Genomic DNA, 71,729 nt, shown 5'->3' with positions numbered 1-71,729 from the left:
ATAATAAAAAATAAGAAAAAAAATTAAGAATAAATGTATTCAGAAAAAAATGTTTTTTTAATTTTTAAAAATAGATTTATTAATTTTTTGTAGTAAAAAATAAGAAAAAAATTATTAAGAAAAAAATTTATTAAGAAAAAATGTTTAATTTTTTAAAATAAAAAATATGAAAAAACTTATTAAAAAATTTTTTTAATTTCTAAAAATAGAAAATAAGGGAAAAATTATTAAGAAAACATTTATTAGGAATAAAAATTTTTTTGAGTGAACAAAAAAACAAGCAAAGAAAAAAAACATGGACGGACCTAACCCTAGGACTAATGGTGAAAGCAAAGCTATACAGACAAAATCTCACCCAGAAGCATACACATATACACTCACAAAAAAAGGAAAAGGGGAAAAATTAATATATTCTGCTCCCAAAGTCCACCTCTTGAATTTGGGATGATTCGTTGTCTATTCAGGTATTCAACAGATGCAGGCACATCAAGTTGTTTGTGGAGCTTTAACCCACTGCTTCTGAGGCTGCTGGGAGAGACTTCCCTTTCTCTTCTTTGTTCGTACAGCTCCCGGAGTTCAGCTTTGGATTTGGACCCGCCTCTGCGTGTAGGTCGCCTGAGGGCGTCTGTTCCCCGCCCAGACAGGACGGGGTTAAAGAAGCAGCTGCTTCGGGAGCTCTGGCTCACTCAGGCCGGGGGGGAGGGAGCGGTATGGAGGAGGTGGGGCAAGCCTGCGGCAGCAGAGGCCGGCGTGACATTGCAGCAGCCTGAGGCGCGCCGTGCGTTCTCCCGGCGAAGTTGTCCCTGGATCACGGGATCCTGGCAGTGGCGAGCTGCACAGGCTCCCGCGAGGGGCGGTGTGTAGAGTGACCTGTGCTCGCACACAGGCTTCTTGGTGGCGGCAGCAGCAGCCTTAGCGTCTCCCGCCCGCCTCTGGGGTCCGCGCTTATAGCCGCGGCTCGCGCCCGTCTCTGGAGCTCGTTTAGGCGGCGCTCTGAATCCCCTCTCCTTGCGCGCCACGAAACAAAGAGGCAAGAAAAAGTCTCTTGCCTCTTTGGCAGCTGCAGACTTTTTCCCGGACTCCCTCTCGGCTACCACCGAAGCCCAAGCCTCAGCTCCCAGCCCCCACCCGCCCCAGCGGCTGAGCAGACAAGCCTCTCGGGCTGGTGAGTGCCACTCAGCACCGCTCCTCCGTGCAGGAATCTCTCCGCTTTGCCCTCCGCACCCCTGTGGCTGCGCTCTCCTCCGTGGCTCCGAAGCTTCCCCCCTCTGCCACCCACAGTCTCTGCCCGTGAAGGGGCTTCCTAGTGTGTGGAAACCTTTCCTCCTTCACAGCTCCCTCCCACTGGTGCAGGTCCTGTCCCTATTCTTTTGTCTCTGTTTTTTCTTTTTTCTTTTGCCCTACCCAAGTACGTGGGGAGTCTCTTGCCTTTTGGGAGTTCTGACGTCTTCTGCCAGCGTTCAGTGGGTGTTCTGTAGGAGCAGTTCCACGTGTAGATGTATTTCTACTGTATCTGTGGGAAGGAAGGTGATCTCCTCGTCTTACTCTTCCGCCATCTTGCCCCTCTCCCTATACTTCTTTAGACATGGTTTCATTTAGTTCTTTGAACATATTTTAAATAGCTATTTTAACATCTTCATTTAGTAAGTCCAATGTCTGAGATTCCTCACAGACAGTTTCTAAACTTTTGTATGGTCCATATATTTTTTTTTTACTTTGAATTTCCATATCTTGTAACTTTTTGTTGAAAACTCGACATCTTAAAAAATATAATGTGACAACCCTGGAAATCAGAGTCTACTACCTCCCTACAGTTTCCTGCTGTTGCTTTACGCTGTTTTTTTTTTAAGTAACTTTTCTGAACAAATTCTATGAAGTCTACTGAAGCTGCCACTCAACTAGCTTAGTGGTCAGCTAATGCCTAGATGGAGGTATCCTTAAACATCTAGAAACAATAAATCTCCCTGTCTTTGCCGAGGGACTACGTGCACATAGCCATCAACGCTGAGGGCAGGGAGTTATCAATTCTGCCTTAGCCTTCCCTTTCTTCTTGCCCAGAGCCTCAAGGGCAGCCAAAGGTAAAGGGTAGGCCCCTCTCAGATCTTTCCTGAGCATGCACTCAGGCCTGTGCACACTTGTGGTCTTCTAGAGTCCTAGGAATATATCAATGCTTTTCAAAATATCTATGGACATCTCATCCTCAGTTTTTCCGTTAAAGCTTTTGGTTAGTCTATTGTTTGTCTAAAGTGTTATCCACTGCCTCCTGCATTGTGACATTAAAACAGTTGCCTGGGGACTTCCCTGGTGGTCTAGGGGGTAAGACTCCGGGCTCCCAATGCAGGGGCCCCGGGATCGATCCCTGGTCAGGGAACTAGGTCCTGCAACTAAGGAGTCCGCATGCCGCAACGAAGATCCTGAGTGGTGCAACTAAGACCCGGCGCAGCCAAAATAAATAAATAAAATAAATAAATATTTAAGAAACTAAAATAAAACACTTGCCTGTAAGTGTTTTTTGACAAACACCTCACACATAGACACAGAGGCTCATACGCACTGGATAGCTCTGAGTAAGGTCAAATAAAGATAAGCCTTTTGAGTGGAGTCTTCCAGAGAGCCATCAGACAGATCAAATACTGACAATTCTTTGGGAATGAAATTGTGAAAGAGGTCCAGCTCTGTTCTGCTCCCTCCAGTCCTGGGAATGCAGGCTGATATTTTTCAAGGTTATCACTGAGCTGAGTGTGGCAATGAGAATAGGGCAAGGTAAAATGCCACAAGCTTACTATTCTTATCAAGGTTCAGCCATTTTTCTTGAATAAATGCTTACTACAAAAGCTACAAGCCTTTGGTTAATTTCGAGTTTTGGAAAAGTTTTCCATAAAGTTTTGCCAAAATTCTGTTGCTTTTATCACAGGGCAAAATGTTGGAGGTCTTTACTCCACCATTTTTTTCTGCTATTAACTCCTCACTTTGTTTTAAAAATCCCAACCAGTTCTCTCCCCATGGCTTTTTGCTCCTATTGACAGTACTAGTACACAAAATATTTAAATGTCTTTAAATGAATATAAAAATAACATCTATATTATATATTGGTATGAGGTATAAAATGGCTTACAAAAAAAAAGACATAGTACCTATCTTCACAGAACTTACTGTCAGATATAAATGAAATCCTGTTACTACTTCAGAGTGTTACTTGACCTAATGAGTAAATCTCTAACATCTATCATACCTATCTTCACAGAACTTACTGTCAGATATAAATGAAATCCTGTTACTACTTCAGAGTGTTACTTGACCTAATGAGTAAATCTCTAACATCTATCTCTTTCTTTGCGAGGTTACCTTTGCCTTGTTTTTTTGTTTTTGTTTTGTTTTTAATTTATTTATTTTTATTTTTGCCTGTGTAGGGTCTTCGGTGCTGTGCACGGGCTTCCTCTAGTTGCGGCGAGCGGGGGCTACATTTCGTTGCAGTGCGCGGGCTTCTCATTGCAGTGGCTTCTCTTGTTGTGGAGCACGGGCTCTAGGCATGCGGGCTTCAGTAGTCGTGGCTCGCAGGCTCTAAAGCGCAGGCTCAGTAGTTGTGGCGCACAGGCTTAGTTGCTCTGTGGCATGTGGGATCTTCCCGGACCAGGGCTGGAACCCGTGTCCTCTGTATTGGCAGGCGGATTCTTAACCACTGCGCCACCAGGGAAGTCCCTTTGTTTTTGTCTCTAAAAGAATTTTATGAGTTCAATTGTTTACTCATTCTCAACTGAGGAGAAATTATTTGGTCCAAATATCTGCAATGGTTTATGACTTGCCCTTGGCCCCAAACTCTAGTTGGATCTTTCTAGTATCTATAGAATCACAACATACTAATAGACACTATCTATCAGAACAATTCCTAGGCTTTCATCTAGATCAGCTCTACTGGTCTAAGAAACTATTATTTTCTACTGTCAACTCCCTCACTCTCAGAATAGATGCAGAACATGATAAATGACAACCTCAAGTATATATAGCCAACAGATCTCTTCTTGTCTAACTGATGCATTCAGTACTTTATTTATACGGACAGTATTTCTCAGGATACAGTGTACCATCCCTGAGTCATTTCCTCTTCCCACTACTGTCCAATTTTTCTCAAAGTTAATGTCTCCAAAGGGAAGAGTTAGGATGTAAATGAATAGAAGTACACAGGAGGCCTCAAAAAATACTGGAACACCTGATTAGACTTCTATTGGTACATTCTGTCTTCTGAACTAGGGGGCTGAAAGTGAGACTGAGATAAAAGATTTTCCTACCTACAATCAATTAAGTAAGCTTGTTTTATGTCTCGTAGCCACTAAGTGAGTTTTTAAAATCATAGCCATGCAGGTAGTGAAAATTTCTTCCAGTTCCTGGTTATAGGCTTCATAATCAATCCTAACATATGAGCATTTTGTGGTTCTTTTTTTCAGTGGCATCACAGTGGGAAATCAGGAGCAATTATATCGGGGCTTTAACTCAGTTACCATTAGATACTAGTTGGGTCCTCTTAAAATTAACAGAAAATCTGCGTAAGACCAGGGACAACTACTTTCTTTTTAATTTCTACACCTATAAAGATGTCTATTGACAAATCATGAACAATTTATATCTAAACTGAACCAAGTCAACTCCTGTGGACCAATCAATATGTTATCCCAACAATCAAAACCCCGCACCATACCAACTCCGTATCCTTATAATTTTCCACAGAAAATATTTATTCAGTTCCTCCACAGGATGCTATTCATTTTCTAAATCTGCAGTTCTATTGTGGTGATCTCACAGGGATGTTGTGGGATATTTTAAAATTCTAGAGAAAGAGTGATATGTAATATCTGGTGTACAGGACAAAAACTAATCGCTAAAGATAGTTTAAAGTTTCAACATTAGATACTGCTACATTCCTTTCAATGCTGCTGTCTGTATCTCTGCAGAGTTGGATTTTTGACGGTTTCTGTAACAAAAGCAATAAATGAGGGTGGTTGTGTCCAATCTCATCTCAAGGTTTGAGAAACTGTGCCCTAATAGCCACACATATCTCGTTAGCAAGTAATTATGCATATTTCTGAACAAAGTAAAATGTTTTCTTTCAAACACAAAACGAAAAATATTTTTGCTTATTAAGCTGTAAGATCAAAACGCTAAGTATTTTTATACCCTAATAACATAATAGCTTAGTGTCTGAAAAAATACTTCATGTATTTATATGCTGCTGATGATTTATATCCCCACGATGATGAGAAAAGAAATCACCCAAACACTAAGGTGACTGTGAACAGAGAAAACTTGGAAACCTTTGTCCTAGATGGAGTCCACTAACCCAAACAAGTAACTGTTCATACAATTTTCTTCAAATATTTATCAAATGTTTGAGTGTACACAATACATCTGACCAAATAACTCACCTATCTGAACCAGAGCCTGTGTCATGAAAATCTCCATGTTTCACTTAAAGATTAAAGAGCACTGAGCTTTCATATGTCATCCAGAATTAAACAGCCAATCCACAAATAAAATTTCAAAAAATAAAATTTTGAATAATTTCTGCATAATACCTGAGTGTGAGCTCTCAATGGTGGTGTCTGACTTGGAATCCAGAGATGAAGGAATTTGTCTTAATTGGGGAACATAGTACATCTTTGTACTACCAGAAGGCTTATATGGCAACAGTAAAGGCTGGCCTAAGGACATAAAGATCAGAATAATTAATAAGAAAACATTTATTAATTAACTGAACAAATATTAAGCACCTTTAATGTGCCAAGCAGTGGTCAAGATTCTTGGAATGTATCAGTAAACTAGCATTCTAGAAGAGGGAGATAGACAGTAAACAATTAGCATACTAAATAAGTAAATCACCTAGTATTTTTATAAATTATTAGTGACATAAAAAATTAGAAAATACTGGGACTTCCCTGGTGGTGCAGTGGGTTAAGAATCTGCCTGCCAATGCAGGGGACAGGGGTTCGATACCTGGTCTGGGAAGATCTCACATGCTGTGGAGCAACTAAGCCTGTGCACCACAACTACTGAGCCTGCGTGCCACAACTACCAAAGCCCGCCCGCCCTAGAGCCCGAGCGCCACAACTACTGAGCCCATGTGCCGCAACTACTGAAGCCCACGTGCTCTAGGGCCCTTGTGCTGCGAGTACTGAGCCCTCGTGCTGCAACTACTGAAACCTGTGCGCCTAGAGCCCACGCTCTGCAACAGGAGAAGCCACAATAAGAAACCCATGCACCACAACGAAGAGTAGCCCCTACTCACCACAGCTAGGGAAAGCCCGTGTGCAGCAACAAAGACCCAAAACAGCCACTCCCCCCCCAAAAATTAGAAAATGCTGAGGAAGATTAGAAGTATTTGGGAAATTGCAGCAGGATGCAGTTTAAATAGAGTGGTAAGGGTAGGATTCATTGAGAAGACGACTTCTTAGCAATCTATTCCATATTTAGATGGCTCTAACTAAGAAACACTTTATCTTATATTGAACCCAAACCTGGTCGTTGTTAACCCCTACTACTGATCTTTGAAGGTTCTCCCTCCAGAGTCATAGAAAGTAAATCTAATTCTCTTCTATGTGGCAGATTTTCAAAATAAGTTTCCCATTAAAAAAGTATAACTTCTCAATATTAAAAAAATACACAGAAATAAAAAAGACAAAGTCTTACCACTCAAAGATAACTATTATTAATATTTTAATGTATTTCTACAGGTCTTTCCTCTGTATTTCTTATTTGTTTACATAGTTGTGTATAGTATGTATAATGTGGAATTCAGTTTTTCTACTTTACATTGATAATAAAATATTCATTTTATTTCCTATCTTCACATTTTTTATCATTCTACTACACATTAAGTGTATTTAACCCTTCTCATAATGTTAAAAATTTAGGCTGGATTAAATTTTCAATAATAAAGAATTCTGTAATAAAGACTTCCTGTTTAATAGCATACCCATTCTCCCCTGCTGCCCCATTTCACATAAGTTTTCTGATTTCAGAGTGAAAAATTATGTCATTTATAAAGTTTCTTTTTTTTAAATACTAACTGCTAAAATTCTTTCTAAAATGTCTGTGACATGGTAGTAATTTGATTATTATAGAAGATGAAATCTTTTTCTTCTTCTTCTTATTTTTTTGCTTCATTGGGTCTTCATTGCTGCACGCGGGCTTTCTCTAGTTGCGGTGTGGGGGGGCTACTGTTCGTTGTGGTGCGCGAGCTTCTCACTCTTCTCACTGCAGTGGCTTCTCTTGTTGTGGAGCACAGGCTCTAGGCACGCAGGCTTCAGTAGTTGTGGAGCATGGGCTCAGTAGTTGTGGCTCGCAGGCTCTAGAGCACAGGCTCAGTAGTTGTGGCACACGGGCTTAGTTGCTCTGCGGCATGTGGGATCTTCCCGGACCAGGGCTCGAACCCGTGTCCCCTGCACTGGCAGGTGGATTCTTAACCACTGCGCCACCAGGGAAGTCCCTGAAATCTTTTTCTATACACTTGTTTTTCTTTCATGATGTGGTAGAAACTCTCTCTCTCTCTGTAACAGCATTTTGATATTTAGCTGGGTACATACTGCTCATCTGTACACTGTATTTCCCAATCTCCCTTGCAGACATGTATGGACATATGACTAAGTCTGGGCCCATAGGTCAAGGGTGAGAATAATGTCTGCAACTTCCAGGCATCCCATTAAAACACTCCACCGGCTGCTGCTAAAATTTATCCTCCCCATTACTCTTCTTTTCCAGTATTTTCTTTATTAGTCTTCCGGAAAAAACTTAAGATCAATTAAACAAGTTCAAAAGAACAATTCCATTAGAATTTTGAGTAGAATTACATTAGAGTTTAAATTCATTTGGGAATAAATGACATCTTTAAATATTCAATTTTCCCATTCAGAAATATCCCATCCCTCCTTTTAGTCTACTCTCCTTTTCTATGCCTACACAAAGGATTAGTATTGCCATCACATGAGTCCTATAAAATTCTTGTTTAGGTTACTCCTCAGTATTCATGGGGTTGTACTGCTCATTCAAATAGAATTTTGTAGATAGCTACCACTTCTCCTGATTAAACACAACAGCTTCTTCAGTTTATCCTTATGGACCATGGTCTTCTCTTGCATCCTGTAATCACCTCTAGATGGACTCCTAGTTGCCCATGTCTAGTTTATAAAAATCAAAATACTCTAGACAGAGTCTGATAGTCCCAGAGTAGAATGAGATCTCCTTCATTCTGGACGCAATAACAACTTTTATATTACTTAGAATTGTGTTACCATCCTTGACCACTCCATCATTCTGATGATTTGACATGGAATCCATATTACTAGTACCCTGCTTCCAACCAAGGAACTGACTTCATAGTGAAGGAAATGAGACAACAGGCTGATGCCTAAAGGGAGTCACTGTTCTCCTCACAAGCCTGATCACCCACAGCTATGGTAAACTCAAAAACAAAAAAGCGAGTGAACAATTTACTGATAACTGTCATGGCACAAGCTGGGAGGCATCACTTTCTGAGGCTGGAATGCTAGCTTGCCAAATACGGCATGTGCTCAGAACCACATATGGCACTTGCCTATCCTACAGACAGAATGCATATATTTAGGAACAAAGGCAGAAGCCTTTAAAATCTTTTGCTTTCTATCTCTGTGACTCTGCTTTGTTTGATGGAAGATCTTAGAAATAAGGGAGGGGCACTTCTACCGGGAGACAGGAGCCATCTAGTCATTTTACATTCTTTATGTCACTGAAACAATACAGGGAATAGGATGCCATAGTGTTGACTAAAACTACAATTGACCTTAACTATCAGGGAGAAATAAGGTTACCTTAAAAGAAGAAAGTCAGTAGGAGTATGGCTTACACCTAGGGGACCACTTTACCAAGCCTGGTCATAGAAATTAACAAAAAATGACCTTAAACCTATGCAGGGCTAGCAAAGCCTTAGACTACTTAGGAATACTTGTACCAACCTATCAGGCAAAGCCCCAGCCAATGAGAACCTGGCTGAATTCAAGGAGAATGAAGAAATGTATAGAGGCTGGAAGAATTTAAATAACAGGAAAAATAGGCTGTAGCCTCTACTTCTCTTTGGACGTTGCTGTAGTCATTATTGTTAGAATATTGACTTAGTAGTTTTCTTCCTCCACCAGTGTATATAAAGCTTGGTGGTGATGGTTAAATTTACCATTTAGTTCAAAGTTTGCAGAAAATGGACAACAACAATTGGGCAGAATTACAATGGACCCAGGGCAAGAATGGCTACCATGTGGAGATGGAGAATTCAGAGGCAAGATAAGTGGCTTTTTGAAATTCTCAACAACTTTCTGTTTGGATGCAGAAGTCTTAAAGTTACTTTGGACTGCCTATCTCTGGGGGAAGAAGCGACTATTCAGCAAATAATGGTTGTTCCTGGGAGAGAAAGAAAGGACTGCAGAAGGGTAAAGAAGAAAGTCCAACCATAAACTTTATTCCTTCAAAAAACTTGCAAATGGAACTAAATATAAACATATAGCATATTACTCTTAATTTGTTAATTCAGAGCAGTGGACACATAGTCATAAATTCAACATGCTATTCTGTATACTTTTAAAATATTTTTAAAATTTTACTTCTGAATCCACAGAGTTAAAAATCTTTTATTATTAAACCAAATAATATTTCTCTTTTAAAGGAGTCCTTTCTACCAAGTACCTGTATGTAAAGGTAAGACCGTGAACTGTGGGCTCTATGTAGACCGATCCATTTGATGTCAGAAGAGGTATAAAATACACTTTCACAGTTGGATTTCCTCTCCTGTGCTCTGCCACCAACATGAAAACAGCATACCCAGAGTAGCCTGGGTTTCAGTACAAGGCATGTGGAACAGACCCAAACCGTTTTTGCATCCTGATGCCAAACTCCAACTGACTCATAAGCCCATGAGTGAGGAAAGCAAATGTCTGTTGTTATAAAGCACTGAGATTTTCGAGGTTCTTATACAGTATCACGGTGGCAATAGGTAACTGACACATTAAAGGTGTTCTGTGTGATATTGATTAGACTATACATTTGGGGGGCATAATTTTATATCACAATAAAAATGTATAAGAAATATAACCATCTCGGGTTTCCCTGATAGCGCAGTGGTTAAGAATCCGCCTGCCAATGCAGGGGACACGGGTGCCAGCCCTGGTCCGGGAAGATCCCCCATGCCGCGGAGCAACTAAGCCCATGTGCCACAACTACTGAGCCTGCGCTCTAGAGCCCGCGAGCCACAACTACTGAGCCCATGCACCGAAGCCCACGCGCCTAGAGCCCGTGCTCCACCACAAGAGAAGCCACCGCAATGAGAAGCCCGTGCACCGCAACGAAGAGTAGCCCCCGCTCGCCGCAACTAGAGAAAGGCTGCACGCAGCGATGAAGACCCAACACAGCCAAAAATAAAATAAATAAAAGTAAAAAAAAAAAAAAGAAAAGAAATATAACCATTTCAACATATAAATGTATTTATTCAAATTAAATTCAGTGCAATTTACATGTGGAACTAAGCAATTTTCTTTATACATTTAGGCATATTCCATTTATACCTACAGACAGATAAACTTTTTGCACAAGTAGGAAAACTTAAAATATATTTTGAATAGATTTGTACAAACTGTTGAATACTTTAAAATTAGTAATTGAAAGTTCCCACCCTCATTTGGAGGTAGAATGGGAACTTAACTTTCCAGTTACTGGTCTGAAAAAGAAAATAACTTGCTATAATTTTGAATGTTATATAGTATAAGCACTATAAAAATATCACTGTCATGATAGCATAGGAACACTCTAAATGTAGACCTTATGGTAGAAATTGCTAGCTGTTCACCAAAACTCATTTCTTCTTCATCCTGGAAAGCACAGCTAAACTATTCCTAGTCAGTGGAAAGTGATGTGGGCCACACCTAGGCCTAGCCCATAAAAGCCTCCCAACATGTGCTCCTCCATGCTTTTCGTCCCTTTCAGTTGACTATGATGATGAATCCAAGGTTCCATGTTTTAAAGAAAGCAGAGTCACAGTCAACCTGGGTCCCTGCTCAACGTTTCTTGAGCAAGAAATAGACTGGTATTGTGTTTGCTATCTGTTCACTGTATCATGCAAAACAATAGTAAAAGAAACAATGCCAAATAGTTATCTACCTCCCTAAAATTGAACCTCTATAGTTTTTATGTTTTCATGAACTACTTGCATTCTTATGACAAGTATTATGAGTTGAAAATACGTCAGCCACAAGTAGCATGAGTTTCACATAGGTTGTTAACTTCACTAGAAATTGAAGTAAAAACATAATAAATTATATTCTCTTCATAGCTATGTAAATAAAAGATGTTTTAATCATGTACAACCTAATGCTTAAAATTAAAATTAGGTTTTCTAACTAGAAAGACCCAATCAAGAAATTTCTTAGTTAATGACACACAAAAGTTGGTAATGTGACCTAAAATTCTCTTACCATCTGTGCCATGAAGAACAGTAATCTGTTGGACTGAAGATGATGAAGCAAACTTGACAGGAACTTTGCCCAACTTCTGTGTACTGAGGTCTGGAATATCATGTCCACGATCTTCAGCATTAACAAAAATCTCAGATGAAAACATGGTTTTTCCTGGACTCTCTGTTGTTATCTGAGTGACTGCATCAGATGATAATTTTCCAGAGAAGGGAGAAAACGGGGTCTTAATCTCCTTTGGTGATCTGAACAAAAAAGAGAAAGCACACAGCAGGTCATATCCTTGGCTTATCAGATACTGTAATTTCTTTCCAAATGTGGCTTCAATATTTTTTGGAGACACATCCAACTCAAATGGTTAAGTTATTTCTGCAGTACCCTTTGCTTTTTTACATACTTATTACAGGGTGATCATGCATGAGTTTACTTTTACTTATTTTAAAATCTACTTTTATTTTGGATTTAGAATGCTATTATATAAGGAAAGGGTACTTTTCAGTTGAAGTGGAAAGATATCCATTAAAAAATAATTACTGGAAGTCCACTATAAATTAGGGGACTATGCTAAACGCATAGAGTGTACAAAAATAAAAAAGAAACAGAGCCTTTCCTCAAAAAGTTTGTATGTCAGTGGGGGAACCAGAGGTTTTTAAGGTTGTAATTATGTATATAGATTATAAAGAATCCATATTAAAACATAATGGAGTAAATAAATGAGTGTATAAATAAATAAATAATAGGAGGGAGGGAGAAGACAAATCTTGCCAACAGAAGAATTCCATATGTAGGTAACCTCCCCCCCGCCCCCCCCCGGCATCCATCTCCTCCCCAAGGAGGTGGAGGTGAAGCTTAATCTTCCCCTTAAGTCCAGTCCTGGGCTGGCCTTAATGATTGAATTCCAGAGACAGTATAAAATGGGAGAAAAAGTAACTTTACAGTGGAGAAACCAAGCAAACACCATGTTATGCAAGTGATGATGTTTCACATCACCAGTGATGTCACGGAGACACTACATACTCTCTGTTATGATGTGATGAGACGGTTACTTCGCTTCTGCGGTATTCTTTGTCAAAACCTATAACTCCAGTCGAATCATGAGAAAAACATCAGCCAAACCCAGACTGAGAACAATTCTACAAAATATCAGACAAATATTCCTCAAGACTGTCAAAATCATGAAAAACAAGGAAGGAATGAGGAACTGTCATAGACCAGAGAAGACTAAGGAGACATGACAACTAACTAAGTGGAATGTGATATACTGGATTGGGTCCTAGAACAGAAAAAGGTCATTAACAGGAAAACTGGTGAAATCCAAAAAAAGTCTTAAGTTTAGTTAATAGTAATGTATAAATGTTGGCTTTTTAATTTTGAAAAATATACTATGGTAGTATAAGATGTTAGCAATAGGAAAAACTGGGAGAGAGGTAAAGGGAACTCTGTTTGTATCTTTTCTGCAGATTTGAAATTATTTGAAAATGAAAAAGGTCATTTTTAAAAAATGGAGTAATACTGTATTGTATTATATCACAGAAGAAGAAGACCTTTTAAAAGGTCTTTTAAATCTCTACCCTCTATATACTATTCACTAATTAAAAGGACAATTATGAGAAAAGAAAATAGGCCCATCTCCCTTATGTATACAGAAGCAAAAATCATACACAAAATGTTAGACAATCAAATGTAGAGTGTGTGAGTGAGTGAATGTGTGTGTGTGTGTGTGTGTGTGTGTGTGTGTGAATTCCTACCAAGTTGTTTTACTCCAGAAATGCAAGGTGAGTTAACATTCAAATATCAATAGATGTCATGCACCACATCCATAAAATAAAGGAGAAAATGTATATGATCATATCAGTATAGTCAGATAAAGCATTTGATAAAATTCAATAATTATGTATGATTAAAAACTCATAGCAAAGGGAAACTACAAAAAACTTTAGAGCCACCATCCTATTTATAGTGAAATGTGGAGAACGTCCACTGTAAGATTAGGAACAAAATAAGAATGCCAACTCTTACCTTTTCTATTCAACCTATTAGTAAAAGTATTAAATGGCATTAGCAGTAAGGCAGGAAAAAGAAATCAGAAATATAAGGCTAAGAAAGGAAGAAATCATACTGTCACTTTCCATAGTTGATATAATTAAGGATACAGAAAATCCAAAACCATCTACAGATAACTTATTAGAATATCAGTTAGTTTTTAGAAGAGTTGCCAGATAAGAGACCAAACATTAAAAAATTCCACTAACATTTTTCTGTGTCTGAAAAGTTATAAAATTAAAAACTAAAAAATATGCCATCTACATTATCATCAAAACATCATATACCTAATAATAAGTGTAATAAAAAATGTAAGAACCCTATTAGAATAGAAAACTATTGATATATCATAGAGAGAAATTAAAGGTGATCTAAATAGGATTTCTGCTTTGAGGCAGGATGTATAGGCATACCTCACTTTATTGCACTTCACTTTATTGTACCTTGCAGATAATGCTTTTTTTTTTTTTTTTTTTTTTTTTTTTTTACAAATTGAAGGTTTGTGGCAACCCTGTGTCAAGCAGCTCTACTGGTGGTGCCATTTTTCCAACAGCATTTGCTCACTTCGTGTCTCTATGTCATGTTTTGGTAAGTCTCACAATATTTCAAACTTTTTCACTATTATACTTGTTACATGATCTGTGATCAGTGATCTTTGATGTTACTATTGCAAAAAGATTACAGCTTGCTGAAGGCTCAGATGATGGGTAGCATTCTTAAAGTCTACTTTCAAATTAAGATATGTACTTTTTTTAGACATAATGCTATTGCACACTTAATAGACTACAGTATAGCATAAACATAACTTGTACATGCACTGGGAAACCAAACAACTCGTGTGACTTGCTTTCTTATGATATTCTCCTTATTGTGGTGTCTGGGACCAAAGCCATATCTCCATAATAACATGCCTGCACTAGGTAGGCACAGGCCATCACTCCTGCTGCAACGAGCAAACAAACTTGAATAAAAGATCATCGAGCTAAGGAAGCAATCAAGAAACAATATCAACTAATATGCTAGAGAGGGACATTTAGGGATTTGGAGCAGGGGTTTGGTGTAGGGAGACATACTCCACTGGAAAAGAGAAATCACCATACCTTTTGATGAACTCATTTGCTGGCATGATGGAGTGAAATCTAGCAGAATGTCAAGCCGATTTCCCCCACAGGACATTTCCTTAGTGTCAGGGTGGTATAGGATGATGGGGGACTGAGCCAAGAAAGCGGAGTGAAATTTCCTGCACAGTCATGGCACTAACAAACCAAATCCCGCTAGATAAAGGGGCCTGTGACAATCATTAGGTCTCCTCTTCAAGACATTTGCCAGTTTTTGAACCTATATAAAGCAGGAAGCTAAATACCTAATGCCTGAGGGAGAGAACTTTCCAAAGTGAGGAATTAGAGACCTACCAGACTCACAGTAAAAACCCAGAAGTGCCATCCCCAAGAAGGGGGCTGAGTCAGAAAAAGTGAAATCATCTGCAATGTTTCAGTGTTTATGAGACAAATTTTCACTGAGAAAGTGTAACGGCAACAAATACATAGCTGGTCTCTCCTTACATTTGCCATACTCTGAAGCTGTGAGAACTGAGAGCCTAAAGAGCTGAATTCAAACATCTGAAAGACTGAAGTCAATAATTGACTGTATTTATTGAAGAATCAAAGACCTGTCAGGCTCACAGCAAAAATCCAGGGAGGCCACAAATTAGGAAAAATCATAGGTAGGATGAGACAACTAAAGCTCCAACCCAGTTCTGACCTAGTAAAATTCCTGAAATGACTGAAATGATCAGCCACTCTGATTCACAGAGAAAAGGGTAAATCTTCTCTGGTGCAAAGTAATAGCATCTTCAGTCTCTATGAATTTTTTATTCACCACGTCCAGCACACAATCAAAAATTATGAAATTCCTGAAGCAGGAAAAAGTGACTAAAACTTAAGACAAAAAAAAAAAAAAAAAAACCAAGAAAAATTGATTTAGAGGGAATTCAGATTCTGGAGTTAGCACAGAACTTTAAAATGACTATATTGAGAGTAAAAGATGGGGATTAATAGATTAAAATATGGAGAATCTCAACAGAAAATTGGAATCAATTTTAAAAAATCAAATACAGATAAATGAAAAATAAGAAAACTGATCCCCAGCAGACCTTAGGGAATACTAGAAGAAATTTTTTTGGGCTGAAGTAAATTGGCCCAACATAGAACAGAGCTGGGCTCTCGGTCCCATATTGAACTCGAGTTGGAAGAGGCGAGTCCGGTCTCAAAACGGAGGTAAAACCGCCGCCCGGTCGCCCCCAGCCCGACTCCGGCCGCCGCCGCCGCCGGGGGGAGGAGGGCCATGATCCAAAGGAACCAGAACAGTTGAGAAAACTGCTTATTGGTGGTCTGAGCTTTGAAACTACAGACGATAGCTTAAGAGAACATTTTGAGAAATGGGGCACACTTACAGATTGTGTGGTGATGAGAGACCCCCAGACAAACCGTTCCAGGGGCTTTGGTTTTGTGACTTACTCTTGGGTTGAAGAGGTGGATGCAGCAATGTGTGCTCGACCACACAAGGTTGATGGGCGTGTAGTGGAACCAAAGAGAGCTGTTTCTAGAGAGGATTCTGTAAAGCCTGGTGCCCGTCTAACAGTGAAGAAAATTTTTGTTGGTGGTATTAAAGAAGATACAGAAGAATGTAATTCGAGAGACTACTTTGAAAAGTATGGCAAGATTGAAACCATAGGAGTTATGGAAGACAGGCAGAGTGGAAAAAAGAGAGGATTTGCTTTTGTAACTTTTGATGATCATGATACAGTTGATAAAATTGTTGTTCAGAAATACCACACTATTAATGGGCATAATGGTAAGTGAAAAAGGCCCTTTCTAAACAAGAAATGCAATCTGCTGGATCACAGAGAGGTCGTGGAGGTGGATCTGGCAACTTTATGGGTCGTGGAGGAAACTTTGGAGGTGGTGGAGGTAACTTTGGCCGTGGTGGAAACTTTGGTGGAAGAGGAGGCTATGGTGGTGGAGGTGGTGGCAGCAGAGGTAGTTATGGAGGAGGTGATGGTGGATAAAACGGATTTGGAGGCGACGGTGGTAACGATGGTGGTGGTCCTGGTTACAGTAGTAGAGGAGGCTATGGTGGTGGTGGACCAGGATATGGAAACCAAGATGGTGGATATGGTGGTGGTGGTGGAGGATATGATGCTTACAATGAAGGAGGAAATTTTGGAGGTAACTATGGTGGTGGTGGTGGGAGCTATAATGATTTTGGAAATTATAGTGGACAACAGCAATCAAATTATGGACCCATGAAGGGGGGCAGTTTTGGTGGAAGAAGCTCGGGAAGTCCCTATGGTGGTGGTTATGGATCTGGTGGTGGAAGTGGTGGATATGGTAGCAGAAGGTTCTCAAAACTCAGAAGAAAAGGGCTACAGTTCTTAGCAGGAGAGAGAGCGAGGAGTTGTCAGGAAAGCTGCAGGTTACTTTGAGACAGTCGTCCCAAATGCATTAGAGGAACTGTAAAAACCTGCCGCAGAAGGAACGATGATCCATAGTCAGAAAAGTTACTGCAGCTTAAACAGGAAACCCTTCTTGTTCAGGACTGTCCTAGCCACAGTTTGCAAAAAGTGCAGCTATTGATTCATGCAACGGAGGGTCAATTAGATGTACATTCCTGAGGTCTTTTATCTGTTGTAGCTTTGTCTTTTTCTTTTCATTACATCAGGCATATTGCCCTGTAAATTGTGGTAGTGGTACCAGGAATAAAAAATTAAGGAATTTTAAACTTTTCAATATTTGTGTAGTTCAGTTTTTCTACATTTTAGTACAGAAACTTTAACAAAATGCAGTTTTGAAGGTGTTTCCTTGTGAGTTAACAAGTAAAGAAGATCATTGTTCATTAATATTTTGTATGAATTTTGCTAAAGTTAACTGTAAAGAAACACCTGCTGACTTGCAGTTTAAGGGGATCTATTCTCCCCATTTCCAAACCATGAAATGAATGGGCTCTGACATGTGGAGAGAATAGATATTTGTATGTTTGCAATGTGTGTTTTAGATAATAGAATTGGGTATTTAAATTAGCATATTTGTGAATTTAATAGCTTTAAGATTTACTTCAAATGAAAAATCTCAGAATTCAAAAAAAAAAAAACAAAAGAACAGAGCTGGGAGCTCGATTGGCGCTCCCTGCGGGGGAGGAGCGCCGCCGCCGTCGCCGCCGCCGCGAGCTGGGAGCTCGATTGGCGCTCCCTGCGGGGGAGGAGCGCCGCCGTCGCCGCCGCGAGCCGGGAGCTCGATTGTCACTGCCTGCGGGGGAGGAGCGCCGCCGCCGCGAGCTGGGAGCTCGCTTGGCACTGCCTGCGGGGGAGGAGCGCCGCCGCCGCCGCCGCGAGCTGGATTGGCGCTGCCTGCGGGGGAGGAGCGCCGCCGCCGCCGCCGCCGCGAGCTGGGAGCTCGATTGGCGCTGCCTGCGGGGGAGGAGCGCCGCCGCCGTCGCCGCCGCGAGCTGGGAGCTCGATTGGCGCTGCCTGCGGGGGAGGAGCGCCGCCGCCGTCGCCGCCGCGAGCTGGGAGCTCGATTGGCGCTGCCTGCGTGGGAGGAGCGCCGCCGCCGTCGCCGCCGCGAGCTGGGAGCTCGATTGGCGCTGCCTGCGTGGGAGGAGCGCCGCCGCCGCCGCCGCCGCCGCCGCCGTCGCAGTCGTCGTGAGTGAAGAAGCGCCTCGGTCACGCCTGGTGAGGGCCCTCGCCGACGCCTGGGCTTACCTGCCGCCCGGCCAGCTCCGCTCGTTTCCCGTCCCCCGCGGCCCGGCGCGGGGCAGGCCTGCCAGGGCCATGGAGGACGAGGTGGTCCGCATTGCCAAGAAGATGGACAAGATGGTGCAGAAGAAAAACGCGGTGAGCGCGGCGGGCGGCGCGGGCCGGAGGGAGGCCGGGCGGCGGGCGGGGGCCAGTCGGCCTGAGGGGGCTCCCGGCCCGCGGTGAGCGCGGCGGGTGCTGCGAGACGGCGGCGAGGCCCGCGCTCTGGGGAGGGGTTCCTGGGGAGGGGGGAGCTTCGTGTCCCGCGGCCGCGTCCCGGGCAGGGGTTCTGGGGGGCGTCCTGTCCCGCAGCTGCGTCCCGGGCAGGGGTCTGGGGGGCGTCCTGTCCCGCAGCTGCGTCCCGGGCAGGGGTTCTGGGGGGCGTCCTGTCCCGCGGCCGCGTCCCGGGGAGGGGGTCCTGGGGGGGGTCCCGGGGAGGGCGTCCGGTCCCGCGGCCACCGGCGCTGGGATCCGCCCTGGGCGCCCGAGGCCCCTCGTGATTAGCGCAGCCCGGTAAACTCTATGGAGGCATCCTCCTCATTATTTTAAACGTGACGGTGGTAAAGCCTCGCTGGTTTAGCTGAAGAGTGCAGAGAGCCCTCCCTGTTTGAAAGAATTGGTTCTCTTTCCCGGGCTCATTGGCCAGCAGCGAGAAAACAACATCAAACAGAGGTTTGTGATCAGTTTTAGACATGAAACTGTTCAAGCAAAACGTGAATTTCCTGGATCTTATTTTTGAGGAAGGCTGAACATTCCCTTGACTGTCTCAACTCCCCTGCATGTTTGGTTAGCAATTAAAAAAGGTGAACTACGCCAGTGTACTTGGCAAGTTGCTAAACTTTTTGGAAAAAGTGGATCTTGTTAGGCCGTGGAGTGCGGGGAGCTGTGTTTAAGGCATTGCCGCCGACGAGGCTGTGCTGCCGGCTGGATTTGGACACATGTCGTTGCTGGTCCTCTCAGTGGTTTACAGTTGCTACCGGTGGCGTTTTCTGTTACTGATAACGTGTGCACGTGAACGTGGTCTCTTGCGGTTTGTATGAGGTGCTCCAGTTTCTGCATTTCTTTCCACCTGTGTGGGCCACTCTCAGTCCCTTGCTTCCGAGTCGTCTATATTTTCAGCTAAACTTCTGAAATTCTAAGTCCAACGAATGTGAAGGAGAGAAGGGCTGCTCTGATTTGCACAGCACTTTGGAGTTACAAAGCGTTTGTGCAGAATTCTTTGGGGACTCACGACAGCTGTGTTGCATTCATTTTACAGAATAAGAAACTGAGTCAGACCAAGCAGTTCACCTCCTTAAATGAAGTGTGCGTTGTGGATTAAGCCAGGACCCGAGTTTTCTGCTGGGCAGCATGCAGAAGTAGTGTTAAACACCGAATTCTTAAGACTTCAGACTTGGTGTGCGCCTCTTTTCCTTTAACAGGTGCATTGCCCGGCGTGTAATTTCATACCCTGTTCATCTGTCTTTGCAATTTTGGCTTTTTAAAGGATTTCCTGTTTGTTTTCTGTTGCAGACGTTGCCGGTGCCATTTATTTTTTCTGTTGATACAGGCCTTTCATTCCTCACTGCAAGTGATGAGTTCTGTATATTTGATTGGCTGAACGTTTCTGTTATTCTGTTTAAACTGGCAAGTTTTTTTTCTTTGCCTAGAGAACCCTAGACTCCCCTAGTAGAAGCTGGCTCCTAGGGAAAAAGGCCGTTTCTTGGGTAATTTTTTTCTCGAACTCAGGCTATAAAATGTGTACCTTTTAATCATCTAGTGCACTAGGTGTTTTTGTTTGTTTCCTTTCCTTGAAATAGACGTTTCCTAGAAATGAGGAATTCCTTAGTGAGCAAGTATGGAGAAGACCAGTTTGTATTTATCTGCAGTTCTCAAATTATAAACACATAATGCGTCAGCAGGAGAATGAGGATAAGCTCCACAGATGATCCTCAAGTCTCACTTTTCTTTTCAAATCTTATATTTCTAGTAGTACAGAACTTTACCAATATAAAAACTTGCCCCCCCCCCCAAAAAAAAAGAGCACAACTGCAGGAAAGAACAAAGAGCACTTAAAGTGTGTGTGTGTCTAATATATACATGTACATATACCCAGGTACATACACCTTTATATTTATATGTTATTTTGTAAATAAGTGACAATAATAATGTCTTGTGGAGATGTAGAACAGAAGTATACAACGAAAGCACAAACAGCAGGAGGGGCAAATGGAGTTAAACTGTTCAACCTCCATGGGATGGTTCCATGGAGGAGGCAGAGAGGGGGATGGGATCCTCGAAGAGCTGCTGAAGACCTTGCATTTTTTGCAGATCTCTTTAGAATGCTACTTGCATATTGTGCTCTCACTGAATGCACCTGGCTGAGCTATGGCACATTAGCACGGTAAACATTTGTCAGATTTGCCCTAGTCAGAAAATTTTCTATACCTGCCATCCTGCTTGGCACTTAAAAAAAAATTTTTTTTTTTTAAGCTCTCTATGATATAGGGATGATGGGTGAAGAAGGTAGGCTGCAGGGTAATATGTAGTATGTATGATCCCATTTTGATACAGTAAACAGAAAGTATTAAATGCATGCCTGTTTGTATGAGCAGTGAGTTTGCATGGTTATCTCAAGAGGGAGGGAATGGGACGGGTAGAGAAAGAGACTGACCACAGACTATTGTTTTACTTGTTACAAGAGGCATGTGTTGCCTTCATTTCTGATTAAACTTTTTGTTTACAGATTATTGTAGGTTTACATGCAGTTGTAAGAAATAATAGTGCGATAGCTCCTGTGTGTCCTTTACCCAGTTTTCCCCAATGGTAACATCTTACAGAATCATAGTATACTGTCACAACCTGGGTATTGCCATTGACACAGTCAAGATAGAGAACATTTCCATCCCACAGGATCTCTCCTGATGCCATTTTATAGCCACTGCTGCTCCCCCACTCCCCACCAAATCATAATGATCTGATAGTGCAGTGGATAAAGTTGCAATAAAGTTTTTGTGCAGATGATCAAGGGAAAATACCCCCTGGGGAAGATGGCCCGTCTCCCACTCCCCCGGCCCTATCTGTCCCTGGCAACCTGTCATTTCAAGAATGTTATGTGGGACTTCCCTGGTGGCGCAGCGGTTAAGAATCTGCCTGCCATTGCAGGGGACATGGGTTTGATCCCTTGTCCGGGAAGACCCCACATGCCGCGGAGCAACTAAGCCCATGCGCCACAACGACTGAGCCTGCGCTTTAGAGCCCGGGAGCCACAACTACTGAGCCCACGTGCCACAACTACTGAAGCCCGCGTGCCTAGAGCCCGTGCTCTGCAACAAGAGAAGCCACCGCAGCGAGAAGCCCGCACACTGCAACAAAGAGTAGCCCCCGCTCGCCGCAACTAGAGAAAGCCCACACGCAGCAACGAAGACCCAACGCAGCCAAAAATAAAATAAATTAACTAATTAATTAAAAAAAAAGAATGTTATGTGAATAAAATCATATAGTGTGTAACCTTTTTTTTAAGTAAAAAAAATTTTTTTTTGGCTGCGCTGCCGGTTGTGCGATCTTAGTTCCCCGACCAAGGATTGAACCCAGCCCAGGTAGTGAAAGTGCTGAGTGCTAAACACTGGACCGCCAGGGAATTCCCAGTATGCAACCTTTTGGATTGGCCTTTTTCAATCAGTGTAATTCCCTGGAGAGTCATCCAAATTGCATGAATCAACAGTGCTCCTTTTTTTAAAAAAAAATATTTATTTATTTATTTGGCTGTGCGGGTCTTTAGTTGCAGCATGCGGGATCTAGTTCCCTGACCAGGGATGGAACCTGGGCCCCCTGCATTGAGAGTGCAGAGTCTTAACCGCTGGAACACCAGAGAGGTCCCAGTGCCGCTTTCTTTTTAATTGCTGAGTAGTATTCCATGGTTTGGCTGTACTTCAGTTTGTTTAATCACTTGCCCATTGAAGAACATCTGAGTTTTTTTCCCATTTCCTGACTATTACTGATAGAGATGCTGTGGACATTTGTGTACCTTTTTTTGTGCGAACATGCGTTCTCTGGGATAAATGCCGTAGGGTATGTGTTGCTTTTTTTGTTTTTTTTTCGGCTACGCTGTGCCACATGTGGGATCTTGGTTCCCCAATCAGGGATCGAGCCCGTGCCCCCTGCATTGGGAGCTTGGAGTCTTAACCACTGGACTGCCAGGGAAATTCCTGTATTGCTCCCCCCGCCCCACTTGATTGATTGATTGGTTGATTGGCTGTATTGGGTCTTAGTTGCGGCACGCGGGACCTTCGTTAAGGCATGTGGGATCTTTATTGTCGTTGCGGCGCACGGGCTCTTCGTTGCAGCATGAGAGCTTCTCTCTAGTTGTGGCGTGCGGGTTTTCTCTCTCTAGTTGTGGCACGTGGGCTCTGTAGTTGTGGCGTGCAGGCTCCAGAGCGCGTGGGCTCTGTAGTTTGCTGCACGTGGGCTACCTCATTGAGGTGTGCGAGCTCAGTAGTTTGGTGCGAGGGCTTAGTTGCCCCGCGGCATGTGGGATCTTAGTTCCCCGACCGGGAATCGAACCCGCGTCCCCTGCATTGCAGGACGGATTCTTTACCACTGAACCACCAGGGAAGTCCCTGTATTGCTTTTTTAAATTCAAAAAAAAAAAAAAGGAAAAGCAATTAGAGGTGAAACAACTAATTATATGATGGCCTTTCAAAGTACATATTCAAACCCTACATTCTTGGTGTACATAAGTTATTTATGTTGATTTGTGGTGTTTAGCTCTAGCAACAAGGCAATAATAATAACGCTGTAGTTTTCCTTGTTTCTTTCAACTGATGATCTGTGTATTTATTACAAATATTAATTAACACTCACAAGCTACCAGGAGGCAAGTAATGGTTAGCGCTGGTGTGGTTAACTCCTTTATAGATAGGGAGGTTGAGGCATGGGTATTGTGGAATTTGCCATGTTGAGGCATGGGTATTGTGGAATTTGCCTAAGGTTATAGCACTGTGTTCTGACTCAGATTCATTCAGATTTATTCCTTCCCTTTCTGTCTCCTGAATTAACGCTTTGTAATTTTGACCTAGGTGTGAGGACACGAAAAGGGTTTTTTTCTGTATCTGAGGTTTAGTGCTTGTTTTATAGAAGCAATATAGTATAGTGGTTAGAGTAGGCACTTTAGCATCTGATTTTTGTTTTTTTCTTAAGTCTTTAATGAATTTGTTACAATATTGCTTCTGTTTTATGTTTTGCACATGCCGGAAAGGTAATAGGCCTTGGCCCCTGGGCCTGGGCTTCGTCTCTTGTGCTGTCTCCTGTCCCTGTTGCCCCCGCGCGCTGGCCCGTCTGCGCTGTGCCAGGGGGTATTGGTCGTCTCGCGGCTCAGTTCACAGTAGCTGAAAGGGACTGTGTGTGATGTTCTCATTTCTGCCCATCGTTTTCAAAGGGAGGCTCTGGCCATTGCTCCTCGGGTAAAATGCAGAGGGAGTGCTTTTTAAGATGGGACTGTCAGTGTTGGGGACACTCCTTAATTACCAAAACGGAATCCCCTTCAGTTCCTCCAGCTGTGTTGTTTTGGCACAGAAGATGTGAGTAATAGGAACTGGAGCTAAGTTGGAGTGAAAAAACGCACCGGTCCCGCCGAATTTTCCATCGAAACAGTTGATTTGTGTTGTCTCTAGGAATTCTAAAGGGCGTACCGTTGCTTCCTAACCGGAGTCATTTGAGAGATCTACCTCTGTACGTTCAAATGATTAATTTTGAGACTTTGCTCATGTGTGCAGTAAACCCTTTAATTCCCTAAGACCTTCCTTTCCTCCATCTCCTACCCCATTAAGCCCGCTTCAGTTTATCTCCTGAATTTCTTTGGAATCTGTCAGCTCTCCCTCAACACCCTAATACTGAACTTGCCTGTGTGTTGCGATTAGGTCCTAACTAGTGTCCATATATCTTGTTTCCTTCCAATCCATTCTTCACACAAAAAACCTTCAAGGCAAGTTGGAACATTGCTCATAAACATCGCTCACAAACATTGTTTTGAGAATAGAAAACACAGTGTTGGCCTTTAAGACTCTGCGTGGTCTAGAATCCTCTCTGCTTCTCTAGCCCCATCTTGTGCCACTTGTGCCCTCACTTTCTATGCTTCAGATACACTGAATTAACCTTAGTTCTCACTCATCTGACAGAAGTCAGTTCAGATATTATTTTTCACTGTGATCCCTAGCATTAAGCAAGTTGATTATCAGGTTTTGTATGAGGACTAAAACTAAACTGGGAAGTGGAAGAATTGAGTTTCAACTGTTTCAGTCAACACGCATGTATTAATGATACCTAAGTATTGAACACCGGGCTAGGTTTCATGAGGGATACAGAAGTTTTGGCCATCTCTGGTTTTGGATATCCCTTATTTGTTGAGACCTTTGCGTTGTTTGGTTGCCTTTTGTCTGTTTTCCAGATGGGAAAACAGGAACAAGGGAAGTATAGGTTATTACTAGGTGGGGTTGAACAAGTGGAGCAGCAAACTGCAAAGCAGAAAGAAGAGGGACGTACTATAGAGGGATATGACTTCCATTCTCAAGGCGCCTGCATCCTGTGCAGGGAGACAGCCTAACATAAAATGTGCCTAACAACAAATATATTGACTTCTTACTAAAAATCTCCAGTTCATAGAACCGAGGGGTTTGTACCTTCTCCTTTAAAAGTGATAGTCCTGGGACTTCCCCGGTGGTCCCGTGGTGAAGACTCTGCGCTTCCAATGCAGCAGGCGTGGGTTCAATCCCTGGTTGGGGAGCTAAGATCCCACATGCTGCGCAGCCAAAGAAATTTTTTTCGAACGTTATACTCCTGTATTATTGGCTTTAGTGGTTTAGATTTTGTTTTACTGTTAAGAAGATTTCAGTTTATTTACCGGGAACAAACAACACATAATGTAAAAATAGTTTCCCAGAAACGATTTCCATCATTCTCTTCTTCCCTTTCTCCCGCAGACTGGTGTTTCACCTTGACAAGTTCTCTGTCATTCCATAGGAAAGCTGTCTGGCTTGGAGGTGGCAATCCCAGGGAATTTTTCATCAGCGGGGAAGTCTCCATCACTACAGAGGAATCAAGGGAGAAGTCAGTCCCTGGTAAGTGAGATGCTCCCCCTAAACACCAACACAGCAGTCGTGTACCTTTCAAGGGGTTCAGGGGCAAGATGGGCAAAGGCATTTCTACTAACTCTTCTTAAGGATCACGGACAGTGCCCTATGCTACGAGGTAAGCGGTGACTGTTGCAGTTCTTACTGGTGATCCTTTCCTGTCACTGATTCTCGGCTTTCTTTGTATTTCATAGGACTGTTGTAAGTCCAATACAAAATGAGTCTTATTTTTAAAAACCTGAAATGTTTTACAGAGCCTAGCATTCTCATATAGGGTCCTTTCCATTCTCCCCACTTTCCCGAGAGGCCAAGAACACTTCACACCATGAACTAGGAGAGGGGGTAGAGCCCTTTCTGATGAAATACATCAACAAAGACAGAGCCTTAGCCTGCTTGCTCTCTGGACAGGATCTCGGACCACAAGGTCTTCAATCCTGGTATAAATGAAGGAAGTGAGGACAGTTCAACTGGCACTCTCATAACAAGAGTTCTGAAAAACCTTCCAAAGAGACTATAGCAGTAGATGAGGGAAGGGAGTGCTACAGTGTGGCAGTACAGGGGGAATGATCGGCTACAGCAGTGAAAAGTGTGGTACCTATTGGTGTGCTCTCGGGGTTCTTGTACATGTAGCATAGATGACCTTTACGGTGTCCCTCCCACCTTCCCACCTGCATTAGGTGTTCCTTTTTTTTTTTTTTTTTAATTTATGTTTATTTATTTATTGTTTGAACTTATTTATTCTACGTATTTATTTTTTTGGCCGCACTGGGTCTTCATTGCTGTGCACGGGCTTTCTCTAGTTGGCGGCTAGCGGGGGCTACTCTTGGTTGCGGTGTGCGGGCATCTCATCGCGGTGGCTTCTCTTGTTGCGGAGCATGGGCTGTAGGCGCGTGGGCTTCGGTAGTTGCGGCTCACGGGCTCTAGGATGCAGGGTCAGTCGTTGTGGCACATGGGCTTAGTTGCTCCACGGCATGTGGGATCTTCCCAGACCAGGGCTCGAACCCGTGTCCCCCGCATTGCATTGCCAGGCGGATTCTTAACCACGGCGCCACCAGGGAAGCCCTAGGTGTTCTCATATAGAGTCTAAAAACAGAGGGCACTGAGCGAAGGTAGTGGTTATTAAAGGCTCAGGATCTAAATTCTACCTGTCTCTACAGCCCTTCCCAGCTGTCGATTTGACCCCATTTTTGAATGCCGACCTCATTCTTCAACTTTCTCTGCCGTTTGTGTACTCACCTTGAAAACTTGTTTCTGTGATGCATTGAGCAGACACAGGGTGGCAGATTGCAGAGGTGGAAGCTGGTGGTCGGATATTTGTGGGCTGAATCTCCTTCAGTCCCATTCCCATTTCTGGTTGCCCAGAGGCCCTACTTCCTGTGTATGACGCAGAGCCGTAGGATTGCGGGCAGGAGCCAAGTTCTCCATACAGTAAAGACCCCAGTGTGCCTTGGTTATAGTAATATACCTGGCTTCCTTCCTGGCAGGGAAGTGACAGGCGGCTCTGCCCCTGATTTGGAATCAGAGATGGTGTTCCCTGAGCAAGGCTGGCAGAAAGCGATGGATGTAGAGGGACCATGTTATTGGCGTCTGAAGTTTTATCATACTGGGCTGCCAGAGACATGGAGGAAGCCGCTGTGTGCCGGTCAGTGAGTGCCAGAGTAAAGTCTCCGAGTGAAGAAGAATTCTTTTCAGTGCTTCCTGTGATGTCCCACTCAAGAACACCTGGATAGGAAGCAGCTGAAGTGGAGATCTGGCTGTGGTCAGTAACTCCAGATAACATAGTCGTGCTAGAATGTTGGTAAAGGTAGGCACTACCCATGAGTGTCTGGAAAGAGGTACCAGTAGCCGATGCCGAACTGACGGCAGGAGCAGGCACTCTGGAGAAGTTGCAGACGCTTCGTGTTAGGGAAGTTGCATTGCTACAACAGATTTTTAAGCAACAGAGCAATCCAGCCAAGTTTATATTTTAGAGAGAGAACATCTTCCATGTGGAGGATCAGTTGAAATAGAAGAGATTGTTAGAATTGTAGGGCGGTAGTATTCCAGGCAGGAGATGACGAATGCCAGACACCACCTAGTCACAGACATAGCTTTTGCAGAGATCAGCTACATGTTGTTGTTTTTTATTTACTCTCTCATATAATTTTTTTTAAGTCCTGGACCACAAAATACTGTGGCATCGTTGGAAAAATCTGAGACTCGATTCTAGTCTTTTTTCTGTTTGCCTGCTCTGCAGCTTGGGCTTACGTTCTCAAGCCTTACTTTTTCATTGTGAAATAAGAACGGTGCTACTTAACCCGAGAACTCCCCAGGCACATAGACCCGTGGCGTGTGAGGAGCAGTGAAGGAGAGAAGGAATGGAAGTGCTTTGGGGACCCCAAGAGCCCTTCAGAAACCGTTTGTTCTTTTTAATATTGAGCATTAAAAGTGAAGGCATTCCATTTGTTTCACTCAAAAACAAATTCTGTTCTTCTGATAGCCTGTTTTTTTTTTCCACTCCCTTTTTCTATAGTCAGATCAGTTCCTGATGGGCATTCTCCAGTCCACACTATTGCATCTGATTGGAGGCTATGCAAAATTTCCCAGAGACAATGAATTTTGACTGTATAGTAGTTAATTCTTTATAGTACGTTCCTGCAAAAACACTCTTTTCTTCAGAGTTTTTCCTTTTCAGGATAGTGGTAGTGTTGTGGTAACTAATAAAGGCTACTCTTCAGAAAATTGTATAACTCGTTTTTAGTGTATCTACTTCGCTTACTTAATTCCATATTCCCTGTTTTCTAGACAGACTTCTTGGTGTCCACTGTACCCATGGTTTCAACAGGACTGGCTACCTCATGTGCAGGTGAGTTGCCAACCCCAAGAGGCAGAGCATGTTTAAATTGTTCTGTTTACAATAGTAATGTAAGCTAATGTAAGCTGAATGCAAAAAATGCAGTCAGAGAAGTGTATGAAGTGGAAGGCAATTTTGCCCCCTACTCAGATGTTACCACCAGTAATAATTTAGCACATATTTTTTCAGACGTAAAAAATGCAGATATAAGCATATACAATGGTCCCTTGGTATCTGCAGGGGGATTGGTTTTAGGACTCCCCATGGATCCGAAAATCCTCGGATGCTCAAGTCCCGTATGTAAAATGGTGTAGTACAGTCGGGCTTCCATATCTGCAGGTTATGGAACCGTTGGATATACAGAACTGACTGTACCTGTGATTTAATGGTATAGTGTTTTAGACATTCTGGTTTATAATTTAATATATGGAGGACATCTTCGTCTGACAATATTTGGAGACCTCATTCTTATTTATTTATTATTCTTTTTTTTCATCCTAATTTGCTTTATGTAGTTGGATATAAATAAATGAGCACAAACTTAAGCAAGATACATGTAACAATTTAATAGAACCTGATACTCTTAATTCTTTCAGTGTTTCTCCAACTCATCATGGGGCTCGTAAGAAAAGTAACCAACATGGATACTACTACAGTTGAATGTCAAATCTTTAAGTGCTTAGGACATACTAAATCCTTGTATAATGCACTTATGAGGAACCCTTCAAGAGACTTGTGTTTTGTATGTAGCAAAAAGTGTTAAGAGTCAAATATTCAACTCAGTATAAAATAATAAGAAACACTTCTGATTTGTTAGGTTGAGATTGCTTCTCCTTTTACTAATGAATGATTGTTTTAGCTGTAATATCACTGAGCTGAACAAATATGTCACCTTGGAGTACATAAGGAAAAATAAACACATGCTAAATGGGTAAAACATTACAACTACATCTTTACTAGACCATCTCTACTAACGCTTCAGAAGCTTAGAGATTTAGAGTGTTCTTATGTTAATTGCAAGAAAAATAGAAAGAGAGAAATTCCTTCTTTTTTGAGATCACAGCTGTGAAGTCGTGATTATACAAATTCTTCATTTGTGTGCAAAACATGAAACACATTTCTCTTAATTCTCCCTGCTTAGAATTGTCAGTCAACTAGCAGGACTTTCCTTCCAAGAAACAAGAGACTGAGATGTGTTTTATATAACTTCAATAACCTCAGCACTACAGTAAGAAGACATGCAGTATCCTTTTGCTGTGCTTCAAGACAACAGGGAAGGAGGTCACAGGAAAGAAGAAGTCAAAATGGTTACAACTGAGAAACTTTTCTCAGTGTAACCATGGTGCCACTTTCATTTTTACATAAGCATGGTGGCATAATTCAAGCTCAATACATCAGAATTCTTAATATTTAAAATTTACCTTGACTTTTAATTATCACCATGTTAACAACCAAAATAATTTGACGAAACTCATAAGAAAGGGTAATGTTAAACCCCACTTTACTAGAGTTAGTTTCTGGACACATTAGCTCATTTTTTTTATAGAAGAGGGACAGTGAATCTCAATTGGCTTACAAGCTAGGAGATCACTTTGAATTCTGCATTTCTTAACTGCAAACAGATATAGCACTTGTAACAGGTTATAACTGGTTTTCAGCTGGTTTTCAAGCACAGAGCCAGCCCCAACAGTAATAGTACACTATTGAAAAAGACCTAAGGCAATGAATTCCATTTCCAGTGGAAAGAAAGAATCGTATGGTCTTGGACAAACAATTCTGATGGTTTACTTAACAGTCACTTAGTAGTTCTTCCTTGCTCATAGAGCTTTATGACTTTTTTGAGGAGTGAAGCATTCAGCTTGAGTGGATAAATCCTTGTTAGGCTAAGACAATCATTATCATATCCCTCTTTGCCATGAATTGTCTTATGAATGGTCATATCAGTCTGTTTTGGCAAATGAGTAATTAAGGGAAGGCTGTTATTGTGCTTATGAGAATGATATTTTTCTCTGAGAAAAGATAAATAGGCATTAGGAAAATGACCATTTGGGCTCTTTTTCTGCTTCCTCCTTGTTTTGTGAGAATATGATATTTGGTTTTACAGCAGCCATCTTGTGACCCTGAGATGATCATATGCCAATAATGACAAATGGTAGATTAGAAAGAACCAGCAAAGACAGAAAACAGCAACATCAATAGTAACAACAATCACAGCAAAAGAACAATGGGACCTTAACTTGTGGAGTTCCTATAAAGTAAAAAATAAGTGCTCTATGTTTATTCTAAAACAAAAAAAGAACTATGCAAACCAGCTTAAAACTCCTTTTTTTGTGCCAGTGTTCTAAAATGTGGCTTTTCATAAAACCTTGACCCAAATGCCAGCAACTTCAGAAAAGAATTTGGGTAGGGGGAAGAAGAAAGTTATCTCACTTAGGAAAAACAACCACTATCTTTATCCTAATCTTTGGCACACAGTTGAAACATATATAGCTGCTGTAACACTTTACACAATTCCTATGTACTGGAGGAATAACAAGATCTAAATAACAATTATATTTTTCAACACTGGGTGAAGGCTTTACATAAAAATACCATCCTCCTTTTTCCCCCTAAATTTCTAAAATATCACGTGCTTTTCCCCAACATCTGCAGCCGTTCAGGAATTTTTAGGAAACTTTCATGCATGATCTTAATTCCTAATCCCTGGCTCTTTGGGCTCAACCACAAAAGATCAAAACCACCAAAAATGATGGTTCACTTGAAGTCAGGTGAGAGACACTGGCTCAGTTAGTCTCGTAGGACAAAAGCAGTGCTGCATCAACTGTCTCCATGCAGGAGGGGCACGTGAAGGATCTCATCAGCCAGTCATCTGTACAGCCCAGGTGATCTGCATACACAGCAGAAATCAAATTGGGTTCTCATAAACAAAGTGCATCATACAGATCACACACTCCCCGATCTTTTTTTTAAATATTTGTTTTATTTTATTTATTCATTTATTTGGTTGCGCCGGGTCTTAATTGCAGTCGGTGGGCTCCTTAGTTGTGGCATGCAAACTCTTAGTTGCGGCATGCATGTGGGATCTAGTTCCCTGACCGGGGAACGAACCCGGGCCCCCTGCGTTGGGAGTGTGGAGTCTTTAGCCGCTGCACCACCAGGGAAGTCCCCCGGATCCTTTTTTCTGATCCATTTCTTCCAGGGTCATAAACTCCTTCAGGCTGATGCTGTATGAGGCCTATTCTTTGAGCTATCCTAATTTGCTCCTCTCAGCTGAGGTGCTAGGCGAGTCTGACTAGGTGTTGGATGAGAGACCAAAACTGGAACTTGATCCAGATATGGCAGCAGCAGCTCCTGATCCAGCTCCGTCCCCTTGCCAAAGCTAGCCCAGTCGGATTGAGACTTGTGAGGCAGGGAGATGTCATCCGAAGTGGGGGACTTAAGGCAGTTCCCCATCTTCCGGGGCTTGAGTGTGTGATCTGTGTGCTGTTTTGACAGTCTCCCAACCTCATTCTTTTTTTTTTTTTTTTTTTTAATTAGTTTATTTATTTATTTATTTTTGAATTTAAAAAATTTATTTATTTTTTATACAGCAGGTTCTTATTAGTTATCTATTTTATACATATTAGTGTATATATGTCAATCCCAATCTCCCAATTCATCTCACCACCACCGACCCCCGCCCTGCCCCGCTTTCCCCCCTTGATGTCCATACGTTTGTTCTCTACATCTGTGTCTCTATTTCTGCCTTGCAAACCGGTTCTTCTGTACCACTTTTCTAGATTCCACATATATGCATTAATATATAATATTTGTTTTTCTCTTTCTGACTGACTTCACTCTGTATGACAGTCTCGAGGTCCATCCACGTCTCTACAAATGACCCAAGTTCGTTCTTTTTTATCACTGAGTAATATTCCATTGTATATGCGTACCACATCTTCTTTGTCCGTGCACCTGTCGATGGGCGTTTAGGTTGCTTCCGTGACCTAGCTATTGTGAATAGTGCTGCAGTGAACATTGGGGTGCATATGTCTTTTTGAATTATGGTTTTCTCTGGGTATATGCCCAGTAGTGGGATTACTGGGTCATATGGTAATTCTATTTTTAGTTTTTAAGGAACCTGCATACTGTTCTCCATAGTGGCTGTATCAGTTTACATTCCCACCAGCAGTGCAAGAGGGTTCCCTTTCCTCACATCCTCTCCAGCATTTGCTGTTTGTAGATTTTCTGATGATGCCCATTCTAAGCGGTGTGAGGTGATACCTCATTGTAGTTTTGATTTGCATTTCTTTAATAATTAGTGATGTTGAGCAGCTTTTCGTGTGCTTCTTGGCCATCTGTATGTCTTCTTTGGAGAAATGTCTATTTAGGTCTTCTGCCCATTTTTTGATTGGGTTGTTTGTGTTTTTAATAGTGAGCTGCATGACCTATTGATATATTTTGGAGATTAATCCTTTGTTGATCGGTTTATTTTTTTTTTTAAGGCTGCATTGTTCCTTTGCTTACTGATGAACATGTACAAGTCAGAAGTTTTTGATATTATAAAACATCAAAGTAATGAACATTCCTGTGTGAACATCTTTGAATATATATGCTTTGTCTCAGTTAACTTCACTCAGAATGGGACTTCTGCATCAAGGAGTTTATGCCCTTATGCTTTTTGTGGGTGTTGCTACACTGTACCAATGTATGGTTGTTCATGCAGGAAATACGTATTGAGCATCTGTTATGTTTAAGCACTGTGCTGGGTGCTAGCAAAAAGACTTGAGAAATTTTGTGAGTGAGGAGACTTGACCTGCCTGCCCTTTGTGAATTCCAGCAGTCCAGAGAGGGAATAGCTATTCAAGAATCACACTCTGCATGTAGAATTACAACTCTGACAGGTGCCAAGGAGAGGGACATGGTACCATGAGAGCATATTTTAGGGAGGATTTGATCTCATCATGGAGATTAGAGAAGGTTTAGGGATGTTTCAGCTGATATCTGAAGGATGAGTAGGTATTAACCAGATAGGGACGTTGGGGAGAGATTTCTGAGCATAAGGAATAGCAAAAGACCCTCTAAGAGGAAAGCATATGCTGTGTTGGAGGAACTGGCCAGGAAGGTGGGGCCGTTGGGGGAGCATGTCATTATAATGGAGCTGCAAGTGTGGGTAGGAGCTCGATCGTGCAGGCTTATGTTTAAGGTTTCAGACTTGAAGAGTAATAGAAAACCATTGAACTATTTTTGTTGAAGGTGAGTGTGTGGAACATACCCAATTGCATTTTCAACCTATCGTTTTGCTACCGAGTGGAGAATACACTGCAGGGAGAAAGAGTGGAAGCGAGGAAGCAAGTTAGGAGACTTGTGTAGAAATTGGGCATAATGGTGGCTTGGACCAGGGTATGGTGGTCATTTTGGTGGAAAGATGTGGACAGATTCTAGAGGTATGTAGGCAGTATCATTGTCAGCACTGGTGGTGGGTTGAGGATGAGGGTGAGGGAGAAATAGCTGTCAGTGATGGTGATTCCTAAGTTTCTGGCTCCTGTGGTTGGTTAGATAGGGTTTTTTAGATATGATGTTAATATTTGTCCTAATTTGTCTTTTGTTATTTGTTGGTTCTTGATGAATACTCTTGTCATATTAAGTCTCCTGTTTTTAGTGTACAAAGCATTTTGACCGAAACTGACCGTTGTATGTTATCAGATAACTTTTTAACATCTGCCAGTTTGGTCCTGTATTTTATTCTCTTTCATTTATTGATTAAATTGTTGTATTAATGTAAATAACTATATTAATAGATTTTCTAAAGTTGCGTTATCCTTGCATCCTTGGTCCTTGGAATAAAGCCTGTTTTTTTTTTTTTTTTTTTTTTTTTTGGCTGTGTTGGGTCTTTGTTTCTATGCGAGCGCTTTCCCTAGTTGCGGCAAGCGGGGGCCACTGTTCATCGCGGTGGGCGGGCCTCTCACTATCGCGGCCTCTCTTGTTGCAGAGCACGGGCTCCAGACGCGCAGGCTCAGTAGTTGTGGCTCACGGACCCAGTCGCTCCGGGGCATGTGCGATCTTCCCAGACCAGAGCTCGAATCCGTGTCCCGTGCATTGGCAGGCAGATTCTCAACACTGCGCCACCAGGGAAACTCCGGAATAAAGCCTTTTTGTAGTCATGGTATATATCATGCTTTAATAATTATTGATTAGATATGCTGATATTTTCTTAGGATTTTTCTATCTGTATTTGTAAAGCACAATTGGACCTTTTTTTGCAAAAACTTGATTTTCTTTCCTTTTTATTTACAAATGACTCGAATTTTGTTGTTTTGTAGATATTTGATTGATGTAGAAGGCATGTGGCCAGATGATGCAATTGAATGTAAGTATAAGGGTTGTCACTACTTTTCCCTTGTTATAAAATTTGAAGGGAGAAATGTAAGGGAATTTCTCAAATTTTGGAAAAATAGAAAAGTCTGTAATTCATTTGTTCTGACATACGATAACCTTTTACCAAAAGTTTATAAAGGGATGTATCTGGAAATAGCAAGATATAATAGCCTGAATAATTAGTCAGTGGATTTCAGCATTTTTTTTTCTTTTTTAAATTTATTTAATTAATTAATTTACTTTTGATATTATATCCACTGCCCCACCAAGGAAGTCCCTTTTTCTTCCTTCCTTCTTTCCTTCCTCCCTTCCTTCCTTCCTTCCTTTAAAGCTCCAAGTCATTTAAAATACATGACTTCTTACTAAAAATCTCCAGTTCATAGAACCAAGGGGTTTATAACTTCTCCTTTAAAAGTGATATTCCTGGGACTTCCCTGGTGGTCCCGTGGTGAAGACTCTGCGCTTCCAATGCAGCAGGCGTGGGTTCAACCCCTGGTTGGGGAGCTAAGATCCCACATGCTGCGCAGCCAAAGAACTTTTTTTCAAAAGTTATATTCCTGTATTATTGACTTTAGTGGTTTAGATTTTTTTTTTAATGTTTAGAAGATTTCAGTTTCTTTACCAGGAACAAACAAAACGTAATGTAAAACTAGTTTTGCAGAAACGATTTCCATCATTCTCTTCTTCCCTTTCTCCTGCAGACTGGTGTTTTATCTTTACAAGTTCTCCGTCATTCCATAAGAAAGCTGCTCGTCTTCTGGTTTCATAAGAGATGGTGAACAGTGGTAAAATATCCAGTTGACCGAAATTTCTAGAGTACACTTCAGGGAGCGAATGATGGGGTGGAATGTTGGGGCAGAGTGAGAGATACAGATTCTGGTGAGACTGAGAGTCATGCACAAAAATTACTGGGCTGTGGTGAAGGGAGAACAAAACTAAATCAGGTTCCTGCTGGTGGACAGGAAGCCAAGATGAAGAAGAATGGTGCGTAGCTGGGCAGTGTAATTAGGCCCCTAAGTGCTGTGTCTCCTGATAGTAATTATGAACAGAAACCAAATAATAGTTACTAATAACATGGAGGTGACCAATCCTTGAGAGCTGAGGCAGAGAGAAGGAAAGATGGCATTATGCCTTGTCTCTGGTGCCTTGAGTTTCCCAGGCTGGTTTGTGACCAATCTTGGGTGAAATCATAACTAAGTCATTTCTGCTAAGGTGATCAGCTTTCGTGGGGTCCTTTCTCTGCACTCTGTCCAATGGTAAAGCCCACTGGTTTATGCCTCCTGGAAAACAGTTATTCCAAAGCAGTATAAGTGAAGCATTGATGAAACAGCCATGAAGAACATGTTTCCACATGGCCTCGCACCACCTTTTCAAAGTGCTGTAAAACTTTTTTCATCCAAAAATCAGTAACAGAAAAGGATTGGGATCAAATCCCGTACAGAGGTAGTGTAAGAAAAAAGAGAATAAGGAGCAGAATAGCATGTCTTCAGACAATAAAATCAAGTTGGAAAAGACAGGTCCACAAAACAGATCAAAACTGTAACCTATTATTTCAAAGTGGGCTAAAAGATGTTAGGAAAAACAATGCGAAAGATGAAAGAACATGGATCGAGGAGGGAATGGGAAGTTATTGTTTAGTGGCTATAGAGTCTCTGTTTGGGATGGTGGAAAAGTTCTGGAAATGGTAAATGCTGATAAATGCCACCTATGGGTGTTTGGTTTTAGTTGATCTTCTTCCATGAAAGGGTTTGGAGAGATTCAGAAGCTATGCTGCTGCCTCCATCTTTCTGATGTCCTGCTCAATCTTTTGACATAATTATTTTGAATTTGCACAGTGGTGATGGTTGCACAGCATTGTGAATGTATTTAATGTCACTGAATTGTATACTTGAAAATGGTTGAAATAATAAATTTTGTTTTATGTATATTTTACCATAATAAAAAAAAGATGAAAGAACAGCATAAACCAGAATTAGGTAAGATGATAGAACTCAAGACAGAATTCAAAATAAAAGAAAAAAGTTTCAGAAATGAGGACTAAATTTAAAATAATACAAGAGTGGGGACTTCCCTGGTTGTCCAGTGGTTAAGAATCCACCTTGCAGTGCAGGGGATGCAGGTTCGGTCCCTGGTTGGGGAACTGAGATCCCACATGCTGCAGGGCAACTAAGCCCGCACGCCGCAACTACTGAGCCCACGTACTCTGGAGCCCACGTGCCACAACTGGAGAGCCCACGAGCCGCAAGGAAGAGCCCACGCACTGCAACAAAGAGCCCACGTGCTGCAACTAATACCTGACACCTCCAAAAATAAATAAGTTAATTAATTAAATAAATTAAATAAAATAATACGAGTGAATGAACATAATGGATAATGCCTTAAGAGAAACGAACAAGAAGAGGAAAAAATTTTTTTAAATCAAAAAGAAGATAAAAAGAATTTTAGAGAAATGGCAAACATAACAGATAGGTAAGAAAGAGTCAGGACAGCTCTGAAAAGAGAAATATAAATACGTATAAGGGGCTTTCCTGGTGGTGCAGTGGTTAAAAATCCTCCTGCCAATGCAGGGGATATGGGTTCGATCCCTGGCCCAGGAAGATCCCACATGCCATGGAGAAGCTAAGCCCGTGAGACACAACTACTGAGCCTGTGTGCCACAACTACTGAAGCCCACGCGCCTAGAGCCTGTGCTCGGCAACACGAGGAGCCACCGCAATGAGAAGCCCGCTTGCCGCAACTAGAGAAAGCCTGCGCACAGCAACAAAGACCCAAAGCAGCCAAAAATAAATAAATAAATACATTAAAATATATATATATATATACGTATAAGAATCTGTTATACCATAAAAGTGACATTTCAAATCAGTGGGACAGATTAGTCAATAAGTTGTGATACATAAATGTTGGGGTATAAATATTTCTCTGGAAGGATCCACAGCACGGCCAAAGCAGATGTCTCTGAGGAGGGAAATGTGTGGCTGGGGAACGTGGGGAAAAGGGTCACTTTTCATTGAATACCCTTGTGTACCTTTTCTAGTGTTCTGTCATGTGAATCTATTACCTCTGAAGTTTGCTTGAGTTCAAACCCCAGTTCCCCCAATTGCTAGCTCTTAATCTAGGGCAAACTCTTCACACTCTCCAAGCCTCTTAATCTGTGAAGTAAGGTCAGTAACTCAGCCTGGTGCTGCCTGGCACAGAATAAACTCTCAAAAAATGGACATTATTCAATACTATGACATAGTATGAGTGTGTTTCATGTTTGGTAATTGCAATCATTGTTGCTTTTGTTGTGGTAAAAAAAAAAAAAAAAAAAAGGACATTATTAGTGAAAAAAACCCAAATGCCCATCAGTGGATGAATGGATTTTTTAAATGTGGTGGATATGTGAAATATTATACAGCCATAAAAAGGAATGAAGTACTAACACATGCTACAACATGGACGAACTTGAAAACATTATGCTAAGTGAAAGAAGCCAGAGACAGCGGTCACATTTGTATTATTTCATGAAATGTCCAGAAAAGGCAAAACCATAGCAACAGAAAGCAAATTAATGGTTGCCAGGGCTGAAGGAAGAGGGGATGAAGAGTGCCTGCTGATGCTTAAGGGGGCTTCTTTTTGGGGTGATGAAAACGTGATGGGTTAGATGCCGGTGATGGTTGCATAGGCTTGTGGATGTACTAAATGACACTGAATTTGCAGTTTCAGAAGGTGAGTTTTATGGCATGTGAATGACATCTCAAAAAAATAATTTTGAAAATGAAAATTGCCCATTTTCCCATAGTCACTATCCACTGTCTCCATCTCTCCCTTCTCCCCACTGCATTCCTTTTCACGCCCAGCCCTGCCGCTCTCTCCCATCGTCACTCCCTCGAGCTGCCCCACGAGGCCTCCCAGGGAGCCTCTGAACCCCTGGGCGCCTGCGTCCTGTGGCTGTTGGAGCTGCTGCCCAGTGCGCGTGCCCCCACCACTCTCACCCGTGAGAGTGGACGCTTCCGTCGGATTTTTTCTCATGCGTTTCAGTAGATGGTGATGTTTACAAAAGGCGGCACGTGCCCTGCTCAATGGAGGAAGCCCCTCAAGTTAATATTTAGGCGCGTGCAGAAGTTTGATCTCGTCCACCAGTAACCTCAGGATGCTGTGCTCTGAAAGCCAGGTTGGCCGCCTACGGGCATCTGCAAATACAGAGGACTTCAGAGGCATTTGGGCCTCAAATTGAGTCCTTGTACCTCCACATGGGATGTGACCTCAGCCCTTTGCTGCACCTCTGTAAGTGAAGTGGCACAGGAATACCGGCCTTGCCTGTCTTTGCCAAGGTTAACTGAAGAGCGCATTCGCTCCCCTCGTGCTTAGGTGTTGAGTACATCGTGATTTACATACCAGGCCCTATTCGTGGGCCTCCTGATGCAGCAGTTCCCTTGGCTCTGCCCCTGTCGTCAGCTGCCCCTAGGATAACTCTGAGCCCTAGCCACTTCTCTGGTAGATTTCCCTATTCCCCCACTACAGTCACACCTGAATAAGGCAACTCAGACCTTTCAGAGATGTGTCCTGAACCTCTTGTTTTCTGAAATACCTATCTGGTGGTTGTGAGACTTAAGGCCAGCGTCCCCGAGAGACTTTTTCTATTTCTCCTAGTAAACCTAGACTCATCTTCTGTCACCTTCAACTCTACTCCAATTGTGTTCTTTCAACCCAGACCTCTGACCCTGCTTTTTACTTCTGCCATTTCATCCTCACTCCTGCTTCCTTTCCTAAATCCATACGTCTCTTTTGGCCTTCCTAGCCCTGGGCCAAGTTCCTTCCTCTTTGCTCAGTTTTTACCCCTTTCCTTCATTCTCCCATCCAACTTTCAGTCCTTCCTTTCTCACGCCCCAGTTAGCAGCATCTCAAAATTCTTAAGGTTTATTACTCATCTATTAATTGTATTCCATTTACTTATTCAGTTCTATACCTATCTTACCTATGTATGGAAGAACAGCTGGTAGCCAAGGTGGCACCAAGAATCCTAGCAGCTCTCACTTGACGTATCCGTAGTAGACAGCAATTTCCATTTCTTTTTCCCTCTCGGTGAAAAATTGCAGCTTCCCCGAAGAGGTGTATCTGGCAGCATTCTCACGTTGTTGAGCCCGCCTCTTCATGGCCTCTCGCTCTGGCCTCTGCTCTTGTTCGATGGGCTTTGACATGACTGGCTCAGGCACATTGGGTTCCCTCCATGGAACTCGTTGCTTGCTGAAGTCTTGGCATAGAAGTTGGGTTTGGAGCTTGGATGGGGACTGGCGCTTAGTCACAGCAGGGGGAACAGGCTTCCCGCTGGAGAGAAGCGCCAGATGAAGTTTTGTAGGGTGCAGGCCTAAGAGCAGCAGACTGAGGGGACACGAGGCTGGGTATGGTTGGTCCAAGCCGGTTGGGTTGGGTTGGTCACAGTTGGCTGAGCTGGTTTGGCGGGACCTGGCAGAGAGGCAGGAACTGGCTGGGATGAATTGACTGCAGCAGGTTGCGCTGAGTCAGTAGAACCAGGCTGGGCACGGTAAGCCCCAGCAGGCCGATGTGAGGCCAGAGACTGTGGCCTCTGAGGAGCGGGTCGAGCTTGAGGCTTGTCCCAGGCAGAAAAAGGCAGAGGTATCAACTTGACCTTCCCAGGAGGAGGCCGCTCATACTGGGATGAGGATAGACACTCTGTTTCAGCACTGCTGACTGGTTTCTGGGCTTCGACTTGAGTTTTCTCAGCACTCTTACCCTCATGTGGGGTATGCCGCCATGGCTGGATGGCTGGGGGTCTTTGGGGTTGCTTGAATTTCCCAAGACCCGACAGGAAGAGAGCCCAGTTTTCTTATCATACTTCTTCCCCAGCGCATGAAGAACCTTCACAGACTCCAGCATGCGCATGCCTAGGGAGGTTCGAGGCTTTTTAAAGCTCAGTTTGGTGTTTTTTTCGCTTCGTCTCGGGAATTGTTGGCTTCTCTTCTGCCTTGACTTTGTTCCCTGACTGCTTGTTCTCTTCAGCCTTGTTTCTCCCTCTGGTCCTTTTGGTCTTTTCCTGCCCGTGGCTCTTAGTTTTGCTGATCTTTCTGGATGCAGCTTTCTGAGGTTTGCCTTGAGAGTGCTTGGCCGTGTTCACAGGAGCCCTGTCACTGACTGCAGCGTGGCATATAACCACTTCTCCCCCTAACAGGCACTCTGGATTCTTTGGCTGGATTTTGGCTTTGGGAGCGCCACTGATAGGCTCAGAGGCTTTCTGTTTGTTCTTCCTGGGTTGATCAGAGGGAACCTTTATGACACTTGGCTTTTCCTGCACCTGATTCACCTTAAAGGCTCTGGCATCTTTGGCTTTGATCCCGTTGGGACCTTGGGATTGATCAAGATCTTTCAAAGAACTAAAGAGCTGGGGAAGGGGAATGTCCTCCGCCAGTGTAGTAATGTCTGCAAAACCACTGCTGGATTCGATCCCATTTTCGAGTGTCCCTAGGTCCTCACGACTCAGGCTGTTCTTTCCCAGATCAGCATTTTCAGAACCAGGCTGCTCCTCTTGGCTGAGGGGATCGGTGCAGGCCAGCGGCTGGTGAATATCAGGGATTCCTAAAGGGAGTAGTGGAGGATCTTGGTTTTCTTTTGGGATGTGTTAGGCATCCAGAATCTTTGAAAGCTTGGTTTTAATATCATCCACGTTCTTACTCTCTATTTGTCCCTGGCTTGGAGCTGGAGGCAGGGCCAGGAGACGCCTGGCACTCTGGACTGGAGCTGTCACTGAAATGTCCCCAAGTTCAGATGCTGGGTTACTCTCAAATATGTGACTGTTTCTGCTACTGCAGGACTTGGGGAGTTCTTGAGTTTGTGTCACACGAAATGTCTGGCTTGGAGGTTGCAATCCCAGGGAATTTTTCATCACCAGGGATGTCTCCGTCACTACAAAGGAATCAAGGTAAAAGTCCAGTCCCTGGTAAGTGAGATGCTCCCGCTAAACTCCAACACAGCAATCATGTACCGTTCAAGGTACATGATTGCTGTGTTGGTGTTTAGGGGCAGGATGGGCGAAGCATTTCTAGTAACTCTTCTTAAGGATCATGGACAATGCCCTGTGCTACGAGATAAGCGGTGACTGTTGTAGTTCTTACTGGTGATCATTTCATGTCACTGATTCTTGGCTTTCTTTGTATTTCATAGGATTGTTATAAGTCCAATACAAAATGAGTCTTATTTTTAAAAAAGTAAAGTGTTTTACAAAGCCTAGCATTCTCATGTAGAGTCTTTCCAATTCTCCCCACTTTCCTGAGAGGCTAAGAACACTTCACACCATGAACTAGGAGAGGGGGTAGAGCCCTTTCTGATGAAATACATCAACAAAGACAGAGTCTTAGCCTGCTTGCTCTCTGGACAGGATCTCGGACCACAAGGTCTTCAATCCTGGTATAAATGAAGGAAGTGAGGACAGTTCAACTGGCACTCTCATAACAAGAGTTCTGAAACACCTTCCAAAGAGACTGTAGCAGTAGATCAGGGAAGGGAATGCTACAGTGTGGTAGTACAGGGGGAATGATCGGCTACAGCAGTGAAAAATGTGGTACCTATTGGTGTGCTCTCGGGGTTCTTGTACATGTAGCATAGATGACCTTTACAGTGTCCCTCCCACCTTCCCACCTGCATTAGGTGTTGTTTTTTTTTTTTAATTTGTTTATTTATTTTTTGAACTTATTTATTTTATGTATTAATTTTTTTGGCTGCACTGGGTCTTCATTGCTGTGCACGGGCTTTCTCTAGTTGCGGCTAGCGGGGGCTACTCTTGGTTGCGGTGTGCGGGTTTCTCATTGCAGTGGCTTCTCTTGTTGCGGAGTATGGGCTCTAGGCGCATGGGCTTCAGTAGTTGTGGCTCCCGGGCTCTAGAATGCAGGCTCAGTAGCTGTGGCACATGCGCTTAGTCGCTCCACTGCATCTGGGATCTTCCCTGACCAGGCCTCGAACCCGTGTCCCCTGCCTTGGCAGGCGGATTCTTAACCACGGCGCCACCAGGGAAGCCCTAGGTGTTCTCATATAGAGTCTAAAAACAGAGAGCACTGAGCGAAGGTAGTGCTTATTAAAGGCTCAGGATCTAAATTCTACCTGTCTGTACACCACTTCCCAGCTGTAGATTTGACCCCATTTTTGAATGCTGACCTCATTCTTCAACTTTCTTGCTGTTTGTGGGGCTTGCACTTTGGCATTTTCTTAAAAGCTAAACATAAACTTACCATATGACCCAGCAATTCCAGTCCTGCGTATATATGCAAAAGAAATGAAAACCTATGTCCACAGAAAAACTTTTACAAAAATGTTCATAGCAGCATGATTCACGTTATCCGGAAAAAAAAAAAAAAAATGAAACAATCCAAATGTCCAACAACTGGCAACTGGATAAACAAAATGTGGTAGAGCCATACAATGGAATACTAACCAGCAATAAAAAGGAGTACTGGTACACACTATAACAAGGATGAATCTTGAAAACAACATGCTAAGAAGCTAGTTGCAAAGACTAGATATTATATAATTCTATTTACATGAAATGTGCAGAAAAGGAAAAAGGCAGATTGGAGGTTGTCTGGGGCTGGGAATGTGGATTGATTGCAAACAGGTATAAGGGACTTTTCTGGGTAACAGAAGTGTTCTAAAACTGGATTGTGGTGATGATTGCACAGCTCTGTAAATTTACTAAAAATAATTGAATTGTATACTTAAAATGGATGTATTTTATGGTATGTAAATTAAACTTCTATAAAGTGTTTTAAAAATCTCTGTAAAGATATGCCAGAACAAGTCACACTGAGTAGCTCTGGAAAGGAAAGATGGGTGCCTGGGAAACGGGAGAGGGAAGACACTTTATCAAATACTCCTTTCTATATTTTTAATTTTGTACCATGTATTGTCAGTTTAAGAAATGAGAATAAACAAAACAAAAACTTACAAGGAAGAGTGTGGCAATAAAGGTTTAATGGCTTTGGTGAGTTCAATAGGAGTAAAACATATGTTAGGCCATAGAAATGTTCTAGCTTACAGAAAGGAAGATGATAAATCCTCTGTCACCATCTGAAGCACAACATGCTTAGTTCAAAGGGACATGCTTAAAAACAGGATGTCAACAAATAGACCCAGAAGCTGTCAACTTAGGAAAGGGGAGTAGAAAGGATGACCTGTGAGAAATGGTTCAAAGAGTGAAGACCTGAGGGAAAATACTTCAGGGAAGGAAGTGGGGACCTGAGAGGTAGAAGATTAGGTCTCTTTTGTGCCTTCAGAGAACAGACCTGGAAGCAGAGCCAGGAAATCTAGTACAGGCAGATTTTGGATCTTTTTAAGTTTTAAAACCTTTGCCAGCTGGAGCCTTAGACAAATGGAACAAGTTGCCAATGAGCGGCAAGTGAGTGGTGGAGCTGTTGAAGCAGAGGCTGGAGCACCCTGTGGAGCAGAGGCAGCGGAAGTGTTGACGGTCCCTTCCGAGAACGAGTCTGAGAACCTCTGGCACTTCCAGAGGACATGGTATGCACCGCTGGGTGTAAAGCACACACGTTTACATCTGATTAAATGAGGGAGGAGCCTTGGTGTGTGTGTTTCTGCTTCTAGTTTCAATCTTTCTGATTAAGTTCATTCCTGGCTATAAAACGGTAAACATTTAAAAATAGAAAATAGTCTAAAAATAAATTCTTTCTCAACAAAATGTATCTAGTTAGCCCTCTAGGATGGTGAAAATCAAAAGGACAGACGCCAACAAGTGTTTTCAAGGATGTGGAGAAGTGGGAACCTTCATACATTGCTGCTAGGAATGCAAAATGGTAACAATACTTTGCATAACAGTCTGGTAGTTCCCCAAATGGTTAAATATAGAGTTAACTGTATTATCCAGAGTATATCCATTCATCGGCATATGCCCAAAAGAAATGTAAAATACGTCCACACAAAAACTTGTACATGGCTGTTCACAGCAGCTTTGTTAATAGTAGCCAAGCAGTGGAAGAAATGCAAATGTCCAGTAACTGATGAATAGATAAGTGAAATATGTGCATTCATACAGTGGAATATGATTTGGCCATAAAAAGGAATGAATACATGCTACAGTGTAGATGAACTCTGAAAATATTAAGTGAAAGAAGCCAGTCACAAAAGATCACATGTTGTATGATTCCATTTACATGAAATGTCCAGAATAATGAAATCTATAGAGACAGAAAGCAGATTAGTAACCACAGCCGGGGCAGGGGCTGGGGCAGGGGTGGGAGATTGGGAGAAATGAGTGACTGCTAATGTACATAGGGTGCTTATGGTAGGTGTTGAAAATGTCTTAAAATTAAATTAGGGTGATGGTTGCACAGCTCGGTGAATACACTGAAACATACTTAACTGTACGCTTTAAATAGGTGACTTTTATGGTATGTTAAGGATCTCAAGAAAGTTATAACAATGTGTTTATTCATGTACGCAAACTAAAATACATGTCGATTATGAAGCCTTATTTGGAGAAAAAAGCTTCTCGGGCTCTCTGTTCTTACATCTTCTGGTCATCTGGTCATCGTAGTGCAGATCCGCCAGTACTAAGAGACCTGGAATGATTCCTAGAGTTTATAACCACACTGAATAAGCCTACATGGATTCTGCTGCATGCCAACCTGTGGAATGATACAAGAGGAAGTTTAGCTTGAGGCTAGTGGTCAAACGGGTTCGCCTATTCACTGAAGATTACCGAAGGATGAGCACCAGCAAAGAATGGCAACCTCCATTTTCTTTCCTAGAAACTCACTTGTCATCACAAAGGCAATTGTGCCGTGAAGAGAACATGTGCAACTACAGTGTTTCTCAGGGAGAATTGAGCCCGCATCTCTCTACATCCCAATGAGGAAAACAAAGTTTCCCTTCAAGCCTTATTTTCAACAGTGCCTGCAGAGCACTGACCCTGCTGTTTCTTTCGCTATTTTGTATTTCCAAGGTGATTTAGAAGGGAGATCCTTGTGTTGTTTCAACTTACCACATTCTAGAGGTTTAAGAAAAGAAGCCCTTCATCTCCCATGACTCACTATCGAGCTGTTCCCAAAGCTGCACTGTTCCCAACTCCTCAAACACACAGGCCTTCCTCCTTGTACATTTCTCATCCTAGTGCAGATCCGCCAGTACTAAGAGACCTGGAATGCTTCCTAGAGCTCAAGAACCACACTGAATAAGGCTACATGGATTCTACTGCATGCCAACTGGTGGCATGGTACAAGAGGCACGTTAGCTTGAAGCTAGAGTTAAATGGGCTCGCCAATTCACTGAAGTTTACTGAAGGATGAGCACCTACCAAAGATTTTCAACCTCCAAGTTTCTTTCCTAGAAACTCACTTGTCATCACAGAGGCAATTGTGCTAAGAACAGAACATGTGCCGCTAAAGTGTTTCTCAGGGAGGATTCAGCCCGCAACTCTCTATATCCCAATGAGGAAAATAAAGTTTCCCTTCAAGCCTTATTTACAAAAGGGCCCGCAGAGCATTGACCCTGCTGTTTCATTCTCTATTTTGTACCACCAAGGTGCTTTAGAAGGGAGATACTTGAGTTGTTTCAAGTTACCACATTCTACAGGTTTAAAACAAATAGCCCTTCACCTCCCATGCCTCGGCATCTAGCTGTTCCCAACGCTACACTGCTCTCAACTCCCCAGACACACAGGCCATCCTTATTTTACTTTTCTCATCATAGTACAGATCCGCCAGTACTAAGAGACCTGGAATGATTCCTAGAGTTTATAACCACACTGAATAAGCCTACATGGATTCTGCTGCATGCCAACCTGTGGAATGATACAAGAGGAAGTTTAGCTTGAGGCTAGTGGTCAAACGGGTTCGCCTATTCACTGAAGATTACCGAAGGATGAGCACCAGCAAAGAATGGCAACCTCCAAGTTTCTTTCCTAGAAACTCACTTGTCATCACAAAGGCAATTGTGCCGTGAAGAGAACATGTGCAGGTACAGTGTTTCTCAGGGAGAATTGAGCATGCAACTCTCTAAATCCCAATGAGGAGAATAAAGTTTCCCTTCAATCCTTATTTTCAAAAGGGTCCGCAGAGATTGGACCCTGCTCTTTCTTTCTGTACTTTGTAACTCAAGGGTGCTTTAGAAGGGAGATACTTCAGTTGTTTCAACTTGCCACAATCTAGAGGTTTACCCAAAGAAGCCCTTCACTACCCCTGACTCGGCATCTAGCTGTTCCCAACTCGGCATTGCTCACAAAGGCCCAAACATCCAGGCCGTCTTTCTTCTAATTTTCTCATCCTAGTGCAGACCCGGCACTTCTAAGAGACCTGGAATGCTTCCTAGAGCTCAAGAACCACACTGAAAAACGCTACATGGATTCTGCTGCATGCCAACCTGTGGCATGATACAAAACAACATTAGCTTGAGGCTAGTCGTCAGATGCGTTCACCAATTCACTGAAGATTACTGAAGGACGAGCACGTACCAAAGAATTGCACCCTCCAACTTTCTTTGCTAGGAACACACATGACATCGGAAAGGCAATTGTGCTATGAAGAGAACATGTGCAACTACAGTGTTTCTCAGGGAGAATTGAGCCCGCATCTCTCTACATCCCAATGAGGAAAACAAAGTTTCCCTTCAAGCCTTATTTTCAACAGTGCCTGCAGAGCACTGACCCTGCTGTTTCTTTCTCTAATTTGTATTTCCAAGGTGATTTAGAAGGGAGATCCTTGTGTTGTTTCAACTTACCACATTCTAGAGGTTTAAGAAAAGAAGCCCTTCATCACCCGTGACTCACTATCTAGCTGTTCCCAAAGCTGCACTGTTCACACCTCCCCAAACACGCAGGCCGTCCTCCTTGTACATTTCTCATCCTAGTGCAGATCCGCCAGTACTAAGAGACCTGGAATGCTTCCTAGAGCTCAGGAAGCACACTGAATAAGGCTACATGGATTCTGCTGCATGCCAACCAGTGGCATGATACAAGAGGCACGTTAGCTTGAGGCTAGAGTTAAATGGGCTCGCCAATTCACTGAAGTTTACAGAAGGGTGAGCACCTACCAAAGATTTTCAGCCTCCAAGTTTCTTTCCTAGAAACTCACTTGTCATCCCAAAGGCAATTGTGCTAAGAGCAGAACATGTGCCGCTAAAGTGTTTCTCAGGGAGGATTCAGCCCTCAACTCTCTATATCCCAATGAAGAAAATAAAGTTTCCCTTCAAGCCTTATTTACAAAAGGGTCCACAGAGCATTGACCCTGCTTTTTCTTTCTCTATTTTGTACCTCCAAGGTGCTTTAGAAGGGAGATCCTTGAGTTGTTTCAAGTTACCACATTCTAGAGGTTTAACAAAAGAAGCCCTTCACCTCCCATGACTCGGCAACTAGCTGTTCCCAACACTGCACTGCTCATAACATCCAAAACACACAGGCAGTCCTTCTTGTACGTGTCTCATCCTAGAGCAGTTCCGCCAGTATTAAGAGTCCTGGACTGCTTCCTGGAGCTCAGGAACCAACCTGAATAAGGTTACATGGATTCTGCTGCATGCCAACCTGTGGCATGATACAAGAGGAACGTTAGCTTGAGGATACTGTTCAAATGGGGTCGCCAATTCACTGAAGAGTACCGAAGGACGGGCCCCTACCAAAGAATGGCAACTTCCATGTTTCTTTCCTAGGAACTGACTTGTCATCACAAAGGCAATTGTGCTATGAAGAGAACATGTGCAACTACGGGATATGTCAGGGAAAATTGAGCCCACAACTCTCTAAAGACCAATGAAGAAAATAAAGTTTCCCTTCAAGCCTTATTTACAAAAGGGCCCGCAGAGCATTGACCCTGCTGTTTCATTCTCTATTTTGTTCCACCAAGGTCCTTTAGAAGGGAGATACTTGAGTTGTTTCAAGTTACCCCATTCTACAGGTTTAATAAAAATAGCCCTTCACCTCCCATGACTTGGCATCTAGTTGTTCCCAACGCTACACTGCTCTCAACTCCCCAGACACACAGGCCATCCTGATTTTACTTTGCTCATCATAGTGCAGATTCGCCAGTACTAAGAGACCTGGAATGATTCCTAGAGTTTATAACCACACTGAATAAGCCTACATGGATTCTGCTGCATGCCAACCTGTGGAATGATACAAGAGGAAGTTTAGCTTGAGGCTAGTGGTCAAACGGGTTCGCCTATTCACTGAAGATTACCGAAGGATGAACACCAGCAAAGAATGGCAACCTCCAAGTTTCTTTCCTAGAAACTCACTTGTCATCACAAAGGCAATTGTGCCGTGAAGAGAACATGTGCAGCTACAGTGTTTCTCAGGGAGAATTGAGCATGCAACTCTCTAAATCCCAATGAGGAGAATAAAGTTTCCCTTCAATCCTTATTTTCAAAAGGGTCCGCAGAGATTGGACCCTGCTCTTTCTTTCTGTACTTTGTAACTCAAGGGTGCTTTAGAAGGGAGATACTTCAGTTGTTTCAACTTGCCACAATCTAGAGGTTTACCCAAAGAAGCCCTTCACTACCCCTGACTCGGCATCTAGCTGTTCCCAACTCTGCATTACTCACAAAGGCCCAAACATCCAGGCCGTCTTTCTTCTAACTTTCTCATCCTAGTGCAGACCCGGCACTTCTAAGAGACCTGGAATGCTTCCTAGAGCTCAAGAACCACACTGAAAAACGCTACATGGATTCTGCTGCATGCCAACCTGTGGCATGATACAAAACAACAGTAGCTTGAGGCTAGTCGTCAGATGCGTTCAGCAATTCACTGAAGATTACTGAAGGACGAGCACGTACCAAAGAATTGCACCCTCCAACTTTCTTTGCTAGGAACACACATGACATCGGAAAGGCAATTGTGCTATGAAGAGAACATGTGCAACTACAGTGTTTCTCAGGGAAAATTGAGCCCGCATCTCTCTACATCCCAATGAGGAAAACAAAGTTTCCCTTCAAGCCTTATTTTCAACAGTGCCTGCAGAGCACTGACCCTGCTGTTTCTTTCGCTATTTTGTATTTCCAAGGTGATTTAGAAGGGAGATCCTTGTGTTGTTTCAACTTACCACATTCTAGAGGTTTAAGAAAAGAAGCCCTTCATCTCCCATGACTCACTATCGAGCTGTTCCCAAAGCTGCACTGTTCCCAACTCCCCAAACACGCAGGCCTTCCTCCTTGTAAATTTCTCATCCTAGTGCAGATCCGCCAGTACTAAGAGACCTGGAATGCTTCCTAGAGCTCAAGAACCACACTGAATAAGGCTACATGGATTCTACTGCATGCCAACTGATGGCATGGTACAAGAGGCACGTTAGCTTATGGCTAGAGTTAAATGGGCTCGCTAATTCACTGAAGTTTACTGAAGGATGAGCACCTACCAAAGATTTTCAACCTCCAAGTTTCTTTCCTAGAAACTCACTTGTCATCACAGAGGCAATTGTGCTAAGAACAGAACATGTGCCGCTAAAGTGTTTCTCAGGGAGGATTCAGCCCGCAACCCTCTATATCCCAATGAGGAAAATAAAGTTTCCCTTCAAGCCTTATTTACAAAAGGGCCCGCAGAGCATTGACCCTGCTGTTTCATTCTCTATTTTGTACCACCAAGGTGCTTTAGAAGGGAGATACTTGAGTTGTTTCAAGTTACCACATTCTACAGGTTTAATAAAAATAGCCCTTCACCTCTCATGACTCGGCATCTAGCTGTTCCCAACGCTACACTGCTCTCAACTCCCCAGACACACAGGCCATCCTTATTTTACTTTTCTCATCATAGTACAGATCCGCCAGTACTAAGAGACCTGGAATGATTCCTAGAGTTTATAACCACACTGAATAAGCCTACATGGATTCTGCTGCATGCCAACCTGTGGAATGATACAAGAGGAACTTTAGCTTGAGGCTAGTGGTCAAACGGGTTCGCCTATTCACTGAAGATTACCGAAGGATGAGCACCAGCAAAGAATGGAAACCTCCAAGTTTCTTCCCTAGAAACTCACTTGTCATCACAAAGGCAATTGTGCCGTGAAGGGAACATGTGCAGGTACAGTGTTTCTCAGGGAGAATTGAGCATGCAAATCTCTAAATCCCAATGAGGAAAATAAAGTTTCCCTTCACGCCTTATTTTCAAAAGGGTCCGCAGAGACTGGACCCTGCTATTGCTTTCTGTACTTTGTAACTCCAGGGTGCTTTAGAAGGGAGATACTTCAGTTGTTTCAACTTGCCACAATCTAGAGGTTTACCCAAAGAAACCCTTCACTACCCCTGATTCGTCATCTAGCTGTTCCCAACTCGGCATTGCTCACAATGGCCCAAACACCCAGGCCATCTTTCTTTTAATTTCTCATCCTAGTGCAGTCCCGGCCCTTCTAAGAGACCTGGAATGCTTCCTAGAGCTCAAGAACCACACTGAATAATGCGACATGGATTCTGCTGCATGCCAACGTGTGGTATGATACAAAAAAACGTTAGCTTGAGGCTAGTCGTCAAATGCGTTCACTAATTCACTGAAGATTACTGAAGGACGAGCACCTACCAAAGAATGGCACCTTCCAATTTCCTTGCTTAGAAACTCACTTGTCATTCCAAAGGCAATTGTGCTATGAAGAGAACATGTGCAACTACAGGGTATGTCAGGGAAATTGAGCCCGCAACTCTCTAAAAACCATGAAGAAAATAAAGTTTCCCTTCAAGCCTTATTTACAAAAGGGCCCACAGAGCATTGACCCTGCTGTTTCTTTCTCTATTTTGAACCAACAAGGTGCTTTAGAAGGGAGATACTTGAGTTGTTTCAAGTTACCACATTCTACAGGTTTAAAACAAATAGCCCTTCACCTCCCATGCCTCGGCATCTAGCTGTTCCCAACGCTACATTGCTCACAACTCCCCAGACACACAGGCCGTCCTTCTTGTACTTTTCTCATCATAGTGCAGATCCGCCAGTACTAAGAGACCTGGAATGCTTCCTAGAGCTCAGGAAGCACACTGAATAAGGCTACATGGATTCTGCTGCATGCCAACCGGTGGCATGATACAAGAGGCACGTTAGCTTGAGGCTAGAGTTAAATGGGCTCGCCAATTCACTGAAGTTTACTGAAGGGTGAGCACCTACCAAAGATTTTCAACCTCCAAGTTTCTTTCCTAGAAACTCACTTGTCATCACAAAGGCAATTGTGCTAAGAACAGAACATGTGCCGCTAAAGTGTTTCTCAGGGAGGATTCAGCCCTCAACTCTCTATATCCCAATGAAGAAAATAAAGTTTCCCTTCAAGCCTTATTTACAAAAAGGTCCACAGAGCATTGACCCTGCTTTTTCTTTCTCTATTTCGTACCTCCAAGGTGCTTTAGAAGGGAGATCCTTGAGTTGTTTCAAGTTACCACATTCTAGAGGTTTAACAAAAGAAGCCCTTCACCTCCCATGACTCGGCAACTAGCTGTTCCCAACACTGCACTGCTCATAACATCCAAAACACACAGGCAGTCCTTCTTGTACGTGTCTCATCCTAGAGCAGTTCTGCCAGTATTAAGAGTCCTGGACTGCTTCCTGGAGCTCAAGAACCAACCTGAATAAGGTTACATGGATTCTGCTGCATGCCAACCTGTGGCATGATACAAGAGGAACGTTAGCTTGAGGATACTGTTCAAATGGGGTCGCCAATTCACTGAAGAGTACCGAAGGATGGGCCCCTACCAAAGAATGGCAACTTCCAAGTTTCTTTCCTAGGAACTGACTTGTCATCACAAAGGCAATTGTGCTATGAAGAGAACATGTGCAACTACGGGGTATGTCAGGGAAAATTGAGCCCACAACTCTCTAAAGACCAATGAATAAAATAAAGTTTCCCTTCAAGCCTTATTTACAAAAGGGCCCGCAGAGCATTGACCCTGCTGTTTCATTCTCTATTTTGTTCCACCTAGGTCCTTTAGAAGGGAGATACTTGAGTTGTTTCAAGTTACCCCATTCTACAGGTTTAATAAAAATAGCCCTTCACCTCCCATGACTCGGCATCTAGCTGTTCCCAACGCTACACTGCTCTCAACTCCCCAGACACACAGGCCATCCTGATTTTACTTTGCTCATCATAGTGCAGATTCGCCAGTACTAAGAGACCTGGAATGATTCCTAGAGTTTATAACCACACTGAATAAGCCTACATGGATTCTGCTGCATGCCAACCTGTGGAATGATACAAGAGGAACTTTAGCTTGAGGCTAGTGGTCAAACGGGTTCGCCTATTCACTGAAGATTACCGAAGGATGAGCACCAGCAAAGAATGGCAACCTCCATTTTCTTTCCTAGAAACTCACTTGTCATCACAAAGGCAATTGTGCCGTGAAGAGAACATGTGCAGCTACAGTGTTTCTCAGGGAGAATTGAGCATGCAACTCTCTAAATCCCAATGGGGAAAATAAAGTTTCCCTTCAATCCTTATTTTCAAAAGGGTCCGCAGAGATTGGACCCTGCTATTTCTTTCTGTACTTTGTAACTCAAGGGTGCTTTAGAAGGGAGATACTTCAGTTGTTTCAACTTGCCACAATCTAGAGATTTACCCAAAGAAGCCCTTCACTACCCCTGACTCGGCATCTAGCTGTTCCCAACTCTGCATTGCTCACAAAGGCCCAAACATCCAGGCCGTCTTTCTTCTAATTTTCTCATCCTAGTGCAGACCCGGCACTTCTAAGAGACCTGGAATGCTTCCTAGAGCTCAAGAACCACACTGAAAAACGCTACATGGATTCTGCTGCATGCCAACCTGTGGCATGATACAAAACACCGTTAGCTTGAGGCTAGTCGTCAGATGCGTTCACCAATTCACTGAAGATTACTGAAGGACGAGCACCTACCAAAGAATGGCACCTTCCAATTTCCTTGCTTAGAAACTCACTTGTCATCACAAAGGCAATTGTGGTATGAAGAGAACATGTGCAACTACAGGGTATGTCAGGGAAATTGAGCCCGCAACTCTCTAAAAACCATGAAGAAAATAAAGTTTCCCTTCAAGCCTTATTTACAAAAGAGCCCACAGAGAATTAACCCTGCTGTTTCTTTCTCTATTTCGTACCACCAAGGTGCCTTAGAAGGGAGGTACCTGAGTTGTTTCAAGTTACCACATTCTAGAGGTTTAACAAAAGAAGCCCTTCACCTCCCATGACTCGGCAACTACCTTTTCCCAACACTGCACGGCTCATAACATCCAAAACACACAGGCAGTCCTTCTTGTATGTGTCTCATCCCAGTGGAGACCCGCCAGTATTAAGAGTCCTGGAATGGTTCCTGGAGCTCAGGAACCAACTTGAATAAAGCTACATGGATTCTGCTGCATGCCAACCTGTGGCATGATACAAAACAACGTTAGCTTGATGCTAGTGGTCAAACGGGTTAGCCAATTCACTGAAGATTACTGAAAGACGAGCATGTACCAAAGAACTGCACCCTCCAACTTTCTTTGCTAGGAACACACATGACATCGGAAAGGCAATTGTGCTATGAAGAGAACATGTGCAACTACAGTGTTTCTCAGGGAGAATTGAGCCCGCATCTCTCTACATCCCAATGAGGAAAACAAAGTTTCCCTTCAAGCCTTATTTTCAACAGTGCCTGCAGAGCACTGACCCTGCTGTTTCTTTCTCTAATTTGTATTTCCAAGGTGATTTAGAAGGGAGATCCTTGAGTTGTTTCAACTTACCACATGCTGGAGGTTTAAGAAAAGAAGCCCTTCATCTCCCATGACTCACTATCTAGCTGTTCCCAAAGCTGCACTGTTCACACCTCCCCAAACACGCAGGCCTTCCTCCTTGTACATTTCTCATCCTAGTGCAGATCCGCCAGTACTAAGAGACCTGGAATGATTCCTAGAGCTCAGGAAGCACACTGAATAAGGCTACATGGATTCTGCTGCATGCCAACCGGTGGCATGATACAAGAGGCACGTTAGCTTGAGGCTAGAGTTAAATGGGCTCGCCAATTCACTGAAGTTTACTGAAGGGTGAGCACCTACCAAAGATTTTCAAACTCCAAGTTTCTTTCTTAGAAACTCACTTGTCATCACAAAGGCAATTGTGCTAAGAACAGAACATGTGCCGCTAAAGTGTTTCTCAGGGAGGATTCAGCCCTCAACTCTCTATATCTCAATGAAGAAAATAAAGTTTCCCTTCAAGCCGTATTTACAAAAGGGCCCACAGAGCATTGACCCTGCTTTTTCTTTCTCTATTGCGTACCTCCAAGGTGCTTTAGAAGGGAGATCCTTGAATTGTTTCAAGTTACCACATTCTAGAGGTTTAACAAAAGAAGCCCTTCACCTCCCATGACTCGGCAACTAGCTGTTCCCAACACTGCACTGCTCATAACATCCAAAACACACAGGCAGTCCTTCTTGTACGTGTCTCATCCTAGAGCAGTTCCGCCAGTATTAAGAGTCCTGGACTGCTTCCTGGAGCTCAGGAACCAACCTGAATAAGGTTACATGGATTCTGCTGCATGCCAACCTGTGGCATGATACAAGAGGAACGTTAGCTTGAGGATACTGTTCAAATGGGGTCGCCAATTCACTGAAGAGTACCGAAGGACGGGCCCCTACCAAAGAATGGCAACTTCCAAGTTTCTTTCCTAGGAACTGACTTGTCATCACAAAGGCAATTGTGCTATGAAGAGAACATGTGCAACTACGGGGTATGTCAGGGAAAATTGAGCCCGCAACTCTCTAAAGACCAATGAATAAAATAAAGTTTCCCTTCAAGCCTTATTTACAAAAGGGCCCGCAGAGCATTGACCCTGCTGTTTCATTCTCTATTTTGTTCCACCAAGGTGCTTTAGAAGGGAGATACTTGAGTTGTTTCAAGTTACCACACTCTACAGGTTTAATAAAAATAGCCCTTCACCTCTCATGACTCGGCATCTAGCTGTTCCCAACGCTACACTGCTCTCAACTCGCCAGACACACAGGCCATCCTGATTTTACTTTGCTCATCATAGTGCAGATTCGCCAGTACTAAGAGACCTGGAATGATTCCTAGAGTTTATAACCACACTGAATAAGGCTACATGGATTCTGCTGCATGCCAACCTGTGGAATGATACAAGAGGAACTTTAGCTTGAGGCTAGTGGTCAAACGGGTTCGCCTATTCACTGAAGATTACCGAAGGATGAGCACCAGCAAAGAATGGCAACCTCCAAGTTTCTTCCCTAGAAACTCACTTGTCATCACAAAGGCCATTGTGCCGTGAAGAGAACATGTGCAGCTACAGTGTTTCTGAGGGAGAATTGAGCATGCAACTCTCTAAATCCCAATGAGGAAAATAAAGTTTCCCTTCACGCCTTATTTTCAAAAGAGTCCGCAGAGACTGGACACTGCTATTTCTTTCTGTACTTTGTAACTCCAGGGTGCTTTAGAAGGGAGATACTTCAGTTGTTTCAACTTGCCACAATCTAGAGGTTTACCCAAAGAAGCCCTTCACTACCCCTGACTCGGCATCTAGCTGTTCCCAACTCTGCATTGCTCACAAAGGCCCAAACATCCAGGCCGTCTTTCTTCTAATTTTCTCATCCTAGTGCAGACCCGGCACTTCTAAGAGACCTGGAATGCTTCCTAAAGCTCAAGAACCACACTGAAAAACGCTACATGGATTCTGCTGCATGCCAACCTGTGGCATGATACAAAACAACATTAGCTTGAGGCTAGTCGTCAAATGCGTTCACCAATTCACTGAAGATTACTGAAGGACGAGCACCTACCAAAGAATGGCAACTTCCAACTATCTTTCCTAGAAACTCACTTGTCATCACAAAGGCAATTGTGCTATGAAGAGAATATGTGCAACTACAGGGTATGTCAGGGAAAACTGAGCCCGCAACTCTCTAAAAACCAATGAAGAAAATAAAGTTTCCCTTCAAGCCTTATTTACAAAAGGGCCCACAGAGCATTGACCCTGCTGTTTCTTTCTCTATTTTGAACCAACAAGGTGCTTTAGAAGGGAGATACTTGAGTTGTTTCAAGTTACCACATTCTACAGGTTTAAAACAAATAGCCCTTCACCTCCCATGCCTCGGCATCTAGCTGTTCCCAACGCTACATTGCTCACAACTCCCCAGACACACAGGCCGTCCTTCTTGTACTTTTCTCATCGTAGTGCAGATCCGCCAGTACTAAGAGACCTGGAATGCTTCCTAGAGCTCAGGAAGCACACTGAATAAGGCTACATGGATTCTGCTGCATGCCAACCGGTGGCATGATACAAGAGGCACGTTAGCTTGAGGCTAGAGTTAAATGGGCTCGCCAATTCACTGAAGTTTACTGAAGGGTGAGCACCTACCAAAGATTTTCAACCTCCAAGTTTCTTTCCTAGAAACTCACTTGTCATCACAAAGGCAATTGTGCTAAGAACAGAACATGTGCCGCTAAAGTGTTTCTCCGGGAGGATTCAGCCCTCAACTCTCTATATCCCAATGAAGAAAATAAAGTTTCCCTTCAAGCCTTATTTACAAAAAGGTCCACAGAGCATTGACCCTGCTTTTTCTTTCTCTATTTCGTACCTCCAAGGTGCTTTAGAAGGGAGATCCTTGAGTTGTTTCAAGTTACCACATTCTAGAGGTTTAACAAAAGAAGCCCTTCACCTCCCATGACTCGGCAACTAGCTGTTCCCAACACTGCACTGCTCATAACATCCAAAACACACAGGCAGTCCTTCTTGTACGTGTCTCATCCTAGAGCAGTTCCGCCAGTATTAAGAGTCCTGGACTGCTTCCTGGAGCTCAGGAACCAACCTGAATAAGGTTACATGGATTCTGCTGCATGCCAACCTGTGGCATGATACAAGAGGAACGTTAGCTTGAGGATACTGTTCAAATGGGGTCGCCAAATCACTGAAGAGTACCGAAGGATGGGCCCCTACCAAAGAATGGCAACTTCCAAGTTTCTTTCCTAGGAACTGACTTGTCATCACAAAGGCAATTGTGCTATGAAGAGAACATGTGCAACTACGGGGTATGTCAGGGAAAATTGAGCCCGCAACTCTCTAAAGACCAATGAAGAAAATAAAGTTTCCCTTCAAGCCTTATTTACAAAAGGGCCCGCAGAGCATTGACCCTGCTGTTTCATTCTCTATTTTGTTCCACCTAGGTCCTTTAGAAGGGAGATACTTGAGTTGTTTCAAGTTACCACATTCTACAGGTTTAATAAAAATAGCCCTTCACCTCCCATGACTCGGCATCTAGCTGTTCCCAACGCTACACTGCTCTCAACTCGCCAGACACACAGGCCATCCTGATTTTACTTTGCTCATCATAGTGCAGATTCGCCAGTACTAAGAGACCTGGAATGATTCCTAGAGTTTATAACCACACTGAATAAGCCTACATGGATTCTGCTGCATGCTAACCTGTGGAATGATACAAGAGGAACTTTAGCTTGAGGCTAGTGGTCAAACGGGTTCGCCTATTCACTGAAGATTACCGAAGGATGAGCACCAGCAAAGAATGGCAACCTCCATTTTCTTTCCTAGAAACTCACTTGTCATCACAAAGGCAATTGTGCCGTGAAGAGAACATGTGCAGCTACCGTGTTTCTCAGGGAGAATTGAGCATGCAACTCTCTAAATCCCAATGAGGAAAATAAAGTTTCCCTTCAATCCTTATTTTCAAAAGGGTCCGCAGAGATTGGACCCTGCTCTTTCTTTCTGTACTTTGTAACTCCAGGGTGCTTTAGAAGGGAGATACTTCAGTTGTTTCAACTTGCCACAATCTAGAGGTTCACCCAAAGAAGCCCTTCACTACCCCTGACTCGGCATCTAGCTGTTCCCAACTCGGCATTGCTCACAAAGGCCCAAACATCCAGGCCGTCTTTCTTCTAATTTTCTCATCCTAGTGCAGACCCGGCACTTCTAAGAGACCTGGAATGCTTCCTAGAGCTCAAGAACCACACTGAAAAACGCTACATGGATTCTGCTGCATGCCAACCTGTGGCATGATACAAAACACCATTAGCTTGAGGCTAGTCGTCAGATGCGTTCACCAATTCACTGAAGATTACTGAAGGACGAGCACCTACCAAAGAATGGCACCTTCCAATTTCCTTGCTTAGAAACTCACTTGTCATCACAAAGGCAATTGTGGTATGAAGAGAACATGTGCAACTACAGGGTATGTCAGGGAAATTGAGCCCGCAACTCTCTAAAAACCATGAAGAAAATAAAGTTTCCCTTCAAGCCTTATTTACAAAAGAGCCCACAGAGAATTAACCCTGCTGTTTCTTTCTCTATTTCGTACCACCAAGGTGCTTTAGAAGGGAGATACCTGAGTTGTTTCAAGTTACCACATTCTAGAGGTTTAACAAAAGAAGCCCTTCACCTCCCATGACTCGGCAACTACCTTTTCCCAACACTGCACGGCTCATAACATCCAAAACACACAGGCAGTCCTTCTTGTATGTGTCTCATCCCAGTGGAGACCCGCCAGTATTAAGAGTCCTGGAATGGTTCCTGGAGCTCAGGAACCAACTTGAATAAAGCTACATGGATTCTGCTGCATGCCAACCTGTGGCATGATACAAAACAACGTTAGCTTGATGCTAGTGGTCAAACGGGTTAGCCAATTCACTGAAGATTACTGAAAGACGAGCACGTACCAAAGAATTGCACCCTCCAACTTTCTTTGCTAGGAACACACATGACATCGGAAAGGCAATTGTGCTATGAAGAGAACATGTGCAACTACAGTGTTTCTCAGGGAGAATTGAGCCCGCATCTCTCTACATCCCAATGAGGAAAACAAAGTTTCCCTTCAAGCCTTATTTTCAACAGTGCCTGCAGAGCACTGACCCTGCTGTTTCTTTCTCTAATTTGTATTTCCAAGGTGATTTAGAAGGGAGATCCTTGAGTTGTTTCAACTTACCACATTCTAGAGGTTTAAGAAAAGAAGCCCTTCATCTCCCATGACTCACTATCGAGCTGTTCCCAAAGCTGCACTGTTCCCAACTCCCCCAACACACAGGCCTTCCTCCTTGTACATTTCTCATCCTAGTGCAGATCCGCCAGTACTAAGAGACCTGGAATGCTTCCTAGAGCTCAAGAACCACACTGAATAAGGCTACATGGATTCTACTGCATGCCAACTGGTGGCATGGTACAAGAGGCACGTTAGCTTGAGGCTAGAGTTAAATGGGCTCGCCAATTCACTGAAGTTTACTGAAGGATGAGCACCTACCAAAGATTTTCAACCTCCAAGTTTCTTTCCTAGAAACTCACTTGTCATCACAAAGGCAATTGTGCTAAGAACAGAACATGTGCCGCTAAAGTGTTTCTCAGGGAGGATTCAGCCCGCAACTCTCTATATCCCAATGAGGAAAATAAAGTTTCCCTTCAAGCCTTATTTACAAAAGGGCCTGCAGAGCCTTGACCCTGCTGTTTCATTCTCTATTTTGTACCACCAAGGTGCTTTAGAAGGGAGATACTTGAGTTGTTTCAAGTTACCACATTCTACAGGTTTAATAAAAATAGCCCTTCATCTCTCATGACTCGGCATCTAGCTGTTCCCAACGCTACACTGCTCTCAACTCCCCAGACACACAGGCCATCCTTATTTTACTTTTCTCATCATAGTACAGATCCGCCAGTACTAAGAGACCTGGAATGATTCCTAGAGTTTATAACCACACTGAATAAGCCTACATGGATTCTGCTGCATGCCAACCTGTGGAATGATACAAGAGGAACTTTAGCTTGAGGCTAGTGGTCAAACGGGTTCGCCTATTCACTGAAGATTACCGAAGGATGAGCACCAGCAAAGAATGGCAACCTCCAAGTTTCTTTCCTAGAAACTCACTTGTCATCACAAAGGCAATTGTGCCGTGAAGAGAACATGTGCAGCTACAGTGTTTCTCAGGGAGAACTGAGCATGCAACTCTCTAAATCCCAATGAGGAGAATAAAGTTTCCCTTCAATCCTTATTTTCAAAAGGGTCCACAGAGATTGGACCCTGCTATTTCTTTCTGTACTTTGTAACTCAAGGGTGCTTTAGAAGGGAGATACTTCAGTTGTTTCAACTTGCCACAATCTAGAGGTTTACCCAAAGAAGCCCTTCACTACCCCTGACTCGGCATCTAGCTGTTCCCAACTCGGCATTGCTCACAAAGGCCCAAACATCCAGGCCGTCTTTCTTCTAATTTTCTCATCCTAGTTCAGACCCGGCACTTCTAAGAGACCTGGAATGCTTCCTAGAGCTCAAGAACCACACTGAAAAACGCTACATGGATTCTGCTGCATGCCAACCTGTGGCATGATACAAAACAACATTAGCTTGAGGCTAGTCGTCAAATGCGTTCACCAATTCACTGAAGATTACTGAAGGACGAGCACCTACCAAAGAATGGCAACTTCCAACTATCTTTCCTAGAAACTCACTTGTCATCACAAAGGCAATTGTGGTATGAAGAGAACATGTGCAACTACAGGGTATGTCAGGGAAAACTGAGCCCGCAACTCTCTAAAAACCAATGAAGAAAATAAAGTTTCCCTTCAAGCCTTATTTACAAAAGGGCCCACAGAGCATTGACCCTGCTGTTTCTTTCTCTATTTTGAACCAACAAGGTGCTTTAGAAGGGAGATACTTGAGTTGTTTCAAGTTACCACATTCTACAGGTTTAAAACAAATAGCCCTTCACCTCCCATGCCTCGGGATCTAGCTGTTCCCAACGCTACATTGCTCACAACTCCCCAGACACACAGGCCGTCCTTCTTGTACTTTTCTCATCATAGTGCAGATCCGCCAGTACTAAGAGACCTGGAATGCTTCCTAGAGCTCAGGAAGCACACTGAATAAGGCTACATGGATTCTGCTGCATGCCAACCGGTGGCATGATACAAGAGGCACGTTAGCTTGAGGCTAGAGTTAAATGGGCTCGCCAATTCACTGAAGTTTACTGAAGGGTGAGCACCTACCAAAGATTTTCAACCTCCAAGTTTCTTTCCTAGAAACTCACTTGTCATCACAAAGGCAATTGTGCTAAGAACAGAACATGTGCCGCTAAAGTGTTTCTCCGGGAGGATTCAGCCCTCAACTCTCTATATCCCAATGAAGAAAATAAAGTTTCCCTTCAAGCCTTATTTACAAAAAGGTCCACAGAGCATTGACCCTGCTTTTTCTTTCTCTATTTCGTACCTCCAAGGTGCTTTAGAAGGGAGATCCTTGAGTTGTTTCAAGTTACCACATTCTAGAGGTTTAACAAAAGAAGCCCTTCACCTCCCATGACTCGGCAACTAGCTGTTCCCAACACTGCACTGCTCATAACATCCAAAACACACAGGCAGTCCTTCTTGTACGTGTCTCATCCTAGAGCAGTTCTGCCAGTATTAAGAGTCCTGGACTGCTTCCTGGAGCTCAAGAACCAACCTGAATAAGGTTACATGGATTCTGCTGCATGCCAACCTGTGGCATGATACAAGAGGAACGTTAGCTTGAGGATACTGTTCAAATGGGGTCGCCAATTCACTGAAGAGTACCGAAGGATGGGCTCCTACCAAAGAATGGCAACTTCCAAGTTTCTTTCCTAGGAACTGACTTGTCATCACAAAGGCAATTGTGCTATGAAGAGAACATGTGCAACTACGGGGTATGTCAGGGAAAATTGAGCCCACAACTCTCTAAAGACCAATGAAGAAAATAAAGTTTCCCTTCAAGCCTTATTTACAAAAGGGCCCGCAGAGCATTGACCCTGCTGTTTCATTCTCTATTTTGTTCCACCTAGGTCCTTTAGAAGGGAGATACTTGAGTTGTTTCAAGTTACCACATTCTACAGGTTTAATAAAAATAGCCCTTCACCTCCTATGACTCGGCATCTAGCTGTTCCCAACGCTACACTGCTCTCAACTCGCCAGACACACAGGCCATCCTGATTTTACTTTGCTCATCATAGTGCAGATTCGCCAGTACTAAGAGACCTGGAATGATTCCTAGAGTTTATAACCACACTGAATAAGCCTACATGGATTCTGCTGCATGCCAACCTGTGGAATGATACAAGAGGAACTTTAGCTTGAGGCTAGTGGTCAAACGGGTTCGCCTATTCACTGAAGATTACCGAAGGATGAGCACCAGCAAAGAATGGCAACCTCCATTTTCTTTCCTAGAAACTCACTTGTCATCACAAAGGCAATTGTGCCGTGAAGAGAACATGTGCAGCTACCGTGTTTCTCAGGGAGAATTGAGCATGCAACTCTCTAAATCCCAATGAGGAAAATAAAGTTTCCCTTCAATCCTTATTTTCAAAAGGGTCCGCAGAGATTGGACCCTGCTCTTTCTTTCTGTACTTTGTAACTCCAGGGTGCTTTAGAAGGGAGATACTTCAGTTGTTTCAACTTGCCACAATCTAGAGGTTCACCCAAAGAAGCCCTTCACTACCCCTGACTCGGCATCTAGCTGTTCCCAACTCGGCATTGCTCACAAAGGCCCAAACATCCAGGCCGTCTTTCTTCTAATTTTCTCATCCTAGTGCAGACCCGGCACTTCTAAGAGACCTGGAATGCTTCCTAGAGCTCAAGAACCACACTGAAAAACGCTACATGGATTCTGCTGCATGCCAACCTGTGGCATGATACAAAACACCATTAGCTTGAGGCTAGTCGTCAGATGCGTTCACCAATTCACTGAAGATTACTGAAGGACGAGCACCTACCAAAGAATGGCACCTTCCAATTTCCTTGCTTAGAAACTCACTTGTCATCACAAAGGCAATTGTGGTATGAAGAGAACATGTGCAACTACAGGGTATGTCAGGGAAATTGAGCCCGCAACTCTCTAAAAACCATGAAGAAAATAAAGTTTCCCTTCAAGCCTTATTTACAAAAGAGCCCACAGAGAATTAACCCTGCTGTTTCTTTCTCTATTTCGTACCACCAAGGTGCTTTAGAAGGGAGATACCTGAGTTGTTTCAAGTTACCACATTCTAGAGGTTTAACAAAAGAAGCCCTTCACCTCCCATGACTCGGCAACTACCTTTTCCCAACACTGCACGGCTCATAACATCCAAAACACACAGGCAGTCCTTCTTGTATGTGTCTCATCCCAGTGGAGACCCGCCAGTATTAAGAGTCCTGGAATGGTTCCTGGAGCTCAGGAACCAACTTGAATAAAGCTACATGGATTCTGCTGCATGCCAACCTGTGGCATGATACAAAACAACGTTAGCTTGATGCTAGTGGTCAAACGGGTTAGCCAATTCACTGAAGATTACTGAAAGACGAGCACGTACCAAAGAATTGCACCCTCCAACTTTCTTTGCTAGGAACACACATGACATCGGAAAGGCAATTGTGCTATGAAGAGAACATGTGCAACTACAGTGTTTCTCAGGGAGAATTGAGCCCGCATCTCTCTACATCCCAATGAGGAAAACAAAGTTTCCCTTCAAGCCTTATTTTCAACAGTGCCTGCAGAGCACTGACCCTGCTGTTTCTTTCTCTAATTTGTATTTCCAAGGTGATTTAGAAGGGAGATCCTTGAGTTGTTTCAACTTACCACATTCTAGAGGTTTAAGAAAAGAAGCCCTTCATCTCCCATGACTCACTATCGAGCTGTTCCCAAAGCTGCACTGTTCCCAACTCCCCCAACACACAGGCCTTCCTCCTTGTACATTTCTCATCCTAGTGCAGATCCGCCAGTACTAAGAGACCTGGAATGCTTCCTAGAGCTCAAGAACCACACTGAATAAGGCTACATGGATTCTACTGCATGCCAACTGGTGGCATGGTACAAGAGGCACGTTAGCTTGAGGCTAGAGTTAAATGGGCTCGCCAATTCACTGAAGTTTACTGAAGGATGAGCACCTACCAAAGATTTTCAACCTCCAAGTTTCTTTCCTAGAAACTCACTTGTCATCACAAAGGCAATTGTGCTAAGAACAGAACATGTGCCGCTAAAGTGTTTCTCAGGGAGGATTCAGCCCGCAACTCTCTATATCCCAATGAGGAAAATAAAGTTTCCCTTCAAGCCTTATTTACAAAAGGGCCCGCAGAGCCTTGACCCTGCTGTTTCATTCTCTATTTTGTACCACCAAGGTGCTTTAGAAGGGAGATACTTGAGTTGTTTCAAGTTACCACATTCTACAGGTTTAATAAAAATAGCCCTTCACCTCTCATGACTCGGCATCTAGCTGTTCCCAACGCTACACTGCTCTCAACTCCCCAGACACACAGGCCATCCTTATTTTACTTTTCTCATCATAGTACAGATCCACCAGTACTAAGAGACCTGGAATGATTCCTAGAGTTTATAACCACACTGAATAAGCCTACATGGATTCTGCTGCATGCCAACCTGTGGAATGATACAAGAGGAAGTTTAGCTTGAGGCTAGTGGTCAAACGGGTTCGCCTATTCACTGAAGATTACCGAAGGATGAGCACCAGCAAAGAATGGCAACCTCCAAGTTTCTTTCCTAGAAACTCACTTGTCATCACAAAGGCAATTGTGCCGTGAAGAGAACATGTGCAGCTACAGTGTTTCTCAGGGAGAACTGAGCATGCAACTCTCTAAATCCCAATGAGGAGAATAAAGTTTCCCTTCAATCCTTATTTTCAAAAGGGTCCGCAGAGATTGGACCCTGCTATTTCTTTCTGTACTTTGTAACTCAAGGGTGCTTTAGAAGGGAGATACTTCAGTTGTTTCAACTTGCCACAATCTAGAGGTTTACCCAAAGAAGCCCTTCACTACCCCTGACTCGGCATCTAGCTGTTCCCAACTCGGCGTTGCTCACAAAGGCCCAAACATCCAGGCCGTCTTTCTTCTAATTTTCTCATCCTAGTGCAGACCCGGCACTTCTAAGAGACCTGGAATGCTTCCTAGAGCTCAAGAACCACACTGAAAAACGCTACATGGATTCTGCTGCATGCCAACCTGTGGCATGATACAAAACAACATTAGCTTGAGGCTAGTCGTCAAATGCGTTCACCAATTCACTGAAGATTACTGAAGGACGAGCACCTACCAAAGAATGGCAACTTCCAACTATCTTTCCTAGAAACTCACTTGTCATCACAAAGGCAATTGTGGTATGAAGAGAACATGTGCAACTACAGGGTATGTCAGGGAAAACTGAGCCCGCAACTCTCTAAAAACCAATGAAGAAAATAAAGTTTCCCTTCAAGCCTTATTTACAAAAGGGCCCACAGAGCATTGACCCTGCTGTTTCTTTCTCTATTTTGAACCAACAAGGTGCTTTAGAAGGGAGATACTTGAGTTGTTTCAAGTTACCACATTCTACAGGTTTAAAACAAATAGCCCTTCACCTCCCATGCCTCGGGATCTAGCTGTTCCCAACGCTACATTGCTCACAACTCCCCAGACACACAGGCCGTCCTTCTTGTACTTTTCTCATCATAGTGCAGATCCGCCAGTATTAAGAGACCTGGAATGTTTCCTAGAGCTCAGGAGCCACAGTGAATAACGCTACATCCATTTTGCTGCATGCCAACCTGTGGCATGATACAAAACAACGTTAACTTGATGCTAGGGGTCAAATGGGTTAGCCAATTCACTGAAGATTACTGAAGGACGAGCACGTACAAAAGAATTGCAACCTCCAACTTTCCTTCTTTTGTTTGGAACAGAGTTATGCATATAGCCACCCCCCTCCCCCAAGGAGCGCTCTAGGTACGCTATCGGGGCTTAGCCTCTTCTAAAACGCTGCAGCGCAAGAGGAAGAACTGTGATTCGGTACCAAAAGGAATGCAAGCCGACTTTCTCCTGTAAGTATGGGGTCTTAAGATATGACTCTGTACAAGGAATGCGAAGCAGTTTTGGTTTCTCAGGGTCGCTCAGCCTAGGGCAATGTGGCAGATTTGCATGACATGTAGGACGTGAGAGAAGAGATTTCCTGGAGATGTTGGAGTGCTGAGGAAACCTAGGTCTCCCAAGGAAGAGTGCAGTGTGTTGCTCTACACTCAGCATACACAGAGTGACTGGGAAAGGTTTCCGGGCCTGGATGTTTCTTAGCAGCCTAGTGGAGCCTGCCGGAACTAGGTGTTCTTACAGGGAATAGGGTGCCCACGCGAGGTCCTCGGTGTCCTGAAAGCTTACCAACCTGAAAACATACCTAAAGCTAATGCTTCAAGGACTCTGCTCCAAGCTTCCGCTTCGGCAGGCTATTCGAGGCTTTACCTTGAGGAAAGGACTCACGTCAAGTTTCCTTTTAGCTCTAGAGCGTCTCAGGAGGAGCTCCCTCCCAGGCTATGAAAGCACCCTGTTGATGTAGAGAACACTCGTGCCCTTCCCAATGCCCTGCCTACAGTGACTAGAGACCCGTCCTAAAACTGTTTTTTAGGTAGTTTTAAGGCAGCATGAATGGAGCATTCAAAATGGGAAAGCAAGACCTGTGCCATCAGGTCCACGTTTCCAGCGAACATGCAGCCTACCTCCTTGTGATTTCTCCAAGGAAATATACACTGTAGCTACACACTGGTCCCTGCCCTGAATAACGTTTTCTTGGCACGGAGTTTTCCGTGTAGCCAACTGCCTCTCCCAAGGAACGCTCTAGGTACGCTATCGGGGCTTAGCTTCTTCTAAAACCCTGCAGTGTAAGAGGAACATCTGTGCTGTGGTTAAGGCAGAAACGTAAGCCGACTTTCTCCTGTAAGTATGGGGTCTTAAGGTATGACTCTGTACGAGGAATGCAAAGCAGTTTTGGTTCCTCAGTGCCGCTCAGCCTAGGGCTATGAGGCAGATTTGCATGACATGTAGGGCGTGAGAGAACAGATTTCCTGGAGCTTTTGGAGTGCTGAGGAAACCTAGGTCTCCCAAGGAAGAGTGCAGTGTGTTGCCCTACACTCAGCATACACAGAGTGACTGGGAAAGGTTTCCGGGCCTGGATGTTTCTTAGCAGCCTAGTGGAGCCTGCCGGAACTAGGTGTTCTTACAGGGAATAGGGTGCCCACGCGAGGTCTTCGGTGTCTTGAAACCTTACTAACCTTAAAAGAAAACAGACGTAAAGCTAATGCTTCAAGCACTCTGCTCCAAGCTTCCGCTTCGGCAGGCTATTCGAGGCTTTACCTTGAGGAAAGGACTCACGTCAAGTTTCCTTTTAGCTCTAGAGCGTCTCAGGAGGAGCTCCCTCCCAGGCTATGAAAGCACCCTGTTGATGGAGAGAACACTCGTGCCCTTCCCAAAGCCCTGCCTACAGTGACTAGAGACCCGTCCTAAAACTGTTATTTAGGTAGTTTCAAGGCAGCATGAATTGAGCATTCAAAATGGGAAGGCAAGGCCTGTGCCATCAGGTCCCCGTTTCCAGCGAACACGCAGCCTACCTCCTTGAGATTTCTTCTAAGTAAATATACACTCTAGCTACACACTGGTCCCTTTCCTGAATAAAGTTTTCTTGGCACGGAGTTCTCCGTGTAGCCTACTGCCTCTTCCAAGGAAAGCTCTAGGTACGCTATCGGGGCTTAGCTTCTTCTAAAACCCTGCAGTGTAAGAGGAAGAACTGTGCTGTGGTTAAGGCAGGAACGCAAGCCGACTTTACCCTGTAAGTATGGGGTCTTAAGGTATGACTCTGTACGAGGAATGCAAAGCTGTTTTGGTTTCTCAGTGCCGCTCAGCGTAGGGCTATGAGGCATATTTGCATGACATGTAGGACGTGAGAGAAGAGATTTCCTGGAGCTGTTGGAATGCTGAGGAAATCCAGCTCAACCAAGGAAGAGTGCAGTGTGTTGCCCTACACTCAGCATACACAGAGTGACTGGGAAAGATTTCCGGGCCTGGATGTTTCTTAGCAGCCTAGTGGAGCCTGCCGGAACTAGGTGTTCTTACAGGGAATAGGGTGCCCACGCGAGGTCCTCGGTGTCCTGAAAGCTTACCAACCTGAAAACATACCTAAAGCTAATGCTTCAAGGACTCTGCTCCAAGCTTCCGCTTCGGCAGGCTATTCGAGGCTTTACCTTGAGGAAAGGACTCACGTCAAGTTTCCTTTTAGCTCTAGAGCGTCTCAGGAGGAGCACCAACCCAGGCTATGAAAGCACCCTGTTGATGTAGAGAACACTCGTTCCCTTCCCAGAGCCCTGCCTACAGTGGCTAGAGACACGTCCTAAAACTGTTTTTTAGGTAGTTTTAAGGCAGCATGAATGGAGCATTCAAAATGGGAAAGCAAGACCTGTGCCATCAGGTCCACGTTTCCAGCGAACACGCAGCCTACCTCCTGGTGATTTCTCCAGGTAAATATACACTGTAGCTACACACTGGTCCCTGCCCTGAATAACGTTACCTTGACACGGAGTTCTCCGTGTAGCCAACTGCCTCTCCCAAGGAACGCTCTAGGTACGCTATCGGGGCTTAGCTTCTTCTAACACCCTGCAGTGTAAGAGGAACATCTGTGCTGTGGTTAAGGCAGAAACGTAAGCCGACTTTCTCCTGTAAGTATGGGGTCTTAAGGTATGACTCTGTACGAGGAATGCAAAGCAGTTTTGGTTCCTCAGTGCCGCTCAGCCTAGGGCTATGAGGCAGATTTGCATGACATGTAGGGTGTGAGAGAACAGATTTCCCGGAGCTTTTGGAGTGCTGAGGAAACCTAGGTCTCCCAAGGAAGAGTGCAGTGTGTTGCCCTACACTCAGCATACACAGAGTGACTGGGAAAGGTTTCTGGGCCTGGATGTTTCTTAGCAGCCTAGTGGAGCCTGCCGGAACTAGGTGTTCTTACAGGGAATAGGGTGCCCACGCGAGGGCCTCGGTGTCTTGAAACCTTACTAACCTTAAAAGAAAACAGACGTAAAGCTAATGCTTCAAGCACTCTGCTCCAAGCTTCCGCTTCGGCAGGCTATTCGAGGCTTTACCTTGAGGAAAGGACTCACGTCAAGTTTCCTTTTAGCTCTAGAGCGTCTCAGGAAGAGCTCCCTACCAGGCTATGAAAGCACCCTGTTGATGGAGAGAACACTCGTGCCCTTCCCAAAGCCCTGCCTACAGTGACTAGACACCCGTCCTAAAACTGTTATTTAGGTAGTTTCAAGGCAGCATGAATTGAGCATTCAAAATGGGAAGGCAAGGCCTGTGCCATCAGGTCCCCGTTTCCAGCGAACACGCAGCCTACCTCCTTGTGATTTCTCCTAAGTAAATACACACTCTAGCTACACACTGGTCCCTTCCCTGAATAACGTTTTCTTGGCACAGAGTTCTCCGTGTAGCCTACTGCCTTTCCCAAGGAAAGCTCTAGGAACGATATCGGGTCTTAGCTTCTTGTAAAACCCTGCCTTGTAAGAGGAAGAACTGTGCTGTGGTTAAGGCAGGAATGCAAGCCGACTTTACCCTGTAAGTATGGGGTCTTAAGGTATGACTCTGTACGAGGAATGCAAAGCTGTTTTGGTTTCTCAGTGCCGCTCAGCCTAGGGCTATGAGGCATATTTGCATGACATGTAGGACGTGAGAGAAGAGATTTCCTGGAGCCGTTGGAGTGCTGAGGAAACCTAGGTCTCCCAAGGAAGAGTGCAGTGTGTTGCCCTACACTCAGCATACACAGAGTGACTGGGAAAGGTTTCCGGGCCTGGATGTTTCTTAGCAGCCTCTTGGAGCCTGCCGATTCTAGGTGTTCTTGCAGGGAATAGGGTGCCCACGCGAGGTCCTCGGTGTCCTGAAAGCTTACCAACCTGAAAACATACCTAAAGCTAATGCTTCAAGGACTCTGCTCCAAGCTTCCACTTCGGCAGGCTATTCGAGGCTTTACCTTGAGGAAAGGACTCACGTCAAGTTTCCTTTTAGCCCTAGAGCGTCTCAGGAGGAGCACCAACCCAGGCTATGAAAGCACCCTGTTGATGTAGAGAACACTCGTTCCCTTCCCAGAGCCCTGCCTACAGTGACTAGAGACACGTCCTAAAACGGTTTTTTAGGTAGTTTTAAGGCAGCATGAATGGAGCATTCAAAATGGGAAAGCAAGACCTGTGCCATCAGGTCCCCGTTTCCAGCGAACATGCAGCCTACCTCCTTGTGATTTCTCCAAGGAAATATACACTGTAGCTACACACTGGTCCCTGCCCTGAATAACGTTTTCTTGGCACGGAGTTTTCCGTGTAGCCAACTGCCTCTCCCAAGGAACGCTCTAGGTACGCTATCGGGGCTTAGCTTCTTCTAACACCCTGCAGTGTAAGAGGAACATCTGTGCTGTGGTTAAGGCAGAAACGCAAGCCGACTTTCTCCTGTAAGTATGGGGTCTTAAGGTATGACTCTGGACGAGGAATGCAAAGCAGTTTTGGTTCCTCAGTGCCGCTCAGCCTAGGGCTATGAGGCAGATTTGCATGACATGTAGGGTGTGAGAGAACAGATTTCCCGGAGCTTTTGGAGTGCTAAGGAAACCTAGGTCTCCCAAGGAAGAGTGCAGTGTGTTGCCCTACACTCAGCATACACAGAGTGACTGGGAAAGGTTTCCGGGACTGGATGTTTCTTAGCAGCCTAGTGGAGCCTGCCGGAACTAGGTGTTTTTACAGGGAATAGGGTGCCCACGCGAGGTCCTCGGTGTCTTGAAACCTTACTAACCTTAAAAGAAAACAGACGTAAAGCTAATGTTGCAAGCACTCTGCTCCAAGCTTCCGCTTCGGCAGGCTATTGGAGGCTTTACCTTGAGGAAAGGACTCACGTCAAGTTTCCTTTTAGCTCTAGAGCGTCTCAGGAGGAGCACCAACCCAGGCTATGAAAGCACCCTGTTGATGTAGAGAACACTCGTTCCCTTCCCAGAGCCCTGCCTACAGTGACTAGAGACACGTCCTAAAACTGTTTTTTAGGTAGTTTTAAGGCAGCATGAATGGAGCATTCAAAATGGGAAAGCAAGACCTGTGCCATCAGGTCCCCGTTTCCAGCGAACATGCAGCCTACCTCCTTGTGATTTCTCCAAGTAAATATACACTGTAACTACACACTGGTCCCTGCCCTGAATAACGATTTCATGGCACGGAGTTTTCCGTGTAGCCAACTGCCTCTCCCAAGGAACGCTCTAGGTACGCTGTCTGGGCTTAGCTTCTTCTAACACCCTGCAGTGTAAGAGGAACATCTGTGCTGTGGTTAAGGCAGGAACGCAAGCCGACTTTCTCCTGTAAGTATGGGGTCTTAAGGTATGACTCTGTACGAGGAATGCAAAGCAGTTTTGGTTCCTCAGTGCCGCTCAGCCTAGGGCTATGAGGCAGATTTGCATGACATGTTGGACGTG

The 71,729-nt window shown here is 43.7% G+C and overlaps 1 protein-coding gene, 1 long non-coding RNA gene and 1 pseudogene across 13 annotated transcripts; 1 reads left to right on the top strand and 2 right to left on the bottom strand.

The window, feature by feature from the left end:
• Positions 1-4,016: 4,016 nt before the first annotated feature.
• LOC309621696 lies at positions 4,017-12,273 on the bottom strand. Its single transcript, XR_014240191.1, has 2 exons — positions 11,481-12,273; positions 4,017-5,693 (listed from the first exon to the last, which is right to left on the bottom strand). It is a non-coding gene; the product is annotated as an uncharacterized lncRNA (long non-coding RNA).
• Positions 12,274-17,246: 4,973 nt separating this feature from the next.
• On the top strand, positions 17,247-42,966 carry LOC309621694 (uncharacterized protein). Of its 11 annotated transcripts, none has more exons than XM_082409067.1 (7): positions 17,247-18,411; positions 25,309-25,406; positions 28,203-28,263; positions 29,393-29,734; positions 34,223-34,396; positions 34,554-34,600; positions 35,310-42,966. In XM_082409067.1, coding segments are annotated over exons 1-3 (873 nt in total). In that variant the 5' UTR covers positions 17,247-17,637; the 3' UTR covers positions 28,204-28,263; positions 29,393-29,734; positions 34,223-34,396; positions 34,554-34,600; positions 35,310-42,966. The 11 variants fall into 11 exon arrangements, 8 of the variants coding, with proteins under 8 accessions (XP_082265193.1, XP_082265194.1, XP_082265192.1 ...); XM_082409068.1 differs by lacking the exon at positions 29,393-29,734 and adding an exon at positions 28,848-28,993; XM_082409066.1 differs by lacking the exon at positions 29,393-29,734 and having other exon boundaries at positions 28,207-28,263.
• Positions 29,813-33,051, bottom strand: LOC309621695 (RING finger protein 11-like; annotated as a pseudogene). Its single transcript has 2 exons — positions 31,416-33,051; positions 29,813-31,201 (listed from the first exon to the last, which is right to left on the bottom strand). The product of its transcript is annotated as an RING finger protein 11-like (transcript).
• Positions 42,967-71,729: the final 28,763 nt, after the last annotated feature.

Source organism: Balaenoptera borealis (assembly GCF_965194805.1).
Source record: "Balaenoptera borealis genome assembly, contig: HAP1_SCAFFOLD_901, whole genome shotgun sequence".
Lineage (NCBI taxonomy): Eukaryota > Metazoa > Chordata > Mammalia > Artiodactyla > Balaenopteridae > Balaenoptera > Balaenoptera borealis.
Note: the sequence above shows the minus strand (reverse complement) of the source record. Positions and strands in the feature narration are given on the sequence as shown.

Coding starts and splice junctions, on each gene's coding strand:
- LOC309621694 (XM_082409069.1), top strand. CDS start 17,638: ATGAAAAATCTCAGAATTCAAAAAAAAAAAAACAAAAGAACAGAGCTG. Junction 18,412..25,308: donor TGGTGCAGAAGAAAAACGCG/GTGAGCGCGGCG, acceptor GTCATTCCATAG/GAAAGCTGTCTGGCTTGGAG.